This window comes from Oncorhynchus masou, chromosome 29 (genome assembly GCF_036934945.1).
Source record: "Oncorhynchus masou masou isolate Uvic2021 chromosome 29, UVic_Omas_1.1, whole genome shotgun sequence".
NCBI lineage: Eukaryota > Metazoa > Chordata > Actinopteri > Salmoniformes > Salmonidae > Oncorhynchus > Oncorhynchus masou.
The window spans coordinates 35,674,786-35,746,874 of record NC_088240.1 but is presented as its reverse complement, the minus strand read 5'-3'; the positions used below and the strand labels follow the sequence as shown (position 1 = coordinate 35,746,874).

Below are 72,089 nucleotides of genomic sequence, written 5' to 3'. Positions count from 1 at the left end.
AGCAGAGAACTGGAAGGAAAGACGACCAAAGGAGGAAGGACATGTCAGGACTACCTGACATGATGACTCCTTGCTGTCCCCAGTCCACCTGGCCGTGCTGCTGCTCCAGTTTCAACTGTTCTGCCTTATTATTATTCGACCATGTTGGTCATTTATGAACATTTGAACATCTTGGCCATGTTCTGTTATAATCTCCACCCGGCACAGCCGGAAGAGGACTGGCCACCCCACATATGCTCTCTCTAATTCTCTTTCTTTCTCTCTCTCGGAGGACCTGAGCCCTAGGACCATGCCCCAGGACTACCTGACATGATGACTTCTTGCTGTCCCCAGTCCACCTGGCCGTGCTGCTGCTCCAGTTTCAACTGTTCTGCCTTATTATTATTTGACCATGCTGGTCATTTATGAACATTTGAACATCTTGGCCATGTTCTGTTATAATCTCTACCCGGCACAGCCAGAAGAGGACTGGCCACCCCACATAGCCTGGTTCCTCTCTAGGTTTCTTCCTAGGTTTTGGCCTTTCTAGGGAGTTTTTCCTAACCACCGTGCTTCTACACCTGCATTGCTTGCTGTTTGGGGTTTTAGGCTGGGTTTCTGTACAGCACTTTGAGATATCAGCTGATGTACGAAGGGCTATATAAATAAATTTGATTTGATTTGATTTGAATTGTCTTTGGGGGTGACCAGTGAGATATACCTGCTGGAGCGCGTGCTACAAGTGGGTGCTGCTATGGTGACCAGTGAGCTGAGATAAGGCGGGGCATTACCTAGCAGAGACTTGTAGATAACCTGTAGCCAGTGGATTTGGCGATGAGTATGACGCGAGGGCCAACGAGAGCGTACAGGTCGCAATGGTGGGTAGTGTATGGGGCTTTAGTGACAAAACTGATGGCACTGTAAAAGACTGCATCCAGTTTGTTGAGTAGAGTTTTGGAGGCTATTTCATAGATGACATTAACGAAGTCAAGGATCAGTAGGATGGTCAGTTTTACGAGGGTATGTTTGGCAGCATGAGTGAAGGATTCTTTGTTGCGATAAAGGAAGCCGATTCTCAATGTAATTTTGGATTGGAGATGCTTAATGTGAGTCTGGAAGGAGAGTTTACAGTCTAACCAGACATCCAGGTATTTGTAGTTGTCCACGTATTCTAAGTCAGAGCCGTCCAGAGTAGTGATGCTGGACGGGCGAGCAGGTGCGGGCAGTGATCGATTGAATAGCATGCATTTAGTTTTACTTGCGTTTAAGAGTAGTTGGAGGCCACGGAAGGAGAGTTGTATGGCATTGAAGCTCATCTGGAGGTTAGTTAACACAGTGTCCAAGGAGGGGCCAGAAGTATACAGAATGGTGTTGTCTGCGTAGAGGTGGATCAGAGAATCACCAGCAGCAAGGGCAACATCATTGATGTATACAGAAAAGAGAGTCGGTCCGAGAATTGAACCCTGTGGCACACCCATAGAGACTGTCAGAGTTCCGGACAACAGTCCCTCCAATTTGACACACTGAACTCTATCAGAGAAGTAGTTGGTAAACCAGGCGAGGCAATCATTTGAGAAACCAAGGCTGTCGAGTCTGCCAATAAGAATGTTGTGATTGACAGAGTCGAAAGCCTTGGCCAGGTCGATGAATACGGCTGCACAGTAATGTCTCTTATCGATCGCGGTTATGATGTCATTTAGAACCTTGAGCGTGGCTGAGGTGCACCCATGACCAGCTCTGAAACCAGATTGCATAGCGCAGAAGGTATGGTGGGATTCGAAATGGTCAGTAATCTGTTTGTTAACTTGGCTTTCGAAGACCTTAGAACGACAGGGTAGGATATATATAGGTCTGTAACAGTTTGGGTCTAGAGTGTCACCCCCTTTGAAGAGGGGGATGACAGCGGAAGCTTTCCAATCTTTGGGAATCTCAGACGATACGAAAGAGAGGTTGAACAGGCTAGTAATAGGGGTTGCAACAATTTCGGCAGATCATTTTAGAAAGAGAGGGTCCAGATTGTCTAGCCTGGCTGATTTTTAGGGGTCCAGATTTTTCAGCTCTTTCAGAACATCATCTATCTGGATTTGGGTAAAGGACAAATGGTGGGGGCGTTGGGGGTTGCTGTGGAAGGTGCCGTGCAGTTGACCGGGGTAGGGTTAGCCAAGTGGAAAGCATGGCCAGCCGTAGAGAAATGCTTCTTGAAATTCTCAATTATAGTGGATTTATCGGTGGTGACAGTGTTTCCTAGCCTTAGAGCAGTGGGCAGCTGGGAGGAGTTGCTCTTATTCTCCATGGACTTTACACTGTCCCAGAACTTTTTTGAGTTATTACTACAGGATGCAAATTTCTGTTTGAAAAATCTTGCCTTAGCCCTTCTAACTGCCTGAGTATATTTTTTTCCTAACTTCCATGAAAAGTTGCATATCACGGGGGCTATCCGATGCTAATGCAGAACGCCACAGGATGTTTTTGTGCTGGTCAAGGGCAGACTGGTCTGGAGTGAACCAAGGACTATATCTATTCCTAGTTCTAAATTTTTTGAGAGGGGCATGCTTATTTAAGATGGTGAGGAAGGCACTTTTAAAGAGTAGTCAGGCATCATCTACTGACGGGATAAGGTCAATGTCATTCCAGGATACCCCGGCCAGGTCGATTAGAAAGGCCTGCTTGCAGAAGTGTTTCAGGGATACGTTTTACAGTGATGAGGGGTGGTCGTTTGGTCGCAGACCCATAACAGATGCAGGCAATGAGGCAGTGATCGCTGAGATCTTGATAGAAAACAGCAGAGGTGTATTTGGAGGGCGAATTAGTTAGGATGACATCTATGAGGGTGCCCGTGTTTACTGATTTAGGGTTGTACCTGGTAGGTTCATTGATAATTTGTGTGAGATTGAGGGCATCAAGCTTAGTTTGTAGGATGGCCGGGGTGTTAATTAAGCATGTCCCAGTTTAGGTCACCTAGCACGAGCTCATAAGATAGATGGGGGGCATTCCATTCACATATGGTATCGAGGGCACAGCTGGGGGCAGAGGGAGGTCTATAGCAAGCGGCAACAGTGAGAGACTTGTTTCTGGAAAGATGAATTTTAGAAGTAGAAGCTCAAATTGTTTGGGTACAGACTTAGATAGTAATACAGAACTCTGCAGGCTATCTTTGCAGTAGATTGCAACACCGCCCCCTTTGGCAGTTCTATCTTGGCAGAAAATGTTATAGTTAGGAATGGACATTTCAAGGTTTGTGGTGGTTTTCCTAAGCCAGGATTCAGACACGGCTAAGACATCTGGGTTGGCAGAGTGTGCTAAAGCAGTGAGTAAAACAAACTTACTTAGGGAGTAGGCTTCTAATGTTAACATGCATGAAATCAAGGCTTTCACGTTTACAGAAGTCAACAAATGAGAGCACCTGTGGGGTGGGAGTGGAACTAGGCACTGCATGACCTGGATTAACCTCCACATCACCAGAGGAAGAGAGGAGAAGTAGGATAAGGGTATGGCTAAAGACTATACGAACTGGCCGTCTAAAGGTAAGGTAGGATGTGAGTACATTGGAGGTAAACCTAGGCATTGAGTAATAAAGAGAGAGATATAGTCTCTAGAGATGTTTAAACCAGGTGATGTCATCGCATATGTAGGAGATGGAACAACATGGTTGGTTAAGGCATATTGAGCAGGGCTAGAGGCTCTACAGTGAAATAAGACAGTAATCACTAACCAGAACAGTAATGGACAAGGCATATTGATATTAGAGAGAGGCATGCGTAGCCAAGTGAACATATGGGTCCAGTGAGTGGTTGGGCTGGCTGGGGACACAGCAATTCAGACAGTTAGCAGGCCGATGCTAACAAGCTAACAGTTAGTAGGCGGGGGTTAAACAAGCTAACAGCTAGTAGACCGGGGAAAGCTAGTAGTTAGCGGGCCAGGTTAGTAAGCAAGCAGTTAGCATGGGCTAGCAGTTACAGACCGGGCAGGTAAGCTAGCAGTTAGCAGGCCGGGGCCGGCAGCTAGCAGTTAGTAGACCGGGGCAAGCTAGCAGTTAGCAAGCAGTTAGCAGGGGCTAGCAGTTAGCAGACCGGGTTAGCAAGCAAGCAGTTAGCAAGGGCTAGCAGTTAGCAGACCGGGCCCAGCAAGCTAGCAGTTAGCCGACCGGGTTAGCAAGCAAGCAGATAGCAGGTGTTATGGGGGTAAGTCTGTTTTTGCCTCTTCGTGTGGTGATGTCGAAAGACCAGTCGTGGAATTAGTAGGGTTCCAAGTAGCTCTAGGTAGCTAGCAGGCCTAGCTGGTTAGCATAATGGGCCTTCAGCGGGCGTCGCGCCTGAGGGGCCTGTTGGGAGTCTTCGGGCAGATTATGTCGGTATTCCAGTTGTAGGAGATCTGCGGGGTTCCATGCCCCGTACTGGCTGTAGAAGGGGTCCGGATATTGTAGCCCAGGAGTATACTTCGGTGGTAGCCCAGGAGTATACTTCGGTGGTAGCACAGGAGCCCTGGCCAGGCTAGCTTCAAGTTAATTTGTGCTTGCTCTGGGATGGAAACGCTACCCAGGAGTAGTCATCCGGGATTGCGGATAGCTAGTTGTGAAGATCCAGATGAAAATGTTAACTTTGTGGGAGGAATCCGGGGATAAAAATAACAGGTCCGTTATGCTCTGGTTAGGGTCACGTTGTTCGAACTGACTAGAGCTTTCCGAGCTGAAGGTTAGCTGATGACCACTGGCAATGGTTTGCTGACTGCTAGCTGGTAGTTAGCTGGCTAACTTCAGTTGAGGGATTCCAGATCCCAAGTAAATATAAGAGTATTTAGATGTTGAAGTTTAGCAAAATATTTTAAAGGATATGCAACAAAAATGATAAATACAAGGGACACGACAGGACAAAGACATCTGACTGCTACGCCATCTTGGATTCCATAAGTTAAATTACCCTAGGGGGTACGAACAAAGGATCCACTCTGATATTTTTGTACCTCGTCCCTGCATTTTAGGGGACCAAAAGTATTGAGAAAAATTCACTTATATGTGTATTAAAGTAGTTAAAAGATTTTGGTTCCACATTCCTAGCATGCAATTATTACATCAAGCTTGTGACCGTACACACATTTTCTGTTTGCTTTGGTTGTGTTTCAGATTATTTTGTGCCCAACAGAAATGAATGGTGTCATTGTTATTGTAAATAAGAATAGAATATGATTCTAAACACTTCTACATTAATGTGGATGCTACCATGATTACGGATAGTGCTGAATGAATCATGAATAATGATGAGTGAGAAAGTCACAGATGCACAAATATCATACCCCCACAAAATGCTTAACCTCCTCTGTTATTGTAATGGCATGTCTTGGGGGTGTGATATTTTTAGAATACCCTTAAATTAAAGCTGACAGTCTGCACTTTAACTTCATAGTCATTGTATCATTTAAAATCCAAAGTGCTGGAGTACAGAGCCAAAACAACAACCAATGTGTCACTGTCCCAATACTTTTGGAAATCACTGTATACACTATACAGTTATTGTTCGACTGGCTCATTATACATTCCATTATGTATCACCCCTGTTCCAGAAACAATCTTATAAACAGCCTACTTGGAAAGTTGGGTCAAACAGTGCTGATCCTGTGGTCAATTGAATATAGATGACTTTGACACTATAAGGAAAAGTTTTTGTATACCTTAGACCAGGGTTGGGGTCGATTCTATTTCAATTTCAGTCAATTCAGGAAGTAAACCAAATTCCAATTCCACATTTTCCTCATTGAAAAGCATTGAAGGGATTGAGAGTTTCAGTTCACTTCCTGAATTGACTGGAATTTAAATAGAATTGACCCCATCCCTGCCTTAGACCGGCTTAAAGAGAATCATCTTGGTGTCTGTCATGTTTTCTCATGATACATTTATATTTTGGATGGGCTTGAGAGCTGATGCAAAAACGTTATTCAAATGCAGTAGTTTTGTATTGCCTACCCACTTCCTCTGACAGAAGTAATATTTTATTCAGCTGCAGAGTGAATCATGTAAAAGAAAGGACTCTCCATCCTGCATAATTCTTAAATGTAGCATATAATGTGCATCCTATTGTTTTTAACAAAAATAATGATTTCACTTGCCTTTGAATTCCTTATAAGAGTTCCACATACTTTGCTTGCTTTGCCTTCAATGCGGGGGCAAAAGGTACATCTACACAAATAATAAGGCCATGGTCTCTTAGTGGGTGACAGGAAAAATAAAAGTGCTTTGTAGAAAATGTGATCCATTGTATTGAAATGAAGGCGAGTGGAATCAACATTGGTCACAGAGCCTTGAAGACATCCTTTGAGATATGACAATGTGGCATATCATTGCCCTTAAAGGTGGCCCAGGTAAATAGCTGTCATTTCACAATAATTTCCTCCCCAATATTTCCCTGGTATAGAAACCAACAATGGACACTGTAAAGGTATAAAATCAAGACTGACACAACCACCTCAACCATCTTCCCTGTAAATTCTCAAAACACATTACAAAGACATTGTTCCGCCTGCAAAGGGCTATTATTGACAAGAATAATCTGTCAAAGTCAATGGGCTGGAGGAGGTTTACAGACAGTACTTTGAGATGAGGAAGGGGGTTTTGGTCGTGCGGGGTTGTGCTTAGACAATAAATGTGTTGTTGTGTATGAGAGCAATTGAAGTGCCATTTTTCCTCAATCTTCCATACACAACAATTCATACTGTGTAAGAATTGCCTTCCTAAGACACCTTCTTTAGCCCCCCCAGCCCATTCACTTTGTGATTTTAATTTTTTATTTAACTAGGCAAGACAGTTAAGAACAAATTCTTATTTACAATGATGGCCTACCAAGAGGCAAAAGGCATCCTGTGGGGATGGGGCCTGGGAACAAATAAATAAAATGTCTGACAAAACACACATCATGACAAGAGAGACACCACAACACGACTACATCTTTCCTCTCCGAAGCAGCTCCCAATGTCCCCTCATTGTCTCTAAACAATACACTAGCCAGTCCCAATCGGTTGATACCTTTACCAACAAAGGCATGTTGCACACAAAAAGTGTAAAACGCTAACCCCACAACCATGTCTTTCCAGGAGATGTGCAGTACCAGAAAATCTTCTGCAAGAGGACCAAACAGTTGCTGGTTAAGAAGCCCTACACCACTTTTGTCAGTCTCATCCAGCTGGCCATTCATCGCAGACAGGACAAGCCCTTCGTCATAAGCACAGAGTCTCAGCTTCCCCAGCCCACCAAGCCAAACACAATTGACAGTGTACCGAAGCAGGTCCCTTCCACGAGACGGTTGAGCTAACGTAGACTAATGTGATTAGTATGAGGTTGTAAGTAAGTAAGCTTTTGTAAGAAAGCTTAAATTCTTGTTAATCCAACTGCACTGTCCAATTTACAGTAGCTATTACAGTGAAAGAAAACCATGCTATTGTTTGAGGAGAGTGCACAATTTTGAACATGAAAAGTTATTAATAAACAAATTAGGCACATTTGGGAAGTCTTGATACAACATTTTGAACAGAAATACAATGTTTCATTGGATCATTCTAAAACTTTGCACATACACTGATGACATCTCGTGGCCAAAATCAAAATTGCACCTGCGGCTGGAATAATACATTATGGCCTTTCTCTTGCATTTCAAAGATGATGGTACAAAAACTAAAATACAAGAACGGTTAGTTTTTTCATTATATTAACATATCTATTGTGTTATATTCTACTACATTCCTTTCACATTTCCATAACTTCAAAGTGTTTCCTTTCAAAATGTTACCAAGAATATGCATATCCTTGTTTCAGAGCCTCAGCTACAGGCAGTTACATTTGGGTATGTCATTTTAGGCAAAAATTGAAAAAAGGGGTTAATCCTTAATAAGAGGTTTTATAAAGGACTCTGGCTGCATTTACACAGGCAGCTCAATTCTGATATTTATTTCCACTAATCGGTCTTTTGACCAATCAGATCAGTTCTGAAAAAGACCTGATGTGATGAAGACCAATTTGTGAAAAAAAGTATCAGAATTGGGCTGCCTGTGTAACGCAGCCGATGTTGCTTGGCATAACACCATGTAGAACTATGTAGAAGTTACATAAAGGTTCAATAAAAAAATCAAATAAAGAAACCCAGAAGAGGCTGCCGAGGGGAGGATGGTTCATGATAATGGCCCGGAATGGAGCGAATGGAACGGCGTCAAACATGTGTTTGATGTATTTGATACTATTTCACTTATACTACTCTGGCCATTGCCACGGGCTCATCCTCCCCAATTAAGGTGCCACCAACCTCCTGTGGTAGAACAGGGGTCTCCAACCCTGATCATGGAGAGCTATCCCAGTTTTAATTAACCTGTTTGAGCTTATCAACCAGCTAATTATTAGAAACAGGTGTGCTCGATTAGGGTTAGAGTGAAAAACCTACAGGACTATAGCTCTCCAGGAACAGGGTTGAAGAGCCTTGATTTAGAACCATCATAAAATAAATATGGATATTTTCTATTAATCTTTGAAATTTGTCTGTCCTTATGGATTCACAGAAGATATGTATATAAGCTGTACAGGGCTATGGAGCATCAAACAGATGCTGGACATTCAGATATCCAAAAAATGTTTGTTTATTAGTAAAATTCTAAAATACAGAGTTTGTGTACGCTATTTAATGCTAACTCAAGAGAACTGGGTATTCAACAAGAATGCTTTTTTTGTATGAACAGTGTAGTTCAGTGTGTCCAAGTGTGTCTCAGGTGTAGAAACACACAAGTGCAGAGTACTGTAGCTACAGATTGTTACACCAGATAAAGTGATTTTCCCAAAGATTTTTGCCAACATCTTGTCTATTTCAAGTCTTCTCTCATTGATCGAGATAGGTGGGTGTCCACCCCAAAGTGCTGCATGTTATGATGACAGAGACCTGTTTTGATCAATGAGTGAGAAGACTTGAAATAGACATAATGGTAGCGCACATATTGTTGGATTACATTTCGGAGCATTTTCTTAATTCAAAATGACCCCTTGCAACTGGACACAGACATTTTATGAGTCTCCTATTTTCCCAGATCAAGGGCAAAGACGGCATCGCTAAGGTTTGTCGAACATTCTCTGTGCTACAGTAAACAGTACCAATCCTGTAACTCCCAGTAATGGATACCAAGAATCTTTGGTTAAATCACATTATCTGGTCTAACAATCTGTAGCTAAGAGAACTGGGGATCAACAGATGGGAAAGGTGGTCGTAATGAAATTGGCATTCAAAAGAAACATACAGTAAGTTCAGAAAATACTTGTAAAGCTGTGGGAGGAGTGTTGTCGTGATAAAACTGCCATTCAGTTCCTCATGAGTCATCTTCTTCAAATCCAGCACAATGTCTAATTTCTTGATAGGGATACAGTTCACGGGATACAGTTTTGCTACAATGAAACACACAGGTAAAGGAATCATGTTTCTGTATCTAGAATCCACTCCAGGAAGAAGCCCAGGCACCACACAGTATTTTCTATAAGAAAAAAATAACTACAAATAATGTACCAGTAAATATTCTGGACACCTACTCATTCAAGGGTTTTTCTTTATTTAAAATGTTTTCTACATTTCAGAAAAATATTAAAGACATCAAAACTATGAAATAACACATATGGAATCATGTAGTCACCAAAACAGTGTTAAACAGATAAAAATATATTTTATATTCTTCAAAGTAGCCACAGTTTGCCTTGATGACAGCTTTGCACACTCTTGGCATTCATTCAACCAGTTTCATGAGGTGGTCACCTGGAATGCGTTTCAATTAACAGGTGTGCCTTGTTAAAAGTTCATTGGTGGAATTTCTTTCCTTCTTAATGGGTTTGAGCCAGACAGTTGTGTTGTGACAAGGTAGGGGTGGTATACAGAAGATAGCCCTGTTTGGTAAAATACCAAGTCCATATTATGGCAAGAACAGCTCAAATAAGCAAAGAGAAACTACAGTCCATTATTACTTTAAGACGTGGTCAGCCAATCTGGAACATTTCAAGAACTTTGAAAGGTTCTTCAAGTGCAGTCGCAAAAACCATCAAGTGCTATGATGAAACTTGCTCTCATGAGGACTGCCACAGGAAAGGAAGACCCAGGTTTACCTCTGCTGCAGAGGATAAGTTCATTAGATTTACCAACCTCAGAAATTGCAGCCAAAATAAATGATTCACAGAGTTCAAGTAACAGACACATCTCAACATCAACTGTTCAGAGGAGACCGCATGAATCAAGCCTTAATGGTTGAATTGCTGCAAAGAAACTTCTACTAATGAACAGCAATAAGAAGAAGAGACTTGTATGGGCCAAGAAACATGAGCAATGGATATTAGACCAGTGGAAATCTGTCCTTTGGTATTGATCCAAATTGAGCCCAAATTTGAGATTTTTGGTTCCAACGGCCGTGTCTTTGTGAGACGCGAAGTAGTTGAACGGATGATCTCCGCATGTGTGGTTCCCACCGTGAAGCAAGGAGGGGGTGGTGTGATGGTGTGGGGGTGCTTTGCTGGTACCACTGTCAACGATTTATTTAGAATTCAAGGAACACTTAAACATCATGGCAACCACAGCATTCTGCAGCGATATGCCATGCCATCTGGTTTGCGCATAGTGGACTATCATTTGTTTTTCAACAGGAAAATGATGCAACACACTTTCAGACTGTGTAAGGGCTATTTGACCAAGAAGGAGAGTGAGTGCTGTATCAGATGACCTGGCCTCCACAATCAACTGACCTCAACCCAATTGAGATGGTTTGAGATGAGTTGGACCGCAGAGTGAAGGAAATGCAGCCAACAAGTGCTCAGCATATTTGGGAACTCCTTCAAGACGGTTGGAAAAGCATTTCAGGTGAAGCTGTTTGAAAAAATGCCAAGAGTGTGCAAAGCTGTCATCAAGGTGTGGCTACTTTGAAGAATCTAAAATATAAATTATATTTTGATTTGTTTAACACGTTTTTGTTTACTACATGATTCCATATGTGTTATTTCACAGTTCTGATGTCTTCAATATTATTCCACAATGTAGAAAATAGTAAAAATAAAGACAAACCTTTGAATGAGTAAGTGTGTCCAAACCTTTAACTGGTATTGTATATACTCTAATGTACAGTTTGAACAACAGTTGAACCGTGCCAGCATGACATCAACATTAGGGTAGAAGTGTTGAACATGCATACATGTGCGCAGGCTTTATAGAGATTACATTTACAACAATATCTAGCTGAATAGAAAGAAATTTGGCATAACCCTAAACCTTTGCAAAGTGATAAGACCATACAAATGAGCCTAGGTAGATAGGCAGTACCAACAGTATGGAAGTTTACAGTACGGAAGTTTACATACACCTTAGTCAAATACATTTCAACTCAGTTTTTCACAATTCCTGACATTTAATCCTAGTAAAAATTCCCTGTCTTAAGCCAGTTATTATCACCACTTTATTTTAAGAATGTGAAATGTCAATACAAAAGTGGAGAGAATGATTTATTTCAGCTTTTATTTCTTTCATCACATTCCTAGTGGGTCAGAAGTTTACATAGACTCAATTGGTATTTGGTAACATTGCCTTTAAATTGTTTAATTTGGGTCAAACGTTTCGGGTAGACTTCCACAAGCTTCCCACAATAAGTTGGGAGAATTTTGGCCCATTCCTCCTGACAGTCCAGGTGTAACGGAGTCAGGTTTGTAGGCCTCCTTGCTTGCACACACTCTTTCATTTTTTTTTCAAGCTGTTTAAAGGCACAGTCAACTTAATGTATGTACCTACAACTGTGCCTACATCCATGTTTATCAGGCATGCTTAGGCAAATATGTTTTTATAGTAAAACCACCTTCAGTTTTAGATTTTACAACAGTAAATTGTTGCATTTTTGTTTCTCCTCGCTGTTTGCTAGTAAATTTAGCTAACTGGCCTGCTGGATATGCAATCCTTTGATTTACATCTGTTTGGAATCCTATCTTGGGATTGAAGTGCATCCATGGACATAATCATAACCAATGTCAACCATCATCAATTATGTTACATAGCTAGCTAGTAAAATCATTTACAGTTGCTGATGTTACACATGTTTGCGAACAAGTTACAAATGCAAGGTGTGGCACATAACAAATTCGCAGGCACCAGGCTAACTAGCTACTGCTGTCTTTTGCTGATAAACCTATCTTTAGGTGGCTGGTTATAATGTTGTAGCTTGCAGTTTAGTAGCTAGCCATATCTACGACAAAAAAGAGAAAAAGTAGTACAATTGAGAAATAAAATAGCTTCGATTGTAATTGTTCTTCTATTTTTAGTCATAGATATGGCTACCGGTAGTTGTTTAGCTAGCTTACTTAGTAGCTACCAAGAGCTAAGTTATCAAACAGAAACATAATTAAGTCCCCCCACTGTAACACTGTAGTATGTTAGCCAGCAATATACAATATGGGTGTCAGTAGATAAACTAAAGTTAACTAGGTGGCTTGCAGGAAAAATAACTTACTTAGCTAGGCACCGTATTTGTCATCTGCCCTCTTGGTGGTGGCATCGGCTGTTGCTGAGCTTCTAATTTTGCATTAGCTAAATCCATCTCTTTGTTTTGCATCCTCTTTGCTATATTCCAGTTGAACCATGTTTGGTTGAATGTAACGATGTAGCTAATAGATGCTCCATCATCAAATTCATGTTGATGAGAAGAATCACTTGAAGCCATTGCGTCTGGTAAGTTCTTTCTATTTTGCCCAAAGGATTGTTGTTAGTGTCCGCCTCCTTTTCAAAAAAGCCTGCCTTAGTGGAAGGACAGGGGGCCAGAGCATGAAGCACTACCCAACACAAGTTGTAGTCCTCCAGAGACTGGAAAAAAATGAGTCTGCTTGTATATTTAGCAATGAATCGCCAATAGAAACATTGTTGAAAGATGTCCAATGGCTCTGTCAAAAAGTACAACCATATCTACAAACACAAACATGTATTGTGTGATCAGTTTAACATAGAGCCTTCGCGAAATGCCACAAAGCAGGAATATGTTCATTTTTAGACCCCCCCCCCCCCACCAATACACCGGAAGCCGTCATCGGGTGTATCGTTCAGGGAACAAAGCCCTGACCTGCCTTCCTCCTGGGTAATTATGTGTGAAACACATCTCACTGTCCTATAAATGCCTCAGACATGATGAAAACAATCCCATATTCCCCCAGGGAGAAATTCCCCTTTAATCATATGGCTCAGTGAGTAGCTGTACATTTTTCAATTCAATGACCTTAAGAACACTTTACAAGATGAAGTACATTAATAAGGAAGCACAGTACTCGGGGTGGAAGGTTTGATTGATTTACATGTCCTGAAAGACAATACATTATTCCTATGAATGATATTATTAGTATTATTATATTTCCAAATACTTGAGCTGTGCTTGATTTAGTTTGTCCAATACAATCTAACCAAAAGAATAGTCTCGAAGGTGTAATTTCCACAGTAAATAAAACATTATGATTGGAAACATCATCACAAGAGTTTCAGAATCATTTGTATTATCATTTTAATTCAGTTTAATCTTAAAATCCCTTCTCTACAGCATGTGTCGATCCTCAGCCTCCCCTCCCACCCCTCTGGCAGAGGGCTAATCTCCATGTCTAAAAATACCTTCAGTACCGTAACAGAAGTGATGTATGCCCCCATCCTGTGAGGACAGATGTCACAGAGTCAGCAAGGGAGACAGGACACTCTCTAAAAATGACCCCTCAAAGTAAGCATCGCTCTTGCAAGTAATGTAATCACTTCTAAAACTGGCTGGCAGGCAAATGTTTGAGGCATTTTTTTAGAGGATGCACACAAACTTAAAAAAAGAAAATGATTAAAAAGTATTGTTGATGGAGAGATTAAGGACAGATCTGTTTCTTTCTCAGCACACATTTCTAAAAACTCTACCACTCCCAGACTGCATCAGTAGAGGTTCCTAAATGAACTTCAAGAACATTAAAATAGTGAAACATTATTATAATTTTTAGGTAAAGCTATACAAAATATATTCACGTCACCAAATAATTGATTAAAACACTGTTTTGTAATGCCGCATGGTAGCCGCAGCAGCACTCTGTAGGGTAGCACCATGGCAATTGCTAGCTTGTGTCCTCATCTGGAAACATTTACTTCAATACATCATCTAGGAGGCTCATGGTTCTCACCCCCTTCCATTACCCAGTAAGTATGACAACATCCGGAGGACATCCTCCAACCTATCAGAGCTCTTGCAGCATGAACTGACAGCATCAATCTAGTACTGAAAGCATAAGCTACAGCAAGCTAGCCCTGCAGTGCATAAAATGTATTGAGTAGTTGACTCAAAGAGAAAGACACAAAATAGTTGAATAGTTTTGAACAAATTAATTTCTTCCAAAATAAGGGAGAAATGAGTGAGAGAGATCTATTTGGTTGTATTTGAAAAAAAAGTTCACTTTCACTTATCTAGCAAATGCAGCTAGCTAGTTTAGCCTACTCAAACACCCAACTTGTAACGGTTTCCTTGAGGTGAAGGAGAGGTGGACCAAAACGCAGCGTGGTGGTTATTCATGGTACTTTAATAAAGACACTATACATGAATAAACAAACAAAACCAATAAACGTGAGAAAACCTAAACAGCCTAACACAGAGACAGGAACAATCACCCACAAACCCCAACACCAAACAGGCTACCGAAATATGGTTCCCAATCAGAGACAATGACTAACACCTGCCTCTGATTGAGAACCATATCAGGCCAGACATAGAAATAGACAAACAAGACATCCAACATAGAATGCCCACTCAGTTCACACCCTGACCAAACAAAACATAGAAACATACAAAGCAAACTATGGTCAGGGTGTAACACAACTCAAACAGAGAGGGATGCTAGGTTAGCTAGCTGGCTATGGCTAACCACTACTCAAGGTAAGCCTTTGGTCTTTTTAATTTATTACCACCGGGGCCCGCTGGTGTAACTTCTAAACTGCTTTTTGACTGTACACTGTACTGCATGATTGTAGTGGGTTTAATAATGGGTTAGTGTTGACTATGACGTGACAATGACGTAGGCTGTGTGTAGCGGTGAGCGGTCATGATATGAAGGTTTGGCTTGGAAAGTTTTTTTTTGCCTAGTCACAAACAGCTGATGTGTTGTGCACTGAAGTCCACAAGCGAAGAGAAGAGATGAGAAGAGGAGAGTGCGTAGATAGTTGCGATTAGGAATTACACTACCATTCAAAAGTTTGGGGTCACTTAGAAATATCATTGTTTCTGAAAGAAAATCACTTTTTTGTCCATTAAAATAATATCAAATGATCAGAAATACGGTGTAGACATTGTAAATGTTGTAAATGACTATTATAGCTGGAAACGGAAGATTTTTTATCGAATATTTACATTGGCGTACAGAGGCTCATCATCAGCAACCATCACTCCTGTGTTCCAATGGCACGTTGTGTTAGCTAATCAAAGTTTATCACTTTAAAAGGCTAATTGATCATTAGAAAACCCTTTTGCAATTATGTTAGCACAGCTGAAAATGGTTAAACAATTAAAGAAGCAATACAACTGGCCTTCTTTAGACTAGTTGAGTATCTGGAGCATCAGCTTTTGTGGGTTCGATAACAGGCTCAAAATGGCCAGAAACAAATAACTTTCTTCTGAAACTCATCAGTCTATTCTTGTTCTGAGAAATGAAGGCTATTCTATGCGAGAAATTGCCAAGACACTGAACATCTGGTACAACACTGTGTACAACTCCGTTCACTGAACAGCGCAAACTGGCCCTAACCAGAACAGAAAGAAGAGTGGGAGGCCCTGGTGTACCACTGAGCAAGAGGACAAGTACATTAGAGTGTCTAGTTTGAGAAACAGACGCCTCACAAGTCCTCAACTGGCAGCTTCTTTAAATAGTACCCACAAAACACCAGTCTCAATTTCAACAGTGAAGAGGCATGTGTCACCTTGAATGTGTCACTGTCTGACACCTTGATTACTCAGAATTCTCTTGACCTGTACACCTACTTTGTAAACCAGGTTGCAGCAACCTCATGATTGGAACAGGGAATATTCTCGTATCATGTACTGGACTAGCCTAAACCTATCGATGTTACATGCTCATAAAAAATAAATAATCCTCCCTCATCTTAAATGGCACTGACCGCCACTGCTGTGCATCAAATGTAGCATGTGTGCAAACTCAATACCCAACACTCAAATGTGCATAAGTCTTTACCATTTGCTATAAATTGAGAAGCAGTTATTTTCTCATATATTAATGGTCATTTTCTGTCAATTAGGCCTTCAGAACTGCCTCAATTCGTCTGGGCATGGACTCTAAGGTGTCGAATGCGTTCCACCGGGATGCTGGCCCATGTTGACTCCTATGCTTCCGACAGTTGTGTAAAGTTGGCTGGATGTCCTTTGGCTGGTGGACCATTCTTGATACGGGAAACTGTTGAGCATACGGGAAACTGTTGAGCGTGAAAAACCCAGCAGCGTTGCAGTTCTTGACACAAACTGGTGCGCCTGGCACCAACTACCCCATTCAAAGGCACTTAAATATTTTGTCTTGCTATTCACCCTCTGAATGGCACACACACAATCCATGTCTCAATTGTCTCAAGGCTTAAAAATCATTCTTTAACATGTCTCCTCCCCTTCATCTACACTGATTAAAGTAGATTTAACAAGTGACATAAAAAAGTGATCATAGCTTTCACCTGGATTTACATCTGTCATTGTACACTCAGTGTAGATGTAGAGTAATAATCAAAGCTGCAATTTGAGATGTCAATCTTTTTATAGAAAATTCTGAAACTAGTTATCCATTGCACAGCAGCCATTTTACACCAGAGCGCTTACCACACTTCAGGTAATACAGCCAATGGATTGAGTTGAAACGGTGTGTTTACTCAATTAAATCAACACTATTAAAAACCACCAGATTCGATGTCCACTCCCCAAGTAAATATAATTAGCATAATACAAATCTCCCCATCAAAATCCGTCTGTTTAAAACCTCTTAGACATTATGTCTCCTGTTTAGGGTACCTGCCTGGTTTTGGTACCGTTCCAACCGATCTGTGCACACTGTAGATCGAAATGGCTTGCATTGAGCGATAGCCCTGGTTCCCCTCAGACACAGTAGTATTACTATTTTTGCCTGATATAGGATTTGAAATCTGAAACAACTTGAAGCTGGGATGTACCTCCTACCATTTCATTCGCTCTTCCCGAAATATGTATTTTACAGTTATAAAGAAGGTGAAGTCTTATAGTTAGTTATTTTATAATTTGATTATACTATATTTAGAAAGCATATAGGTAATTTCAAGCCTTATTCATACAGTGTTGTTGAATAGGAAACATTTCATATTTTCATATTTGTATCATATTTGTACTGTGTAGTTGAGCTTGTGTCCTCAAAAGTGACGAGACATCTAATGAATAACTATTTTTTACCAGAATGGTGAGATTTTAACATTTATTGGAGTATGCAGCACAAATAGTTATTGTTTATGGCCCTATAATGATGAATTATTACTTTTGGGGATTACGTAGATTACATTTGATTACATTTAGTTACATTTAACTTTGGCCGAGCTACAGCGGTGTTTGTCAGACCATCCAACATCCAGAAAAATCACAAACACCTACATGTTTTGCTATAGGACGCCTGATACCAGTAAAAAGTTCCAAAATATGGTTTAAATATGGATAAAAATGAATTACAATCATTTCCTGATCTTTCTGATGTCTCTCAGTGTAACATTTCTCCTCTTCGTCTGAGGAGGAGTAGGAAGGATCGGACCAATATGCAGCGTGGTATGTGTTCATGATGTTTTATTACTGAACACTGAAATACAAAATAACAACGTGAAAAAAACCAAAACGGTCCTGTAAGGTGCAGAAAACAATAAACAGAAAATAATCACCTAAGTATGATTCTCAATCAGAGACAACGAACGACACCTGCCTCTGAATGAGAACCATACCAGGCCAAACACGGAGAAAATATAACATAGAAAAAAGAACATAGACAACCCACTCCAACTCACGCCCTGACCAACCTAACACAGAGACATAAAAAAGAAACTAAGGTCAGAATGTGACACTCAGATATAGGACATCACAAATTTCCTTTTGACACATTTTTGGACTATCTGTATTTCAATGTGTTTCTATGGGTTATGAGCAGTAAGGCCAAATTCAACGTTTCATAAAATGTATATAAAATACCAGTCAAAAGTTTGGACACACCAACTAATTCCAGGGTTTTTCTTACATTTTTTCTTAAATTGTTTTTTTTTACAATTTAGGGCTTTCCTCAACTAAATCTTGGTGGTCCAAAAGTCATCTGTTCTTTCAACCAATCAATTGGCTGAAATGTTTAAATGTGTATCTAAATGTGTGTTTTTAAAATCAACTATACAGTACCAGTCAAAAGATTGGACGCATACTCATTCAAGGGTTTTTCTTTATTTTTACTATTTACTACATTGTAGAATAATACTGAAGACAACAAAACTATGAAATAACACATATGTAATCATGTATTAATCAAACAAGTGTTAAACAAATCAAAATATATTTAATATTTGATATTTTTCAAAGTAGCCACCTTTTGCCTTGATGACATCTTTGCACACTCTTGGCATTCTCTCATCCAGCTTCACCTGGAATGCGTTTCCAACAGTCTTGAAGGAGTTCCCACATATGCTGAGCACTTGTTAGCTGCTTTTCCTTCACTCTGCGGTCCAACTCATCCCAAACCATCTCAATTGGGTTGAGGTCGGGTGATTGTGGAGGCCAGGTCATCTGATGGAGCACTCCATCACTCTCCTTCTTGGTCAAATAACCCTTACACAGCCTGGAGGCGTGTTGGGTAATTGTCCTGTTGAAAAACAAATGACAGCGCAAACCAGATGGGATGGCGTATCACTGCAGAATGCTGTTGTAGTCATGCTGGTTTATTGTGCCTTGATTTCTAAATAAATCACTGACAGTGTCACCAGCAAAGCACCCCCACACCATCACACCTCCTTCTCCATGCATCACGGTGGGAATCACACATGCAGAGATCATCTGTTCACCTACTCTGCATCTCACAAAGTCGAGGAAGTTGGAACCAAAAATCTCCCATTTGGACATCAGACCAAAGGACAGACTTCCGTCAGTCTAATGTCTTCTGTATACCAACCCTATCTTGTCACAACAACAACTGATTGGCTCAAACACATTAATAAGAAGGAAATAAATTCTACAAACAAACTTTTAACAAGGCACACCTTTTAATTGAAATGCATTCCAGATGACTACCTCATGAAGCTGGTTGAGAGAATGCGAAAGGTGATCAAAGCTGTCATCAAGGCAAAGGGTGGCCAGTTTGAAGAATCTGAAATATAAAATATATTTTGATTTGTGTGTTATGTCATAGTTTTTTTCCGACAACATAGAAAATAGTACAAATAAAGAAAAAACGTTACATGAGTAGGTGTGTCCAAACTTTTGACTGGTACTGTATATATTTTTTAGATACCTGAAGGGGTCCTAAAATTCTAAATCAAGTAGCTAAATGACCCTTGGTATGACCATCTTAAAAGAATTCCATGTTAGCTTAGTAGAACCCCCCCACACACACACACACTTCCCCACCCTCCCTTAGACTCGTAAGGATTAATTGATGTCTTCATGACAGCCCAAGACATATACTTATTGCGTAACTATCTAAATGAGTAGCAAAGAATACTTCCTTTGATAAGATCGCTATATATTATTTTAAGTGTTATATATCGGCTGCTTCAGTATATTGACGTTGTGCAACTCTTGATTAATTCATTTTCTGAACAGCAACAAGGCACATTAATCTGCTTGGCCAGATCTTCCTCCCTTTTGTCCCTTTTGATGCACAGTTAAGTTCTTATGATTCTACCCCCCCCCACTTAAGCTCTGAGAACATTTATGTTGCACCTCATCTACAAGTCTTATTGAGTTTCTATTATTCATAATTATCTGCTAACACTACATTCATATTAGATTACTAATTATATTTTTTGATACACAGCAATTTCCTGGGTGGTGCGGCAGTGAATTCTCCATATCCTGTCTTGACAGCGTAGCCCTTTGCAGATATGAATCTATAAGTAGCCTAATTGCTAGCTATAATTCATCCAGAGTTCAAAAAGTAGTAAAGTGATGCCATGATTAAAAATGTATCCCAGATATACAGAAATCTAAGCTTCATGATGTTTGTACACCTCCTCAATTTAAATCAATATACAGGAAGAGTACATTATGTAGGCAAATCTTGTGTATTATCATGCCTTTAAACCAATATGTATAAACCCCTGGGTGATCAACATAACGCAATGTCAACTCCCAAACAACAGCTTTGGACCAAAGTGCTCAGCTTGAACTTTATATACTTTGACTCACACACACAAAGCAGCCATTTGACATCCAGAGCTATTTTGCTGGTGGGGAAATGTTGTCATGAAGAATAGCTTATTAAATGCTCCCAGTTGAAACTTGACTTTGATATGACAATCCTGAGCACACCATGTCACCACAAGGCAACACAATGAACAAATCAAACAGCACGCTAAGCTTTTATCACAAAGGAGGACACTCAACACTCAAATTCGTTTTTTTTTCCCCTTATCTTGCTCACTCTTGGAGAAGGGGAGCTTTCAGATTTTTATAGAATACTAAAATAAACTTCAATAAAGCTATTTGTCTTTGGCAAGAATCACTGTGCGTCATCAACGTCCAAGGGAGATTCAAAATAGTCAATCTCAGTCAAGACTGGGGAAGGGCGAGCTTCCACCAATATTTGTAGTTTGTGTAAATCCCAGCACAAATATGAGTACTTCTGGAACTTGTATTGGGGATTCATAGCTAAATGAACTGTCCTGGCTGCAAATGTGATGGTGCAGAACAACTCAGGCACTCTCATCACTCTCTGTCTTCTTGGCACTGGTCCCTGTTTGCTGAGTAGCTTCAAGCGACGGTCACAAATTTTGAAAATGTGAAGCTTGAAATGAGTGGCGGTCTGAAAAGTGATCTGACAAGAAGTGTCCAACGGTCATGTCTGTTAGACCACACTGGGAATTATTTACGGTGATTCTCTTTTCCCAGAGAGGGGAGATCAATCAAGGCAAATGTCTGGGCCATAACTCCTGTCTGAGACCTGTCGGCTCAAACAGGCCTTATTGTATCTCTCCACATGAGTGTCTGAGAGAGGGCTCAATTTTTGGGAGGGATATAAACCAGGCGCCAAACACAGCAAAAATATGTTACGGAAAGTACGGTAGCAGTAGGCCTACATATTTTTTCTTGTTTTTCTTGTTTGAGTGTGAACGATTGTTATGGACAGTATATGGATGGAAAGAGAATGGATAATTTAAATGAAGCTGTTGCGAGACATTCATATGCTCTAGGCTTGAGATCGAGTATTTAGTGACTGCAATGCAACCTGACCAGAAAAAATGATGTGGTTCTGTCAGTTTTATACTGTAACGGCAGAAATAGATTATTTCGCCTGGAATCATGGTGGAGCTTAGAGATTTCAAGAGAGTGGCTTACATGGAAGCAATGCTCAGTTCATCGTTTCTCAGCTTGTTTACCGTTCAGAACTAAATCTTCTCTGCAAGGGGAGCCATGCTTGATAAGTTTCACAGCAGTGTTTTGATAGTGGGCTCATCAGAGTTCTTGACAAACAGACTAGCTATGACTACACTCGGCTGTCTATTGATCTGGAAGACCAGTCACGGCTTACGAGTCGTGGAAAATACTTCTGAACCCGAGCAGCACTTTTCACTTAATAATACATTTATATATGTCATTTTCGAAAACTTGGAAATAGTACAGTTGACTTAGAATGCCTTTTATTTGCTTTTAGTTGGATTTACCTCGTGGAAATAAATAAAACATTTGAGCTTCAAAATAATGCGTGAACATGAATAATTCAACAGAGAAAACATTCAAGGTGAAGGGGACGTAAAGAGTAAATTCCTGCCACTTGAATCTGGTAATCCCACAGTGCAAAAGAAACAGAGAGTAAAGTTGTATTTCTTACTGCCGCTGAGGCTAGCTCAGATCTTTCCTCTCTGTTTCTCAATGTCAGTGTTCTCCTGTCAGTTAAGAATGAAAAAACAAAAATGAACTGTAGTTACAGAGAGCTCTCAGTTTGAAAGCTGCTATTAATGTATGAAATACACTTATAGTGAAAGTTAATGACATGCACTATTGCAAAGAGGGCCAAAAGCAAACAAATGATGCACAATCCTGGGATCAAGGTATCTTCAGTTCTGGAACAGCTTCTGTTAAGTGCTATGCCTTGGCATAGCCATGCATCCTCTTACTACAAGTCTTTTCATTTTTATCTTGTGTTAGGAAATTACAAGCTGGAGAGAATTTCGTTATCTTCAGCAGAGATTAAATACATTTTGGTAGCAATTGTCTTACACTCCATTTAAGGTGTGATCTAAAAACAAAAAAGTGTCCGCCCTCAGGAGAATGAATAATTACATTGCTGCGTATGTGTCTTATACTTGTTTGCATCAGCACTAGTTATCAAAGCATAATTTGCAGAGGAGCCATCTTGCATTGTCCCTTCTAACAAACCTTCTTTTTTGAATCAAGAAAACAGTCCTTTCTATTATTTTAGAACTTGGCAATCATGGAGACAAAGAAAAGTTCACATTAATCAAAGCCAGCAGCTTATTTTCAGTTGCCATTTCCACCACAATAAAATTAATTGACAAAAAAAATCCTTGGGTGTTCTCATTTTTGTCTAGTATCATCCTGGCGGAACGTCACAAACAATATCCAATGATTGCAGTTGTCGTTTTACTGATGCAGTGTAGTTACAGCTGAATGAGTTGTACTTCAATATTTTCCTTAGCAAGGCAATTTAAAAAGCATCATTACAGTGTTCCAAGAAATAGCCCCACAAATAGTTCTACAAATATGGTTACGGCCGTGACCAGATCACAACACTTATCCACCCTTAGACATTTATACAGGAACCTCTGGTGCTCACAAAGTCATCATTGATTTCTGCATCAATCCAAAAAATGTCAGGTCTATAATGTTCATGCTAAACATTTTATGGACACAAACCGCACAATACTTTTAGTTAGTGTAATTTATTAATCATCAGGATGGGAAGACCACAATATGTTTGGTTTTCTGTGGCTATCTAAATAGCATGTCAATATACTTGGAATTGATTTTCGGCTACTAGTGAGAAAATGTCATTAGGAACCTGTTTGAACCCTGATCCTCCCTGTCTAAGACAGAGCATCACTTTGGTGTTCACAACTAACCTCATCCGGCAAGGTCTTCCTGCAGTTTTAGGTTGTTCAGCTCTCACTTTATCTCTTTGGATCTGTAATTAACTAGTTATTAACCATTGCTAAAGGCATTCCCGTGAACACTCACAAATTGACAATCACAATCCAAACAAAAGTTATTGAAAAGTAATTCCGGGAGCAACCAGATATATTCAGGATTTTGGTAAGGGCCCATTGGTGATTCATTTCGAACAGTAAAGGTCACTTTCTTCCACATAATTTGTTCCATGTTTTCCTCCTACTATTTATTGAGAAGTTTCTTCATTACAAAATTGATTTTGCTTTGGGTTCAATACCATTAGAAAATAAAGTTTGTTTTGTGAGCTTGTAGTGAAATTCTACATCCATTCACTTCCTTGAGTTTCATCATAGACGTTTTTGAGAAGGGTCCATTACTTACAACTCTGTGTTCTAGGAATACTCTTTGCTTTTTCCACAGAAGGCATAGGTGTCTATGGGTGCCTTAGATCCTCATAAGAAGCGTTTTTCCTCACTGTTCCCCACAAAAATATAGCCTCCTAATAGCAAAGTCAGTGTTCTGAAAAGTATACTGTATATGCTTGGTGATATGCCAAGTATATTGGAGAGAGAAGCAGATAGGGGGAAGAATACTGAATTGATATTATTGTAAGATGCATCTGATGTTTCTTTGGTAGATTGTCTGAACAGTCACTCTGAGCCTCAGTATGGCGAGGCGATTTTCACCCCCTCTCCAAGCTTTTCTATCCTCCAACCCCAAAATACACTTATTTTGGCAGACCAAGTTCATTGTAAACTGCAGGGGGTGCCGCTCCTGAGATCAGATGAAGTACTCCTTCTTGCTCTCGTCCATGGCATCCTGCAGAGCCGGGTCGCCTCGAAGTGCCGCATCCGCTGTTTCGGCAAACTCGGTGCCCTTGGCCTCATTGGTGTGGTAGGTGCCTTTGTGCCGGTACATGTAGCGAATCACTACCACTGCCAAGCAAAGAAGCACCAGGACCACAGCAGCAATGACAGCTGCAAATGGAGATAGATGAGGGTGTTACAGAAAGGACTTTGGTCTCACAATGACAATTCACTATCACAATGACAAAATACAATGAGGGATGCTTTTCACAATAGCCCGTGATTCTGCACAGGCAGGACTTCGACATTGAAGTGTCATTGATCTTTGAATGGGCAAAGCCATTGGACTGTATGTGGATCAGAAAGATGACCGTTCCTTGATGGTTGGTAAACGGCAACACAAAACCAAAAGGGATATGCATCTCCAAATACTTATCAAGCTTCAATCTGCCATCAGAGTGCAGTACAAAACAAGAGTTTGCTCAATAATGTGGTGTTCAGAGACAAGTACAGGCCTAAACAACTGTTTCTCTGTTATTTTCAAATGACAATATTTCAATCAAAGTTCATTGTGATGGTTTGCCAACAGTGAATGGTAGTGGTAATGTGGTAGTAGAGACACATTGTCCTACAGTGACCTGTTAAGTTTGAAAAAACTGTCTTGGGCCAAAAATCACAACTTGTGAAGATGTTTTGCAACTTAATTGTCATTTTGTGGAATGCCAGTCTTTTGATAATAAAAAGTCAGTTTCACGCTAGATTCTAGTTTGAACACATTACTGGCAGAAGAAGGACAAAGTGTTTTTTTAAATGCATATTTTGTGGTCTGTTACAGCTGCTGGGAGACAAGGACAGTATTTTGTGCCATAAAAATAGCAATGGCATTACATGTAAAATTTGTCCCGTTGGTTGGCTGACTCCAGAAATTAGCTTTAAATAGCTCTGTTCCAAAACATTTAGCAGACTGCTGCTTTGAAAGAAAGGGAAAGCGATGTCTTTGTGTTGCATCGTTAAACTAAGGAGGATGTCTGCCTCCAGCATCAAATCCATCAGCCATATTGACTTGGATGAGGTTTGCAGAGGGAAGCAAAGCTGATGGAAACCCTTTGAGTGTTCTGGGCATGAGAAGAACTCTATTATAACTCACCTCCTAGTATGGCATCAAAGTATCCATCATCCACGTCGCAAACTAACGAGGCAAAAGGAAAGGGATTTCAGATGTGCTCATATACACTACTGTTCAAAAGTTTGGGGTCACTTAGACATATCCTTGTTATTGAAAGAAAAGCACATATTTTGTAGATAAAATAACATCAAATTGATCAGAAATACAGTGTAGACGTTGTAATGTTGTAAATTACTATTGAGGCTGGAAACGGCAGATTTTTACATAGGCACACAGAGGCCCATTATCAGCAACCATCACTCCTGTGTTCCAATGGCATGTTGTGTTAGCTAATCCAAGTTTATAATTTTAGGCTAATCGATCATTAGAAAACCTTTTTGCAATTATGTTAGCACAGATGAAAACTGTTGTGCTGCTTAAAGAAGCAATACAACTGGCCTTCTTTAGACTAGTTGAATATCTGGAGCATCAGCATTTGTGAGTTCGATGACAGGCTCAAAATGGCCAGATACAAAGACCTTTCTTCTGAAACAGTCTTTTCATGTTCTGAGAAATGAAGGCTATTCCATGCGAGAAACTGCCAAGAAACTGAAGATCTCATACAATGCTGTGTACTACTTCCTTTACAGAACAGAGCAAACTGGCCCTAACCAGAATAGAAAGAGGAGTGGGAGGCCCCCGGTGCACAACTGAGCAAGAAGACTAGTATATTAGAGTGTCTAGTTTGAGAAACAGACGCCTCATAAGTCATCAACTGGTAGCTTCATTAAATAGTACCCGCAAAACACCAGTCTCAACCTAAACAGTGAAGAGGCGACTCCGGGATGAGAGTTCCTCTGTCCAGTGTCTGTGTTCTTTTGCCAATCTTAATCTTTTCTTTTTATTGGCAGTCTGAGATATGGCTTTTTCTTTTCAACTCTGCCTAGAAGGCCACCATCCCAGAGTTGCGTCTTCACTGTTGACGTTGAGACTGGTGTTTTATGTAGATATTACCAAAAAAATCTGCCGTTTCCAGCTACAATAGTCATTTACAACATTAACAACATCTACACTGTATTTCTGATCAATTAGATGTTATTTTAATGGACAAAAATTGTGCTCTTCTTTAAAAAACAAGGACATTTCTAAGTGACCCCAAACGTTTGAACGGTAGTGTAGGTTCACATAAGTTACATAGATGGCTAAAGTACAGTGTGTAGTTATAATGCTGTAAGAGCAATTATTTTATCTTCCATTTATCCCATGTATCTTGAACCACATTAATATTTAGTTTCCCCAGGCTTTACTTTGTTATTTTAACAAATGTAAATGTTTCATAAAGGTTTGTTTTTATAGACAGCTGTCTCCCTGGTGTGTGTGTGCAGAGAGGTACTTTGTATCCGTCACCGGGGGACAAAACTCTCATTAAAGAAAGTGATTAAAGGTAATCATGAATTATTGCACAGGCAACATCTGCCCATCTTGACTTGACTTTCTCTGAAGGACAGAGTCACAGAGTCAGTCAGTCATAGCCGAAACTGTGTCATTTATAAAAACACAACGTTAAATCCAAAAAGGAGATCGATCCCTGCAAGCATGAGAAAGTGCTATAGCTTAAAGAAGGAAGAAAGAAATGAAGAACAAAATGGTGATTAGTTAATGGAGACCCCAAAGTGCGCAATTAAAAGGCAGCCTCATTAATGCCTAATCACCCGAAACACATCTTGGTGTTCGCCCACTCATTAGATCCTCATCTCAATGCATTGTTTATGATGTGGACACATTCTCAGCAATTAAAAAGCCCTAACAGAGCCTTCTCATTTGGGACGGAGGGAGGGAAATTCAACAACAGATCCTCAGTGTGTAGTTGTGGGAACAGAGTAGTGAAGTGAAGCAGCTGGGATGGGACAGTGTCCAGGATGCGTGGCTCATTCAGTTACTGTGTACTAAATCAAGATTTGAATTGTGTAAAACACATCAACTTTAGGCCTATGGACTGATGAATGCTTGCCTGTTCTGGGGGCTTCAATATGCATATGAAATCCATAAGTCATTCAATCTTGATCCAAATATGATTGGCTATTTTAGATGCAGACTCACAGACCTTCTCTTCTCCCTCAGTTAGACCTGACCAAAGCAACACATACTCTGTTATGAGACTGTGGGTGTTTCTCAAAATGCATACTACCCTGCTTTGAGCATGCAAATTGGGGAGGATAAGAGTATGTGTCCAAATCAAAGTATGTGAAACGGAGCACGGAGGGCACTTCTCGAATGCGTACTCAGTTTGTACATATTTTGAAGCATGCATCGATGCAATCTTCAAAGGAAAGTATGCAAAGAAATCATGACGCAACCATGTAAAAAATGACGCAACATTTATTGAAGTCATGTGCGCCCATTACTTGAGCTGAAGTGAGAGAAAATACACTCCGACTTCGGAATGAAATGTTACCTATTCACATCTCATATATTGCCTGATTACAATATTATATCTTGATATGTTAGTAAATACATGCTGTGTTAATTTTGCCATGTTTACCTGCCTACGTACTGTAGATCGCAAGCCCATACTAAGTCAATAGGGCTAATTGGCTAGCTACTATTGTTAGCTAGCCAGAAAGTCACAAAGAATTGTTAGCTAGCTACCCACAAAGAATTAGCTACATTATTACGATTCACATATAGCTAATTGATAGTTATGATATAAAATGTTTGCTTTGTAAATATCTTGTTTCATCTCTTGCCATGTCCTGGCTGGAAGAAGGTTCAGTGAATGGGTAACTCAATAGGGCCTACTGACTAGCAAGCTAGCCATGAAGAATTGGTAGCTATGTCATGACTTCCGCCGAAGTCGGCTCCTCTCCTTATTCGTGCGGCGTTCGGCGATCGACATCAACGGTTTTCTAGCCATCACTGCTCCATTTTTCATATATCCATTTGTCTTGTCTTGTTAGCGCCGGTCTTGTGGGATCTGGATGCGGACATTTAGCAGGCGTTGCGTACAGAGCGCACTCCCCTCCAGTGTCCCATTGGAGGGATGTACTTTCCGTCTGCTTTCCGTGACCAGTTGATCTCTTGGGCCCACACTTCTCCCTCCTCTGGTCATCCGGGGATCGGTCGGACGGTGCGTTGTCTGACTGGGAAGTACTGGTGGCCCACTTTGGCTAAGGACGTGAGGGTTTATGTCTCCTCCTACTCGGTGTGTGCCCAGTTTAAGGCTCCGAGACACCTGCCCAGAGGTAAGTTACATCCCTTACCCGTTCCACAACGACCTTGGTCACATCTGTCAGTGGATTTCCTAATGGATCTTCCTCCCTCACAGGGAAATACCACAATCCTGGTCGTTGTGGATCGTTTTTTCTAAGTCCTGTTGCCTCCTCCCTCTGCCTGGTCTCCCTACGGCCCTACAGACTGCGGAGGCCCTGTTTACACACGTCTTCCGGCACTACGGGGTGCCTGAGGATATAGTGTCGGATCGGGGTCCCCAGTTCACGTCGAGAGTTTGGAAGGCATGTATGGAACGTCTGGGGGTCTCGATTAGCCTCACCTCAGGCTTTCACCCCGAGAGTAACGGGCAGGTAGAGAGAGTCAAACAGGATGTGGGCAGGTTTCTGCGGTCCTATTGCCAGGACCGGCCGGGGGAGTGGGCAACGTTTGTGCCCTGGGCCAAGATGGCACAGAACTCGCTTCGTCACTCCTCCACTAACCTCTCCCCCTTTTGGTGAGTATTGGGGGTACCAGCCGGTTCTGGCACCGTGGCATCAGGGTCAGACTGAGACTCCTGCGGTGGACAACTGGTTTAGGCGCGCAGAGGAGATATGGGAGGCCGCCGGTGTCCATCTCCAGCGAGCCTCGCGTCGCCAGAAATCCAGCGCGGACCGTCACCGCAGTGAGTCCCTGGTGCTCGCGACCCATAACCTGCCCCTCCGCCTGCCCTGCCGGAAGCTAGGTCTGCGGTTTATGGGGCTATTTAACCTTTTTGGGATAGGGGACAGCATTTTCACTTTTGGATGAATAGCTTGCCCAGAGTGAACTGCATCCTACTCTGTTCCAGATGCTAATAAATGCATATTATTGTTAGTATTGGATAGAAAACACTCTTAAGTTTCTAAAACTATTTGAATGATGTCTGTGAGTATAACAGAACTCATATGGCCGGTGAAAACCTGAGAAGAATCCAACCAGGAAGTGGGACATCTGAGGTTTGTAGTTTTTCAAAGCTTGGCCTACCGAATACACATTGAGATTGAATGAGGTTGCACTTCCTAGGGCTTCCCCTAGATGTCAACCATCTTTTGAAACTGGTTTGAGGATTCTAGTATAAAGGAGTGGCTCATGAGACCTCTGAGTCAGTGGTCTAGCAGAGAGCCTTGGTCTCATGACGCGCGCTCCCGACAGAGTTACTTCTCTTTCCAGTGCTTTTCTGAAGACAAAGGAATTCTCCGGTTGGAACATTATTGATGTTTTATGTTAAAACATCTTAAATATTGATTCCATACATAGTTTGACATGTTTCTAAAGGACTGTAACGGGACTTTTCGAGTGGCTATTTGGACATAAATGATGGAACTTTATGGAACAAATCAGTCATTTATTGTCGAACTGGGATTCCTGGGAGTGCCTTCTGATGAAGATCATCAAAGGTAAGTCAATATTTATGGTGTTGTTTCTAACCGTGTTGATTCCAAAATGGAGGATATTCCTCTGGCTGTTTTGGGCTCTGAGCGCCGTTCTCAGATTATGCTTTTTTTTTTTTTTTTAAATCTGACACAGCGGTTGCATTAAGGAGAAGTCTATCTTTAATTCTGTGATTAACACTTGTATCTTTTATCAATGTTTATTATGAGTATTTCTGCAAAATCCCTTGATGTTTTGGAATCAAAACATTACTGCACGTAAGGCGCCAATGTTAACTGAGATTTTTGGATATAAATATGCACATTATCGAACAAAACATACATGTTTTGTGTAACATGATGTCCTATGAGTGTCATCTGATGAAGATCATCAAAGGTTATTGATTCATTTTATCTATATTTCAGTTTTTTGTGACTCCTATCTTTTGTGTTTTTTTTCGACTTGGCTTTGACCTAACATAATCATAAGTTGTGCTTTAGCTGTAAAGCATTTTTGAAATCGGACACGATGGGTAGATTAACAAGATGTTTATCTTTCATTTCCTGTATTGGACTTGTTAATGTGGGAAAGTTACATATTTCTTAAAAATATTTGTGAATTTCACGTGATGCCTTTTCAGCGGCATGTTGTCGAGCGAAAGGTTAAAGTCCTGAGGAGGATGAACAAGGTATGTTATAGATTACAGCTTCCCTCTGATTATCGTATTAACCCCTTGTTCCATGTGTCTCTCCTCAGGCCGGTGGTGGCTGGTCCTTTCCAGGAATCTGACGTGGGGGAGGTCCTTCTGCCCCCTTTGGACATCGAGGGGGCCCCTGCGTACATTGTTCGTTCCATCCTGGATTCGAGGCATCAGGCGGGGGGGCTAAAGTACCTCGTGGAGTGGGAGGGGTACGGGCCAGAGGAGAGGTGATGGGTTCCGGTTGCAGATGTTTTGGATCCTGAACTGCTGCGGGAGTTTCACCGTCGCCGGCCGGATCTCCCTGCACCTTGTCCTCCGGGTCATCCTCGAGGCCGGTGTCAGCACGCTGCTGGAGCCGCGCGTCAAGAGGGGGTACTGTCACGACTTCCACCGAAGTCGGCTCCTCTCCTTGTTCAGGCGGCGTTCGGCGATCGACGTCACCGGCTTTCGAGCCATCACCGCTCCATTTTTCATATATGCATTTGTCTTGTCTTGTTTCCGAACACACCTGGTTTTCATTTCCCCAATCAATCTACTTGTATTTAACCCTCTGTTTCCCATCATGTTTTGTGTGTAATTGTTTCATGTTATGTTGGTGTTTTATTTACCCGCTTTACTTTTGTTATGTTCCGTGTTTTGAGCGCATGTTATTTATGTAGTGCTCTCGTTTTGGAACTAAATAAAGTGCGCCTGTTGACATCACTCAACTCTCCTGCACCTGACTTCGCCTCTTATACACTCGATGACAAGCTAGCTACACACGGACAATGTACATCTACCTTGCATAACATTAGTTTTAGGCTATTGTTGCCTGTTTAACTAGCTGGATTACTACGATTCACATACAGTATATCTGACAATTATGACGTAAAACGTTTGCTTTGTGTATATCTTGTTTTGCCTCTATTGTTGCCATTGTCCTGGTTGGAAGAATGTTCAGTGAATGGGGAGATACAGCGTCAGGTAATACAGTAGGGGTGTGCAAGGACTTCTCAAATTTAATGTTGTCCTCGGAGAATGCACACGGAGCATGAGAGTGTGGAGCACGGTTTTATGCATATTGAGAAACACCCGGTGTCTGCTGCCGAGCTGCATGTATTTTGTCTTATCGAAATATAACCATTCTTTAGTGTGGTGTATTATCACTGTTTATCAGATAGAAGACAGGATACCTCTATGCAATCTCATTCCCTTGTAAAAATCTAGATTGGATTTTGGAATGCATAACATTATTCAGATTGCAGAAACTTAAGATACTTTATCGAAAAATAAACTCACCAACAGGGGTTATCATGTCTGCTGTTTCACTCAGACCTGTGAATATACAAAGAAAGCAAACAGTGTTTGGTTGTAGAATACAGTGGACGATTCACTTTCACTCCAGAAATGTACAATCATAATACATTTTTCACCTCACAGTCTTACTATAAATGAATTGTCGCTGAAACAATATTTTTACATAATTACACAACAGCTATAACTGTTATACTTCTTATAAAGTGTAGGTAGAAATTGTTTCTCAATATTTTGTAACAGAACTGTACTCTTTCAAGTGCATGCATAATTTCAAATACTTGCAAGGAAACCCTGCTGGAAAAAATAGCAACTTTGCTTAAGGCAAGATTCAACATCACATGAGGCAGCAAGCAGGTCAATAGTTTAAGCTGCTACTAAGATGCATGGTGAAATTCAGAGGGAGGCAGCCTATCCTATCCTTTTTTTAAAGCAAAAATATATCCATCCATAATTCAGGGTCGGGGAACGGGTTAAGTTTAATTTCTTTATATGGTCTACACTTAATCAGGCCAGCCAAGATCTGAGAGCTGTGGAGAGAGCTCAAATCCCTGATAAATTTGCCAAGCAAACACGGGGGGCCTGTCTCGCCCGGAGGTGTCTCCTCGTTAGCCTCGTTAGCAAGATCCGCTCGCTGCCGCGACATGGAGAGTGGGACATCTGCACTGCCCCCGATGGGGACCACTAAGCCATATCCAAGTGCAGATTTCTCTTCCCGTCACCAGAAGCCAAAGAGGCCGACAGGCAGGCAAAGGCGTGAGGAGGGTGGTGAGTATTGGATGCCACAGAGCATTAGCCAACATGCATCACCTCCTTCTTTCACTTCGTTCGCCGACACATCCGCAGAAGAGTTTGCCCCGGGAACGAGACACTGCTTTCATCGCATTCCCAGAAGTGGCGTTAATCTTGCCCAAAGCCGGCTGTGAAGCAGAGCTGGTAAGTGTCTCCCTGTAGGAAGGAAGGGGGAACTGGAAGCCAAATTAATTCCACCCTGCAGATCTGTGGCTGACACTGTGCTGATATGATATTCTCAGGAAATAAATATATGCTAAAGCCTGGCCGCATCTAGCTCTAGTGGCTCTTGGTCCCTAAATGGCTGTCCAATTTAGTGGCCATCGTAAGGAAAAGTAAATAATATCCATTTAAATGTTAGAAAAGCTGGCATCTTGCTTCTCACACTATCAGACTGCATGGACAATCTTAATGAAAATGTTATCATGAGGTGCAGAGTTGGTGCTCTAAAGTAGTTTTCAGTATAGAGGTATTGCAGTTGGACAGTCAATTTCCTGGTTCCCTCTCTGGGCCAGCTGGCATAGGGGATGTCATTAATGGAGTTGTGATAAGTCTTGAGAGGTGAATGCAAATGCTAGCGACCATGACAATAACACTCTTGGTTTTTTGGCAGCGGTCACTTGAGGCCACCCATGCTGTTGCAACACAATTATGTCTCAAATCAAATCAACAGTTGTGGTGTTGTTACTGACTTGTACTTGTTGGTGAGTTGCTGTTCAATTTGTAATCCCACAACGTTTTGGGATCATTTAGCTTGCTGGACCAATGCTTCTCCAATTATGAAGTGGCAGAAGGGGCTTGAGAATAATCTCCATCTCAGTCTGAGAAGCAGAGCCTACCAAACAACATGGGAGATTGGGAGACTGACATAAAAATTCATTGTCAAATAAGTAGATGCTAGATATGAATTTTGATAGCGCTGCAAAAAAACTGCCAACTCTTCAATACAGCCTTCAAATTTCAAGGATTGAACAGACGGTGTTCAAAGCACAGTTTCACCTCAGAGGATTTCAAACTTTTTTAATATCGATGGGCTGCAAGGGCGGTGTCTCAACTGTATTTCCCACCTGTCATTGTCTGGTAGATGTGGCTGACTCCTGATTTCCGTCAGCAAACAGCTCAGCTGTGGCTCGCTGCCTGTGCCTAACTGAGGGTGAAAACATCCACTAAATGACTGGATAAATACCTCTCTCTTCCCCCATCTCTCTCTGCTCTTCCTCTTTCGGTAATGTTCCACAGAGAAGGATGCTCGTCTTGTATTATTTAACATACTGAGAGCTGCTCATGCAGCTGTCTGAAAAATCTAAATACTTAGTGTCCTTTAAAATGAAATGCACATCTTTGGAGTTCTGGCAGGTGGAGTGGTTGTGTCTTGGATAAACATGATAATATTGCAGTTCCCTTTATTTATTTTCCCCTTATTATACTGTGTACTGCATTTTCTAAATACCTATACTGCAAGTCGAGAAAATGATGCACAAGCATGTTCAATGTACAACATTTGTGTTTGTGGATGAGCTAAGCACCAACCATTAGCAACACTATTCTTAGGTATATGTTACGTAAGCAACCAGGAGAAATCATAACCAATCACATCAAAAACCTACTCATCTGGTCTTGAGGCTGCAAGGCCTCCATAAATGAACAATGAACTTTCTCCCAACGTCAGGGTCTTAGAATGCATTAAGATAACACTCCTGAGTAAAATGTCAAATATTTCAATTTGCCGACCAAGGGAACTTTATCCATGCAGAAGAGTTTTAATATGCAGGGTTTGTCTCTCGTATCTTTCATTCACCTCAAACTCCCTGCCTGGGCTCCAAACATATTTGACTTTATAACTTTCAAAAAACATTGGTCCAATATTCATATTCACATGTGTTCTGAACCCTGCCTCTCCCACACACTGCAGGTACAAAAAAAATAACTTTGGCTTTCTCAATCATTTTCCTCGTCACATCAACTTAAAGGAGAAAACATATTTCTTATTTATCCCCTCCAGTAAGAGCACTGTCAGAGTAAGACTGGTATGGTGCTGTACAACAAAAATAATATCTAAATGGACTATTCCATGAAAGGGCAATAATTGGCTGACTGAAGAATTGCTATGATTTCGTCACTTGAGTCAGTAGCTCATAGTCATTCTGAGGAACTGAAAGCCTGAGCTCACTGCTTCCATTAAGTCCAAGTGTGCAACTCCCTGATAGACTTTACAGAAGGCAGAATGTACGGGTATGTATGGGTATGTACAGGTATGTATGGGTATGTACAATGGACTGCAATCCAGTCTTACCATATTTTCTTGGCTACATGCACATTGCTGTCTGAGAAAACAATCGTGCTTCGCTAATCATAATGGCTACTTTGTTTGAGCTGGCCAAAGCTGCCTTTTCTCTTCCATGTTTCAGACTAATATTTCCCTCACATATTGTACTCTACTCATGCACTGACCTCCAAGTCACGTTGTGATAAGAATATGGAGGAAAGGATTGGGTAGCGGTGGGAGGCTGGGGAGGGAGGCATTTTATCAGCCCTTAAACCATGCAGACATGCCATTTTAAATTATTAATCTGAGGGGTTTGACCAGCCTCTATGAGTTCATTAGGTAAAAACAGATATCTAATGGGAACCTCCACTTCATATTTTCTTTATACTGCCATTTATCACTGTGAATGCTAGTTACTCAGCTCTAGGATAAACACTTACATTAGACGGTATCTTTACTGATGAACTGTACGTTCAGTATTAGCAGAAAGCATGCCCTTGTGTGTTTAGAGATCTCCTGCAAAACACAGTTCAAGTTGCATGGCAGCCATTTAGACTAGATAGGCACCAAACTACTCAGCGTTGTTCTATCTAGTGCATTCTGTAGCAGTGATGCAGGTTGATCATCATCTCCAGAGATGGTAATGAAAGTAAATGACCGCCTGAGAGACGAAGCAGCAGAGCGACACACATTTGAATAACTTGCGAACGGCCTGCCAGGCATAACTAATCAACACATTCTAATGAGTTTCTTTCTTCTGTTACTTTAGACTGGGTTGATTGGGAGGGCAATAGTGCAATCTCTTCAACAGCAGTAATGTCAGATGGTTTGATGAAATGCAAGCAATGCCAGTGCAATCTGGCAATATGGAAACATCAATAATGAACTTGCAATGAAGTGTTTACAAACAGACACACAGCAAAGTCATCATCAGAGTAGTTCTGTCTATCGCATACGGGCCGAGAGAGAGAGAGCGTGAGAGTGTGGTAGCAAAAAAATGGCTTCAAAGTTTCATTTAATGAAATCTGGCTGGGTATCTCAATCAATACAGACTGTACAAAACAAAACTCAATCCATCTCGTAGATACAGAATGCAATTTTCAAAACAAAACAGTCAGCTGTTATCTTCTCCAAAGGGTCCACTGAATAAACACAATTATCAGTACACTTCATCTAGGCCTATTGAGAAACCGTAGGTAATACACAGTCTGTGTTTAAGGTAAAATATGTTTAAGTCCGAGGTCTTGTAATTGTTGCCAAGGATACTACGTAAAGCTAATTTGTGGAGTGAAATGCTGTATACAGAAGACGACCAGGCCTGTAAGTAGCCTTGAGTGGGTCGCCCCTGTAAAAGCCCAATATATCATATATATGAGTTGGAGTTTTAAGCTTGTCAGACACCATTTTGTGTTAAACTTGGACAGGCTTTACAAACCTGTATTTTCAGTGTTGAACACTTTTTATTATCAGGCATCCCATCAAAAGTGGAAAGCATATTTCTTCTGGCTTTAGGCATGAATGTACGAGAGATCCTATCAGAAAATTGGTCCTTGAAGGAGCGCTTCTTGGAACCCGAGGTTGTTTATCAAATGTTATGTGTTGTGTTGTAACAAGTTAAATATGTGGAGCGTTGGTTCTCGCAGACCTACCCATGTGTCATGATCATCCCTCTCCCCTTTCCTTCCATGGCTACTTCGCTGCTCGTTGCTACCCTGACAACCCTTATCCATTTTCTGACAGAGTCTCTAACCGGGACCAGAATTCTCAATGACAACATTTCAATCACAGCTCGGGAAGGAAGCAAGTGAGTGAGGAGGCCAACAACTTGCAGAAAGCAGGTGTCTGAAGGGTGCGGCATGAGGGAAGGCAACCGGGACAAATGGAGAGGAGAAAAAAGACAATTAGAGAAAAAACCTGGAATGATATACAAAGACAGGGAGAGGAAGAGTGAAAGGAGAAGATGGAATAGAGGTTTGGGGATTCTAGACTGAGGCTACAGGGCAGCCACACCTCAGCACAAACTCTTGTTTGTGATCCAGTGGGCTGTACTGTAATAAAACATGTTTGGCCCCTCCAATCCCTTCCACCCACGCCCCAGAACCATTACACTGAACCATTACACTGTGTCTCAAGTATTTGGCATTACTTTCCATTTTCCCTTATCTTTCCTTGCCTCTCCCCACATTCTTACTCTGCTTTCCTCTGTCTGTATCTGGCTGTGTTCAGGCTTTTCTCTCGCTATCTCTCTCACACTCAGCCTCTCAGACTCCCTAGTCTCTGTCTGCAAGTTCTGTTGCAAAATCAAAGTTCTACTAGAATGATCGATGACAATGTTATCATCGGACTGCCATGGAATACTCTAAAAGTAATTAACCTGTTGAGGAAGCCTCTAGATTGGCATCTTATAATATACCATGCCACCATGAGGACGGCTCTCAATAGAACATTGGATCCAATATCGCAGCTCTGATTAAGAAGACAAAACAAATTATCTTTCTCCCCCACCTGCAGTGTCACTTATTTGTCGGGCCCAGAGCTGTCAGAACGATGGATTAGGGTGCACCCCAGATCCCCTCTCAAAGACTTGTTACCAGGAACCTTACAACCTATCGAATAACCATATATTTTAGGTCAAACCTCCAGGGAAGCACATTGGTAACTTCATATCGTTGTGAGAAGGTTACAAAAATGTATAATTTCTTGGAATTATATCTTGTAGTATTACAAATAAATAAATAAAGTGTTATGATTCTGTAATATATTCTCCTTGTCCGACAATGACAATAATTCATGAACCTTTAACACTGGGTGTTTGGTTTCGAGTTTGGTTTCGAGCACTGGTTGTCAAACCAATTATAATCTGAGTGACCAGTTAAAGATTTATATCTAACATTGTGGACACATGTTTCCTGAGTCACTGGGTGAAGCAGGGCTGGCCCTCTGCACATCCTGTTTGATGACACTGTCCGATCTCACTTCAAAACAAAAAGTGAAAAATGATAACAAATTCAACTGGAGTCGATGGCTCAGAAAAATAAATGAGGAGCTTTGCAGAAATAGTGTTTACCAAGCACAAGGTCAGTTTAAAATTGCATGAAGGAAATGTTTTCATCTTTCAGAGGCAAAAATGGATTCTGAATTATTGAGAGAGTTGACATGTGGGAGATTGTGAATGACCCGTTGGTCACCAGGTCACATATATAGTTATTTAGTGACTGGGAGATAATATTATGTTTCAGGGAGATCATATTGGAAAATTAAGCTGGAAGGGAAACACTGTTTGTCTTTTATCCCTGTGAGACCTCCAAGTGCAGAAATGCAAGAATGCAACAGATCGTAAACTCATGTCGAACACTACATAGTTAATATCCTTAGACCCAGTATCTCTTGCTGTGTGTCCTCCTGTCTTCTCTATGATGTAGTGATTCTGTAGAAAAAAATAGAGAAACAAACATTCTTAGCTAGAGTTATTTTTCTAAGTGTTGCAAAAACGTTTGGGTCTCACAGGGTTAAGATGGCTGGTTGACTGGACATAGCCCAAGAGTCTACTGCCAAATTGTGAAAAACTGTTTGAGGACATAGGACCTACCTAGTGAAGGTTCGGGAAATAAACTGGAAATATTGTGTTGGACACATATAGTAGCAGCATCACTCTCTCTGTTTTTTAACCTTTCTTCTTTACTTTACTACAACACAAAATGAGGAATACAGACAGAATAGATTGAGAAAGTCACACACCTTTAGCGAAAGAGGTGGTGCCCTGAATGTGTGTCAATCATCAAAATCAAACAAATAGACACCTCAATAAACATGATGTCATCTGGCAGATCAGATCACTATTCCAGCATGTTGCGAAAGCCTCACTTGACCTGACTGACCAAAGTTAACCAGTCCACCAGCTATGCTAACAGTTGTCATCTTAACTTTAGGCTACTAATACTTCAAACTTAACATATGCCCCCTGGCTGAAACAGTTATTAGCCCTAATCAGACATTGTCAGCTGGAGACTGCCTCAGGGATTGTTATTTGAGAAATGAAATCACTTTCCCTCATATCCTTTCAATTACCTCAGTGCTCCGCTGTACCGATTCAATAGCAGGACCACACTTCATCATTACAAAATCACACAGAGGGAAAATAATTGGAGGCTAAAGGTTACTGGCAGCAGGAAGAAAGATCCTTCCCCCTGTGAATTATGGCATTGCAATTGTATTTGCATTGGAGTGGCTTATGAACAATAATGAGCATACTTTTTATTTTGGAGAACAACCAATGGTTCCATTGTACTTCAGAATACAATCTGAGGCAAATATAAACAACAAATAAATGTTAGGGTACATGACCTTGTTTGAGACCATGGAGGCCCATAATGGTATGTAAACCTGCCTTCCATGAATTAGTCTATCCTTCTGAATTGTTATTGTTTGGGAACTGTTTTTAATGAAAGCTGAACAATGGTATCTGTGTTACATTGACTTCAACAGGGGGATCCTCAAGAGAGTTACGGTCAACCTGAGTCCACTTCGAACCCCACTTCATAATGCAAACATATTCACACAACAGGCTGAAGGAGATGACAAACACCCTTTCATGTGCCTTCTCCTCATTCTTCTTGGAAAGACACTGGGAGGCAGCAAACTAATCCATCCCTCTTACTGGCTGGCAGCCTTGGCAGCCCGGACTTGTGAGCTGAAGACTAGACGTAACATAGAAAACAAAATACAAATTTTAGTTTACTATGTTAAGTCTTCCACTGAGTCCAGGTTGGCCTTGGGGGTCACATCTGGCTGGGAATATAGCTTGGAGACCCTATCTCTTCCAACCATATGGCACTGGCAACTGTAGAAAACTACTTTCCATTTCCGTTCTTCTTCCTTTCTTTCCTTGTAGTGTAAAAGGTACAGCAGTTGTCCCATTGCTGACCGGGTAAAGCGGAAGATTCTGGGCCAGGTTGTTAATGGCTATGAAATCTTATGACAGGATCAGATGACTTGCTTCAGGCATGATTGAGGATTATTGGGGACAGATGGTGCCTTGTCCTGTGCTCCCCGTTGCCTTACCGCCTATGGGGATAAACAAAGAGGTCTGTTCTCTGCCGGGCTAACTACTCTAGCCACACACAGAGAGACCGGTGAATCAGGGAGAAACAGATAAACAGAACAGTCCAGACCGTGGCAGATAGGTTCAGCGCCTGGCGAAGGCTTTTGCTCTTTTGTAGAAAAGCAGTGAAAGTTTGTTGCCATGGTTTTGGCCTAATTAACTGCATCTCAACTCTGCACCCTGCACCCAAATACTTGGAATTTGATTAATTTCAAATGCTATACATTTTTTACAAAAACAGAACCAACTTTTAAATATTACTCATAATATTTCTGTGGTTACTGACGACAGAGGATATTAGAGCCTCCTTTTGGAGCTACCGTACCATTTTCTCCTGCTTTTCTCTCAGTTTAGATATGTGTGTAACACTCCTGCACTGAGATTTACACTGTATGGGAGGGCTATAAACATCTGAGAGTTCTCAGCCTTTACCCTGGGTGGAATCAATTAAGCACCTCTGCTGTCTCCAGAAACTGAAAGACAGACACTCCAAGGGAATTGGAAAACGTACTGGACAGCTGTCCTCCAGGACCAGCATCGAGCCTCCCTGCCAGGCACCTGATTGTCTCTCCCTGGTGTGAAGCTATAGCACCAGAGTGAGGGAGAGAGGGAGAGTGTGAGGTAGTTGGTGCTGCTGCTGTGGCAGCACATCTGTCCTGTTATCTCTGGAGCATGGAGCTGAGGGATGAAGTGGATAGGGGAGGAGACTCTGGGGGGAGTAAGATAAACACACTACAGAGACGCCAGTCTGGGATTGTTATTGGGTCTCTCCCCTCTTTCCACACTGGTTTTTGAAACACATCCCCCTCCTCTTCTACCTCATCTCCTGGAAAAATACCTCCAACCCCTACAGTTCTAAATACAACACATCCTGCTCCAAGAAAACAGAAAGGATTATTTCCTGTTCCCATCTCGTCTTTAATTCTACTCCAGTTCTCCCTTTAATTTCTTATCGATTTCTCCAACTACTCCATCCATCCCAGGCTCAATCTATCTCTGTTGCACTTTCTCTCCACCTGCCACGTACTGTTCCCTTCTGTCACTCTCTGTATTTGTCTGTGTCCTCCTCTGTCAAGCATGCTCTCTTTCTCTCTCCCACTTTTTTCTTTCTCTCCCTCTCTCTATCAATCTTTCTACCTGTCTGAAAGTAGAGTAAAAACCCTGACAATGAGAGCAGAGGAAGGGGAAATCTCCTTCTCTGCCTCCTCACAAGCACAGCCTCTCACGAATGCACAACTCCAGCAGCCCAGACAAGTCAAGGTCAGCTCTACTGTCATCTCCTCTCAGCTCCTCTGACACATATGCTTTCATACTAAAAATGGAGAATCTCCATTATCCTGTGTCCTTTCCTGACTCTGTGTCTGAGATGCTACATGCTTGTCTCTGTGAACTAAGATAGGGGCACTGGGGGTTAGTGTGTGTGGGAAAATAATAGCTCTATTTCCATGTCTGATTATTCATAGGTTGCAGTTATACGCTGCAGAAAGTTAACATGGTAGCTAGCACAGTGAAAGTTGATAACACACAGAGAAGGGCCTCTTTTCTGTAGCAGGCTAATGAGAACACGTTGAGTGACAGCCACCAGAACAGCTTATACAAACAAACATCCGGTTGCTGCCTCAGTGTTTTTGAACAGCCCTGCCAGCTGGTTGAAAAACAGATCATTATTCTTCAACACCTATTTAATGCACCTATTCAATGTGGCCTGGTCCACAATTGGTGCTTGATGAGCAAATGGATGTTAACAGATCTGTATACATACAGTCACATTGACATACTCCTTAGTGTGTGGTTAAATTAATCTTGCATTCGTGGCGGTGTGTGGCGTCATGTAGTTGTCAACTAAAAGCCTTACATACATGAACCCTAGAATCACTCACACTCTGCTAGTTGTTTATTTATCCTCAGCTCACCATCAAAATGTCTCCTACACAACACAAAGCTTACTACAGTCATATTGCAGTTGTATGGTGAAGGACATAGGCACCTGAATGAGCCCAGGTGTATACCCATCTTTGGCCCCACCATATGACAATGTGAGGATGATCTCAAAGCACTCCTATGACAGTGCCACACACGTACTTGACTTCAAATCAAATCACATTTTATTGGTCGCATACAAGTATTTAAAAGATGTTATTGCAGATGTAGCGAAATGCTGGACTTTGTGGCTCCCATAGTGTTATTGTCTTGTGCTACAAGCAGGGAATGATTCAACCTGTAGGCATGGTGACAGGTAATTGTCAATTAACATTAAAATCACATTTCCCTCCTAGCACTTTAGGGTTATCAGCAGCCAAGCATGATGGCAAATTTTATGCTCTCTTAATCATTAATATCTCATAAAGCAGAGTTATTGGAGCTTATCCTCATCAAAAAGTGACAAGTCAGTCTCTAAAATTGGGTCTTCATTGCCTATTTTGAGATAATTGGAGCTCGAAGTGATCACCTCTTTTTTTGCTTCAACCTAATTCCTGTCAGTAGTTACTGCACAACATCGAATTAAATCGAAAACCCTCTAATATTCTTTTACGGCTTTCAGGCTTTCAGGTGTGCTCAGTGAAAGGAATGTCATGCTTACATGGAGAAATAATACATTCACAGACTTGTGCAGAGGAACATTTTTACCCTTCCTTCCTAAAGCTTATTATGCATGGGTTAGAGAACCAGTCATTTTCTGAAGTAGCCGAATAGAATGATGTTTGCTGCTGCCTCTCCTCCGTTATGAAAATGGAGTGTAAAAATGCATCACCGGAAAATAGGAGAAGGAACAATCAGGCCCTGAAAGACAGCTTTCTAATGTCTGCAGGCGCTTGCCTGCCTCTTTTCTTTCTTTGGCTCTCATAGTAGCCTACAGATGTATTGAGTGATAAGACTTGCTATTATGTCATTAACTTAAATGCTCCAGATAGTACAGATGTACGGAGATAAAATTTGATCTACACACTGGTGAGACAGACACTGACTAAACCTGTGGCCCATGTGGTGGTGTTCTCCATACAGCCTCACTTTGTGGTCCCGTAATTTATCCTGAAACCCACAGAGATGTATATATATATATATATATATATATATATATATATATATACAGTATATACATATATATAACTATTGAATGTTCATAACTTCTTCAACCCAGCCTGAGCAATTTGCTTGTAACGGCGTTCTTCGTTTGTTGGAAGAGAGTCGGACCGAAATGCAGCGTGGTGGTTACTCAATCGAGGTACATCGCGGTACATGAAATAACTGGTACAAAATACAAAAACAACAAAACGGAACGTGAAACCTAATTACAGCCTATCTGGTGAAACTACACAGAGACAGGAACAATCACCCACGAAATACACAGTGAAACCCAGGCTACCTAAATACAGTTCCCCATCAGAGACAACAAGAATCACCTGACTCTGATTGAGAACCGCCTCAGGCAGCCAAACCTAAACTAAACACACCCCTAATCAACCACAATCCCAATGCCTACAAAAACCCCAATACGACAAAACAATAACATAAACCCATGTCACACCCTGGCCTGACCAACTAATTAACTAAAACACAAAATACTAAGACCAAGGCGTGACATTGCTTCTAATATCCAGACAGATTGACTGTTTGTCACTGCATCACTAATGAGGGGATACTTTTTCTCATGATAAGATTGCACCTTGTTAAATCCCACAACTCTGTAAAAGTGGTTGGTTGTGAGAGATGACTGTTTTTATCCTGTGGATGTCTAGCTGCCACTCTGGCAACACATTCCCCGCTGTCAGGCCCAGGGCCCGGTGTCTGAGGAGATCTATATTCACAGCTGTCATATCGCCCGCCTGCTCCGTCTCCCCCAGACCCTAGCAGACAACCCTAGCACGCACAATGACAGCTGTGAATATAGCATAGCTGGAGTAGCGCTGACTTTTACTAAACCCCCCCCCCCCCCCCATACTTATGTGCCTTAGGTATTGTTTGTATACATGACCATGCACTTCCAGCATGTATTTTTGGCTTATGGCAGCTGGCAACCTAAAACAACACATTTGACTCTACCTATTCGGTGTATGTGACAATGTATATATTTTTTTTACCTGTCTGTCAATACAGTACATATTCAATGATGAACTCTCAAAGACTGAGAGTTTGTGTTTTTCTTCACGCCACATGAAATCGTATTGTATATAAAAACTTGATCAAGTATAGGCCTATTTATTTGTTGTTGTTGCTCAGATCCGATTTTAATTATGAACTTTGATTGATCTGATAAAAATATAAACCCTCAGATATTGCTCGTTATAACATCTGGATCTTTCAAAATGTAAAGTATTCAATAGATTAATATCATTTGCATTTCTTGATTCTAACATTTTACTCAGTAATCTTCTCTCATTCAGTATATTTGTGTACGTGTAAGAGCTATTTTGTGTGTTTGTAACGGTCGTCACGCTACTTGCTAAGCGAGTATCGCTTCCTCCCGATTCAGCTCACACTGAGACCTAGGAGATCTGTCTTTATAATACACATGATGTCTTACCAGTCGGCCCCTTTGACAAGCTAGCAGTTTTTCAGAGCAAGTGGCGACACTTCAGGCTGAGGAGTGAGTTTCACACATCACCATATTACATATTGCAATGAAAATGTATTGCAAATATAGAGAATTACAGGAAATATAAATGTTTTATAATGTATGGAAACTGTATGGAAATGCTTTCACTTTTCTGACATCTACTTTATTTAAGAAAAATGTACTTACTATGACTGAGATATGTGGTTGTCTCACCTAGCTAACAGTGGATACTCTGGATAAGAGTGTCTGCTAAATGACTCAAATGTAAAACATTTAAATGTCAATGCTTTGAAAGAAATTCTAACAACTGTAACAATCTTCTTCCTGCTCTGCCAATGTTTGGCCACTTTACAAGGCAGCTCTTGACAGGACACACAGGTGGAGTCTAAAGAAATAAAGAAATAAAAAAAAACTATGAAATCCAACTCAACAATGGAAGATCACAAGGAGTAAAATAAAACCCCTGCTTGCTGTTGTTAATTTTGTTTTGGTTTCTTGATTGGAACACTCCTGGTCCAAACCCAGTAATACAAGCATCACTCAGCATGCCTCTTAGACTACCAGGTGTCCGATATATGTTGTGCTTCTTCCATTTTTTAAATTTTTATCTCAGGGGTAGACAAGGTCAGGTGCTGTGTGCATAACAACAGTGTGGAGTATAGGGGGTCTCGAGAGTTACAGTACAGTGAGAGGGAATCTGTTTTAGTACTTTCACCCCGGCTCCACCCCATATACTCCAAACCATTATCCCTTCCTGTAAAATACTGTAGTGGAGCAGAAGGTGACACTACAATCTGTTTCTGTTCTGCAAGGCACAGCCCAGGCTGCTCAGGCATGCAGAGAGTTGTGTGGTGGTTCAACGGTACCAGACTGGACAGTTGGAGAATACTCACTGGTTGGCATGGGTTGTGTCATGGCTTCTGGTTTCGCCTGGTCAGGGGTCGTGTGGAGTTCCACATGCCGGGCAGAGTGGGTATTAGGCAGGACGTCCAGAGAGAGAAAAGGAAAGAGAGAGAAGAAGAAAGAGAGAGAGACAGAAATTAGAGGGTAAAGGTGTATCCTGATGTAGGAGTGTGAGGGTGTTACTCAGCTCTCTAGTATCAAATCTCTATGTGAAAGGAAGTAAGAGGAGATGGTATGTAAATATCCTAATCCCTCTTAGCCTGTTTAGTATAGGTGCAAAGAAACGTGTTCTGTACACACACACAACCACAAATGCTTGCACACATGAACAAAGACAAACCCACACACCTGTTGTGCTGTTGCATTCACTAGGTCTTTCTGTTCTGTTCTTTAGATCACATCTTTTATTGCTACACAGATACAATGTGAGACACATTCCTGTTGAGTATCTCACTCCAAACTGTCAAAACAAGAATCAAGGCTGATTAATTATTTAATCATATCCCAGTTTACCTATCTACTTATGGCCCTGCCTAGACCAAGCAAATTGTGTTTTTTTTTCAATTATAGAGCAAAAAATATTCCACTTTATTTGGAATGGCAAAACAGACAAAATGAAACGGGCCTATTTATATAATGAATAGGGAGGGCTGAAATTACTAAATATTAAAGCATTGAACCTCTTACTAAAATATTCTGTCATACAAAAGTTGTACTTAAGTCCTAAATGGTTTTCCAGCAGATTAGTAAGAATGACGAACCCCGTGTTAAAAAAAGGCCTTGTTCCATTCATTCAGATTACAACCTTGCACTTTCAGTTATTTGAAAATGAAATAATCTCCAGAATATTGCTATAATATAGATTTCTAAATTTATTTTGCAACGCTCACACATGCTACACGAGCGGTGTCGTCAGCCGGTCAGGCGATCCCACAGGTAAAGAAGCCGGATGTGGAGGACGTGGGCTGGTGTGGTTACACGTGGTTTGCAGTTGTGAGGCCAGTTGGACGTATTGCCAAATTCTCTAAAACGAAGTTGGAGGCGGCTTACGGTACAGAAATGAACATTGAATTATCTGGCAACGGCTCTGGTGGACATTCCTGCAGTCAGCATGCCAATTGCACGCTCTCTCAAAACATCAGACATCTGTTGTATTGTGTTGTGTGACAAAACAGCACATTTTAGAGTGGCCTTTTATTGTCCCTAGCACAAGGTGCAACTGTGTAATGATCATGCTGTTTAATCATCTTTTTGATATACCACATCTGTCAGGTGGATTGACTATCTTGGCAAATGAGAAATGCTCACTAACAGGGATGTGAACACATTTGTGCAGAGAATTTGAGAGAAATATGCTTTCTGTGCTTATGGAACATTTCTGGGATCTTTTTATTTCAGCTCATGAAACATGGGACCAACACTTTAAATGTTGCTTTTATATTTTTGTTCAGTATAATAATACTCTTAGTAAAAATGGTCATCTTTAATTTACAATCTGTAGAAATGATGAGAATAGAAAGGTTCAGAACTTCTGTGAAACATTAGAGCACAGTTAAAATATGTGGAAATTAGAAATTAGAAAGTGGATGGTTTTCAGGGATAAATGGGTGGGGTTGAGGGTAGCTGAAGGGTGGTACTAAAAACAAATAAAAACGATAAAAAAAAGATAACTAATATAAAATATACATACCATGTCTGTAAAATGTATATAGTATGTATAAGCTGGAAGTTGAAGCCTACATTTTGTTGTCCGTTAAGTTTACTCCAATTAGCGGAGGGGTGATAGGGTTAGGGGAAAATAATAAAGAAGCAAAATATATGGGGGATTGGAAATGATGCAGACAATTACATTGAATCCACAGTCTATCTGCAATATTAAAGTGGATCTACCCTCTAAAACAATAAAACAAATACAAAATAACATCTGAGGCTATCTATATTATCCCATTCTCCCTCCTCCCTCTGCTTCCCTGTATCTGCAGCATGCTGACCCAACAGCTTTCTAACAAACAGAGGAAGTGCTGCTGTGAGGAAGCATGGAGCACAGCCTTATCACAGTCAAACAGTCAGATATACAGTTTAGTCTGGAGAGCTGAATAACTCTCCTCACTCCCCTCTTCTGCCCTCCTCACACCAACCCTGTGAATGCTCAGGTTTTTAACGCTCATTACTAGTGACTTTTTTGAGAGAAGGATAAAGACAAATATTAACTTACAGATTTAGAACGCTAAGGGGGGCTTTACAGAGGGTCACTTACTCTGGTACAGTCCAATCAGTCTTAGGGCCATGACCATTCTTACTGTACTGAATACCAGTGTGAATGTTAATGTGGATATACTCAATTAAACAACCATTGTGTACTCTTTCTCTGATACTGTATGAATAATTTCCCAGCATTTTTTTCTCACTTTCCCTATGTCTGGTTGTTTCTACTTTTGCTCTAAATAATGTGTGGTTTCTAACATAATATGTTCTACTTATAATACAGTATAATACAATAATGTAATAATAACCAGCAACATACACAGTTAAACATTTTTTATAAGAAAAGGTAGGCATGAACGGTCAAACTGAAATTAATCTCCACTCAAATTTAATCTCCACTCTACAAAATTATTTAAAAAAAATATACAATCATAGCTGCCTATCTCCTGCATGAAGTTAACTCATGCAAAACACCCTCTAAACATAAGCTGCTATCATTTAATCAGAGATCATATATAATAAGTCAGATTGATTCACACTAAGACAGATCATCAGTCTATGAACTCTGAGCTTGGAGAGGCACTTACCTGTTTGTTTGTGTCTCTCTCTCTCTCCCTCTCTCTTTGTCCCTCTCTCTCCCTCTCTCTCTCTATCCCTGTCTGTCTGTTCATGGGTATCATCATGGCTGCCTCTCTCCTGCATGAAGTTAACACATGCAATCTTCTTCCTTCTTCTACAGGGACGGGCAACTTTGATGGGGGTGGGGGCTCTTACACAACATGGAAGCCCCCTCCCCCCCCCTCCCCCCGGCTACCTGGTTACATTAGATAATTTTGTCTCAGAACTTACCTTCTGTGTCTTGGAGAGTCTTGCAGTACCCAACCAATGTCAAGTCATAACCATAACGTTTTGCCTCAAGGGCGTCAAGTAGAATCCAAGCATTGATTCTGAACTTCGTGTACCACATAAGTAATTTTGACCTACATTTTCCATGTTAGGTGTCTACTGGCTGACTGGGTGCCACGATGAGGGCAGATGTCATTCACAGCTGCACCGTCACATAAGCTGAAAAGGCTGTTTGTGTTTAGTTTTCATAAAATGCAGACTACTGCATCATAGATGTATAACTCTGTAGGCTACGTACCACTGTCTGCCTCAATTATAACTTTACAGAAGTGTCTTATGTGAGGAGACACAGTAACACTTTGACCAACGTTGAGGTGGGAAAACAGCCTACTGGTTATAACAAGCCTCAAAATCTCAGTTGCAGGGTGCTTGTGTAAGTAAACAACTAATCAACAAGTTGCTTCATTATTTCCTGCTTTGTTAATAGCTACTATGCCACTGTATAGTATATCTCTAAACAGACTCAGGAAGCTCTGCCTTCATCAGGTCTGTTACTATGACAACCTGTCATGAGTCAAGAGCAGTAACAGATAGTACTAACTTTGCCCAGGGTGCAAGAGAAAATTCTAACCTAACTGCATTAAAAGCATGCAGAAAAAAGGACCTTAAAAGGAGTATGCACTCACCAGCTGCACAGCTACAGGTTTCCAAGAACCCCTTCCTGTTCTCTCTAACTCCACTCTCCAAGAATAAACCCTTATTCAGAACAGGTTAGCAGAACATTTAAAGGTAGTCAGTCCTACCTCTTAACAAATATTTCACCTTAAGACATTCACCCGAACAGTGTCTGTAGCCAAAACAATTTTTCTCTCGCCCTAAGAACCGGGTGTGCTATGCAGCACATGAACTGTTTCCCCCCCCTGTGCCTGTAAACCTATTCCCCTAACTAATTATCTCTTCCACTCCACCAATGGACCGGGAGGCCCCTCCCAGCACCATGCAAATGATCCCCAGCTGTTGTGGGGCTGATTCTCACTTTATGCCGCTTTCATGTGCTATTCGGAACTAGGAAACTCTACACCAGTCATTCTCTCATCATTTGTTCCACGCAACTGTAACTCTAGAGCCATGAATTTCATTCCCATAGGCTCAAAAATCCCTTTCTGTTAAGTCAGTTTTAGCGAAACCTTGTTTGAATCGATACCAGGGTTTTGGACTACATAACTCCCATGATGAATTTGTTTTTGCTCAGTCCACACCCTTTACAACTAAAGTAAACGGCAGTAATTCACAGATTACATTTTGGCAAGAGGACAATGCCCTACCCTTTCCCCTCTTCCTGTCCCCTCCCTCTGGCCTACCCCAGATTAATGCCACGTTCATGTGCTAGTGGAAACTAAGAAATTCAGAATTTTCTGACTTGCTAAGTGGTTGAACGCGGCATGTGTATGCCTACATCCAAAGCCATATATACTGAATAGAGAGTTGGGCCAAGAGGTTTCTGTCTGAATGTTCTGAGAGAGCCACTTCCTCCTCCATAGCCGTCGCTAAGTGATAGTTGACTCTTCTGAGTTGTGCTGGGTAAGGATTTATACAAAAAAGGTTACCCCTTTTTCTCCCCAATTTCGTGGTATCCAATTGGTAGTTACAGTCTTGTCTCATCGCTGCAACTCCCGTGCGGACTCGGGAGAGGTGATAGGTCGAGAGCCGTGAGTCCTCCGAAACACAACCCAACTGCTTCTTGACACAATGCCCACATAACCCGGAAGCCAACAATCATTTTAAATTCTATTCTATTCATATTCGTTCTAACTCGAAGCCATATCCCTTTTAATGGGGTTGTTTATTATGCATTGTCAACGTTGACCTCAGCAAGACTCAATAGAGAGGTGAGGAGGTGAAGGAGTTCTGGGGACCTTTTGTGTCCGGAAGTAATTTAGCCATTCATTACACTCTGTAGAGTTGCTATTTTCTTGAGTTTTCTTGTGTCAATTAGCAAGTGACATTTCTGGATTACTCATCACATTAATAAATTCCAATTTAATCAACAAATACAATAGCCAGTTTTATAAAGGTTAAGGGTACAATATTGTGTACAAATCTGTCTGTGTTGGCAAAATAACCACTGTTGGGTTGTGATTTGAAATACTTGCTAGAAGTTAATGGTTACATGTATGAGGAATGTATATGGTGGGGTCACTGGAGGTTGGTTATGAGCCAGGGGCTTGGAATGTTACTAAGTAAGGGAAAAAGGCAATCACATAGTAGCGGTCACTGGTAAAGGTGGATAGTGGTGGATTAGTGAAGAATGGGGGCCCGAGGTCAGGTCAGATCACATGAAGGGAGAAGGAACAGTTTATTACCCACATTACTTAACTTCCTGCCTAGCAACAAAGATGTAGTGTCTAGAGAAAAGGCTCTACCTAAAGGGTGGTATAAATACTTGTGCTGGTGCAAACATGTCTTGGTCTTTTTCAGCTTTTTGACCCAGTGGGTGAATAAACTTGGTTTGAGCTTTAACTAGTTGTCTGTTAGGTTCTAAATAAACAGAGTGAAAATGAACACCAAATATTCCATCGAGCCAAGCGGGGAAGGCTGCCCTTTGTCACAGTTCCAAGGCCGGTCAGAACGTCCAGCTAACCCTATGCCAATGATCTCAAAACTGAACTTAAGTAGCAATGATATCCTTCTCCACCGCCATCTTGCGACAGATATCATAAAGTAGTCATGACCATTCAACAAAACAATGAAACAACATTGAAACAATGTTTATTTCCAGCAAATGTGTTAGTTATATGATTGTATAACTAGCAAAGGAGTTTTGAAGTTGAGGGAGCGGTATTTAGGGAGCTGGGTAATGAGGACGAAAACTAGCATAGTTCATTCATCAGCTAGTTTTGGCAGGGAAAACCAGGGAAAACTTGCTCTGGCCTAGTGTGCATGTGACAGATTGTAGTTTTTATGCCCGCAAAGCAGGAGCTGGTAGGGAAAAGCTTGATTGAACAATTCAACTTTCAAGTTTTAATGTCACATCCAAAAGTACAGTGAAATGCTTTTCTTGTAAGCTCTAAACCCAGTAATGCAGTAATCAATAACAATGTAATACTAAACATGACATAAGGTAGAACAAAAACATACACGAGAATTAGGAATAAGAAATAAGAAGACCACGAGAAAGTAAGTAAGCATACTATATACACTCAGTTACAGTACCATATTTACAATGTACAGGGATACTGGAGGGATAGAGGCAGATATGTAGAAGGGTAAGGCAACTAGGATATATAATAAACAGAGTACAAAAAAAATGTGATCAAAGAGAAAAAACAACAAATAATGCAACAAATATTGTGGCTAAGTTCAAATATACTAACAGATAAAACATTTTTTTATACCTTTCTTGCATTTTTTTCCCAAAAGATAATCTTTGTAAATAATATTATAAATAGGACTGGTGGAGTTTTGTCACACATGCAACTAACAAAAATATATGGAAATATCTGCTCTACGCAAAATTACAACCAACTAATTGCAGCATTATGGCAAAAAAAGGAAGAGGAAAGTGGAAGGGGGAAATAGCAGGTAACTTGTCTGTCAGCTCTGCACTAAAAACCATAATTGGTTAAAGAATATTGTGACAAATAAAAAAGTATACCACTTTCATTTGAGGATAAAACATTTTGACTGTGCCGTATAGGTTGCAAAATAGTTGGGAAGAGATTTTTGATGTACTGATTCCATGGCACATTGTTTATGAACTAAAAAGACGCCGGATTCAAAACTTCCAAACTTTTGACTGGTACTGTATGTATGTATATGTATTTGTGTGAATATAGTTATGTATGTGTATCTGTACAGTACCAGTCAAAAGTTTGGACACACCTACTCATTCAAGGGTTTTTCTTTATTTGTAGAATAATTGTAAAGACATCAAAACATTCAAATAACACATATGGAATCATGTAGTGACCAAAAAAGTGTTAAACAAATCAAAATATATATTTTTTTGAGATTCTTCAAAGTAGCCACCCTTTGCCTTGATGACAGCTTTGCACACTCTTGGCATTCTCTCAACCAGGTTCATGAGGTAGTCACCTGTAATGCATTTCAATTAACAGGTGTGCCTTGTTAACACTTTTTTGGTTACTACATGATTCCATTTGTGTTATTTCATAGTTTCGATGTCTTCACTACTAGAAAATAGTAAAATAGAGAATAACCCTTGAATGAGTAGGTGTTCTGAAACTTTAGACCGGTAGTGTTTATATATATACACTATATATATACAGTGGGGAAAACAAGTATTTGATACACTGCCGATTTTGCAGGTGTTCCTACTTACAAAGCATGTAGAGGTCTGTAATTCTTATCATAGGTACACTTCAACTGTGAGAGACAGAATCTAAAACAAAAATCCAGAATATCACATTGATTATTTTTAAGTAATTAATTTGCATTTTATTGCATGACATAAGTATTTGATACATCAGAAAAGCAGAACTTAATATTTGGTACAGAAACCTTTGTTAGCAATTACAGAGATCATACGTTTCCTGTAGTTCTTGACCAGGTTTGCTCACACTGCAGCAGGGATTTTGGCCCACTCCTCCATACAGATCTTCTCCAGATCCTTCAGGTTTCGGGGCTGTCGCTGGGCAATACGGACTTTCAGCTCCCTCCAAAGATTTTCTATTGGGTTCAGGTCTGGAGACTGGCTAGGCCACTCCAGGACCTTGAGATGCTTCTTACGGAGCCACTCCTTAGTAGCCCTGGCTGTGTGTTTCGGGTTGTTGTCATGCTGGAAGACCCAGCCACGATCCATCTTCAATGCTCTTACTGAGGGAAGGAGGTTGTTGGCCAAGATCTCGCGATACATGGCCCCATCCATCTTCCCCTCAATACGGTGCAGTCGTCCTGTCCCCTTTGCAGAAAAGCATCCCCAAAGAAAGATGTTTCCACCACCATGCTTCACGGTTGGGATGATGTTCTTGGGGTTGTACTCATCCTTCTTCTTCCTCCAAACACGGCGAGTGGAGTATAGTCCAAAAAGCTCTATTTTTGTCTCATCAGACCACATGACCTTCTCCCATTCTTCCTCTGGATCATCCAGATGGTCATTGGCAAACTTCAGACGGGCCTGGACATGCGCTGGCTTGAGCAAGAGGACCTTGCGTGTGCTGCATGATTTTAATCTATGTAGTGTGTTACTAATGGTTTTCTTTGAGACTGTGGTCCCAGCTCTCTTTAGGTCATTGACCAGGTCCTGCCGTGTAGTTCTGGGCTGATCCCTCACCTTCCTCATGATCATTGATGCCCCACGAGGTGAGATCTTGCATGGAGCCCCAAACCGAGGGTGATTGACCGTCATCTTGAACTTCTTAATTTTCTAATAATTGCGCCAACAGTTGTTGCCTTCTCACTAAGCTGCTTGCCTATTGTCCTGTAGCCCATCCCAGCCTTGTGCAGGTCTACAATGTTATCCCTGATGTCCTTACACAGCTCTCTGGTCTTGGCCATTGTGGAGAGGTTGGAGTCTGTTTGATTGAGTGTGTGGACAGGTGTCTTTTGTACAGGTAACGAGTTAAAACAGGTGCAGTTAATACAGGTAATGAGTGGAGAACAGGAAGGCTTCTTAAAGAAAAACTAACAGGTCTGTGACAGCCGGAATTCTTACTGGTTGGTAGGTGATCAAATACTTATGTCATGCAATAAAATGCAAATTAATTACTTAAAAATCATACAATGTGATTTTCTGGATTTTTGTTTTAGATTCCATCTCTCACAGTTGAAGTGTAGCTATGTTAAAAATTACAGACCTCTACATGCGTTGTAAGTAGGAAAACCTCGGCAGTGTATCAAATACTTGTTCTCCCCACTGTATGTATATATATATAAATATATGGGGGATTGGAAGTGATGCAGACAATTACTGTGTTGTAAGCTACAATCTATCTGCAATATTAAAGCTGATCAACCCTCTAAAAAAAATATATACTGTATATAATAATTATAGCAGCAGCGTATACTATGATTGCATGTGACTGTGTGTGTGTGTGTTTGTGTGTAGAGTCAGTATAAATGTTTATGCATGTTATCTGTGTCTGAGCAAATTATGGAGTGAGTGTTTGTGTGTGTGTGTGTGTGTGTGTGTGTGTGTGTGTGTGTGTGTGTGTGTGTGTGTGTGTGTGTGTGTGTGTGTGTGTGTGTGTGTGTGTGTGTGTGTGTTGGAGTGTCAGTTTGCCTGTGTGTGAAGGGCCCTGTGAGTGTTTATGGCTCTGTGAGTGTGCAGAGATGGCTAGTTGTCCTTTAGCTGGTGGACCATTCTTGATAAACTAGGGAAACTGAATGTGAAAAACCCATCAGAGTTGCAGTTCTTGACACAAACCGGTGCACCTGGAACCTACTACCATACTCCATTCAAAGGCACCTAAATATTTTGTCTTGCCCATTCACACTCTGAATGGCACACACACACACACAATCCATGGGTGTTTCTCAAAATACATACTACCGTGCTCCATTATATTCACTCAACAAAGACTGATCAAATGTATGTTTTGTTCATTCTGTAGCATTTATTTTCCTTTACTTCTATTAAGAAAGAAATGCTAACTTCAAGTTTTATGCCACCGTTTAAAATCTTGTGACGTTCCATTGTTTTAAAATATTATACACAAAAATAATAATTGGCAATGTACCAACTCTACAGCTTTTTCAGGGGATACTGCACATCAACTATTTATCTTGGTTTACGAGTGATACCGTACATATCTTTATTCCTCCCTGTCTGACTTTCCAGGGTGTTAGGTTTCTGAGAGAGATAATGTTGCTTCTCCAACAGCATCCATTCATTTTGACACATACTGTACACGCAGTGGGATTGCTCATCATCTGGCCATTTATTTCAAATGTCTTTGCATGTCGCACTCTATAAAATACGTCACTATAATTCTACTTTCACACTCGCACACACAGTTTGACTCCACCTCTTCTGGCAAAGTCTTAAATCATGACCCAAGAGTCCCGATCTAGATTTTGCTCCACTGCCTCTGGATTGCCACAACGCAACTGCACCTCTGCCTTGATGAGGTATTGTTGTCAACCTACCCTGATGAAGTTATTTACTTCCATGCATTTTAATGAACTTTTGTTTTATCAGGTAAATTGACTGAGAATATGTTCTCATTTGCAACAACAACCTGGGGAAGAGTTGACGGGGAGAGGGGGAGAAATGAGTCAATTGGAAACTGTAGATGTAATGAGCTAGAACTTGATGCATTACCCGTAATACATTTAATGGACAATTTTTTATTAGATTGAAACACAATGGAAAACAACTGTGAAGCGAAAATCAGTAACTAACAGAGAAGTAAAGATACAGTAAAACACTGTTTTGAATCAATTACCATTGGGGTTGTTCAACCTCCAAAATGTTTTGCTCTATGACACTCACAAGCCACACAAGTGTAGGTCGAAGGTCAGGGGTTCTTCTACTGTACATACAGTAGAAAATAATAGGAACTCACAGGCCATAGTGTCTATAATACTGTAATAATCTCACATAGTTGCTGTCACAAACTCCAACCTCCTCACAGTTGACACTGACTAGTTGGACATTCATTTCCCACTGAGCAAACGATTTCCGTACTTAAACCATTCTTATAAATTCACTTTCATCATTTTTTTTGCTTGTAGGACTTTATTTTTTATATTAATATTTGAATGCAAAAGGTGTAGACCTTACAGTGAAATGCTTACTTATGAGCCCCTAAGCAACAATGCAGATTCAAAAAATATGTATAAGAATAAGAAATAAAAGCAGTAAAAAAATAACAATATATACGGGGGGTGCAGGTACAGAGTCAATATGCAGGGGCACCGGTTAATTGAGGAAGTATGTACACGTAGGTGGAGTTAAGAAAAAGCTTACTGAGTATGGATGGTATAATCTCTCAGGTCTTTTACAGTATCTCTTTTTCTATGGATAGATGCTAACATTTACATAGACCCATAGAACTGGACCTAGTGGCAAAGTGGCATAGTTGACAACAGAGAGTGGCAGTGGTGTGGAGAGGGGAGGGGAGGGCAATGTGAATAGTCTGGGTAGCCATTTGTCTAGATGTTCAGGATTCTAATGGCTTTGGGGTAGAAGCTGTTTAGAAGCCTCTTGGACCTAGACTTGGCGCTCCTTTACCGCTTGCCATGTGGTAGTAGAGAGAACAGTCTATGACTAGGGTGGCTGGAGTCTATGACAATTTTCAGGGACTTCCTCTGACACCGCCTGGTATAAAGGTCCTGGATTGCAGGAAGCTTGGCCCCAGTGATGTACTGGGCCATTTGCACTACCCTCTGTAGTGCCTTGAGGTCGGAGGCCTAGCAGTTGCCATACCAGGCAGTGATGCAACCAGTCAGGAAGCTCTCAATGGTGCAGCTGAAGAACCTTTTGAGGATTTGAGGACCCATGTCTCCTGAGGGGGAATAAGTTTTGTCGTGCCCGCTTCACGACTGTCATGGTGTGCTTGGACCATGTTAGTTTGTTTAAAACCTCTTAGAGACCGGGCTGCTTTTTTCAACATTCTGTTAAAAATCACGCAACATTTCAACGTCCTGCTACTCATGCCAGGAATATAGTATATGCATATGATTAGTATGTGTGCATAGAAAACACTGAAGTTTCTAGAACTGGTTCAATGGTGTCTGTGACTATAACAGAACGAGTTCCATGGTCAAAATCGCCAGAAAACTTGGTCACTAAATCGACGAAGAAAAAATCAATCCGCCAGCCCATGTATTGTCTATTGGAAGGAAAAATACTGAAGGGTGAGATTACAGTTCCTACAGCTTCCACACGATGTCGCCAGTGTTGTGATTTCGATTCAACTAAATCGTTGGTCATCTGAGTAATAGCCACATCCGGTTGTCAAGTCCACAGCTGTAAACAATGGAACCGGAAAAGTTAGTTATGTTTCCCAAACTCGTGCTTATTGAATACAGATCGCTTACAGATCAATTTGATCGTTTATTAGCGTTTAGTAATACCTAAAGTTGGATTACAGAAGTAGTTTGAAGTGTTTTGTCAAAGTTTATAGGCAACTTTTTTAATTAAAAAAACGTTGCGTTTAAAAAATGTGTTTTTACTGGATCTGACGGTGTTCATAAATTGACATTTTGGGTACACAAGGACCGATTTAATCGAAAAAAGACCCAATTGTGATGTTTATGGTACATATAGGAGTGCCAACAAAGAATCTCGTCAAAGGTAATGTATGTTTTATATTTTATTTCTGCGTTTTGTGTAGCGCCGGCTACGCTAATTCCTTTGTTTACGTCCCTTCTGGTATTTCGGCGTGTTGCCTGCTATCAGATAATAGCTACTCATGCTTTCGCCGAAAAGCATTTTACAAATCTGACTTGTTGGCTTGATTCACAACGAGTGTAGCTTGAATTGACTACCCTGCATGTGAATTTTAATGAACGTTTGAGTTTTAACGAGTGCTATTAGCATTTGGCGTAGCACATTTGCATTTAGTGTTGGCAGGGGGTGCGGTTGCGTCCCGGGTGGGCCAGACAGGTTAAGTCAAATTGTTCTGTTTTCTACTTGTAGCCTTGGTTGTCCTGAAAGAAAATGGTAAAACACTTCATTTTGAGGCTAAATATAATTGCTGGACATAAATGAAAGTAGTGAAATAAGCGTTGATTTTTGTTGGGGTCCTTGGGCCTGATGAGGTTTTAAAGGGATAATTCACCCAAATTACAAAATTACATATTGGTTTCCATGCTTTGGTTTGTTTTCCGCTTTTTCAACTGCTAACTTTTTAGCATTTGTGGAAATAATCCAATGCAAGTCAATGGTACCTATATTAGCATTTTCACACTTCATGTCCAAAATCTTACTTGTTGGTTTGGATATGAAGCCCAAAAATGCTAATATAGGTTACTTGTTCCACACATTGAATTTGTGCTACAAGTGCCGAAAAATTACCATTTGAAAAAGTGGCAAGGTAAACAAAACAAAGCATGGGTTGCCTTCATACATAGTCCATAAACTACTTATAGTTAGCTAACGCACTTTTGTACATTGCGCTGTAACGTACAATGTATCTTATTTTAGCCCCCCAAAAACATAATACTGTAATATGAATACCATTGTAAAGCATAATTTCTCCCCTTTCCAGCAAAATCAGTGATGAGACCTTCATGCTACCCGTCTCTGCATGATTGAAGAAGGCAATGAGCTCCATCGGGTCTTTTTTTAAATGACGGGTGGGGAAGCGAAACCTACTTCATGATAGGGGAGATAAGCCGTGTGGGGACACAGATTTTTTCACCTGATCTGTCCAACTTATCACCTCTAAAATGTAAATAAACCACCATAAATAGTTTCTTTCATGTGTCATTGCATACTTATTTGAAGGTTTGTGACGAATTTGAATCGGGTTTTTAGGGCGGAAGTTATCTTCAGAAGGCAACAGCGGCTGTCGCGGCTTTTGAGAGTCATGTTAGCTTGCAGTGATAACGCAAAAAATCAATGCATTCAGTTGTACAATTGACGAGGTATCCCCCCTTACCCTGTTCCTGTCCGTTTCCTGTTTTTAATCTATGAGAGAAGCACTACACCTGGTGGAGAGAGGCTGTATGACACAGAATTAGTTGCATTATGGGTGCTGTATGTTACGTAATGACAAGTCACAATTTAACGTACAGCGTCAGAGGGGTCCTTTAAAAGAATCTTTTCTCCAATACTATCGGTTCATTACCATGTCAATCAACGCTTGAATAGATCCGTAGTACACACCCAAGATTTTGATGCCAACACAGTCGCTACAGTTCCATTAGTTTTAATTACAGCCGCGTTTGAATGCCGCGGTTTAGCAAATTTATACGGAATGGGGTTAGTCAACAGTACAGGGTAAGGAAACTAAATATAATGTTCTAATTTGGGTGAACTATCCCTTTAACATTTAGGGGATACCACCATCTAGTGGACAGAGCATGGTAATATCAGGATGGGATATAAACCTAACCCTGGTGGGTTCGTTGATGACCATTTATTTGGATTTCTCATGTCTTACTCATTGTTAGAAAGATGTTTGGTCCAAATCAGATGTTAGGTACTATATTTACTGAATATTATATGAATCCCATAAATTTGGATTGTACACAGAGTGAGTGCACTACTGTTGTGTCTTTGGCTATGCCGGATTAAGTGATATGACATGCTATTCTATAAAATCCTTTCTCTGTAATTAATATTACCTGATTGAGCTAATCATGTAAATGTAATTAACTAGAAAGTCAGGGCACCACAAAATAATATTTATAGAGCTTTATCTTCCGAATAAACTCTTAAAACCTAGTAATATTTTACATCAATAGCAGACAATTTTAATTGTCATCTTATTTCAGTCTCATCTGAAAGTTGTAAATTCTTGGTTATCTTCACGAACCCTGGCTAACAATTTGAATCAGCAATACAAAATTGTGTTAATTTTTTATTTACTAAATACCTAACTAATCACACAGAATTACATATACACAGAATTAATCATACCTTTTTACAAATTATATCATGAAGGAAAACGTCCCTAGCGGAGGGAACAGATATGACACAAAGAAAAGGGTCTGAGTTTGAGTGAAAGAGCGGGAAGACTGAGGAACAAAGGGAGAAGTGATATCTCTAACGTAAATACAGTATCTTATGCATTCTAAATTACCGCCAATTTGGAAAAGGAAAATGCAATAAATATTTACTCTGAGCTGCGCTTCGGTAGGTTGGTGGTAGATGGAAGGCCTTGTTGCCCAACAGAGTCCTTTGAATAATGTCTCTGCTGGTAAATTGAATACGTTGTAGTAACATCGTTGTGTGGTAGACGGGATACTCTGTCTGTTCTTTCCTAGCCCACGTTTGCAGCTGCTGTTGCTAACTCAAAAGCTAGGAGGTATGACTTCTGTAGTGAATAAGAGTTCAAAGTTTATATAATTCGCAATCAAAGCTCACGCTGATGTTGGCTTCATTCTGTAGTTATTATCTGAACCACTCTGACATCGGATCGTCGTCCTCACAATCTCGGAACAGGAGGCTACATTTTTGTCAAGCCTTTATATAGTGGAGCGAGAACAGTGTGTTTGAAAAGTTTTAGAACCCATGTCTCTTCACAGGGGCAGGCCACTGATTGAGCAGAGCCCTAACCTTACGAAAACTCAAATCTCTCATTTGGAAGCTAAAATTACATTTATACATTTCACCAATAATTTTATATTTAAACATTTAAATTTAACAATTCCATGTGAATCCGATAACTACAATGTGAAGACTTTCCACTCTATAGTTTATGTCATCCTATCATTGTTGAGAATGTCTTAGATGACAACCAAACTGACATCATACTCATTAAGTACCACCGCATATGTTCAATTGGTTGGATTACCAGAATATAGTATATAATATAATATATAATATAATTTCCCCCCACCTTCTGATGTTCCCAGAATCTCAATGTTAACCAAAGGATTTTCAAATGTCACATCAGTAGGGTAGAGAGAGTAAAAAGGGGAGAGGTATTTATGACTGTCATTAACCTATCCCCAGGCCAACGTCATGACACGACAGAAATGATTTCAAAACAATCTGAGATGGTGGGTGTCATGGCTTGCTGAAATGACATGGAACAACTCATTGAATAACTGTTTTATTTCCTCTGTAGCTGAGGAATTGTATCTAAGAAACAAGCTACTGACTCATCTATAGACAGCAAATATCTAATAATTAAACCTAGTCATAAAAGATGGAATAATAATAATAAACAGAAATACAAACCACATTTTATTCATTTTGAAATAAAACTGAGTGAATCAAGCTTGTTTAGAGATACATTTGAGTTATAGTCTTGTTATACTCTTATTTCAAATACACATCACCCACTGAGCGGAAAGCGCTGCGGGGTTCCTCGACACATTGATGGCCTGAAAAGTAAATAAAGCTTGGCTAGCTGGAACTGAATAGCTTTTTAATTGTGACCATTTTCTTTTAGAAACGGGGGTGACTGGTGGCTGTCAGAAACTACAGATGCCAGGCAAACAGTTTTCGTACCCATCTCACTGGTGCTAGGATTTTTGCCTATTATTCGAGCTATTACATGAATTACCTAGAAAACAAATTGTCTCGCTAATTTACTGAAGTGGGTGATACTAAACATTGACATAAGAGCTCATTCATTTACATCACCAACTTGCAGTCATAGAGCATGGTGTTGTGGTAACAATAATACATATTCATAACATGTACAGCGATACAGTTTTTGCGTACTGTAGGTTCCTGTAGTAGCCTGATATAAACCTAACCCCCATATAACACCCCATCAGGCAAGGTGTATATAAATAGACCCATGTGAGCTTAATGGTATTTTTTTAATTATTCAAGATCAGCATTCTATATTCTCCTCCAATGACGTGCGGTGAGGTTGGTGGCTGAGTAGGCACTAGCTATTATAGAAGCCAGATTTACTCACAAATAAACCGTCATGAAGCCCAAGCTCACCATACAACACATAGATCCAACAACCAGAGTAACATAGGCTATTAACCGAAATTGAGAAGAAAAGAAATCACTAAATGTAGTGCAGCGAAGTTACTCAACCGTAAGCTTCTGATGACGGCATATTTGATATCTGACAAAATGGCACACTGCTCAACTCAGCTCAGCCATAGACCAATGTATCATCCACAGTTACAACTTATAGGTGGCACTAAACAACCAATATATGAACACATTTCATCTCAACCATTTGGAATGCTGACTACACATTTCATCACAGTAATTCGCAATGCAAACTCCACAGCCTTTCACAATGTACTTACAACTCTACACACACACACACAAGCACACACACAATAATATTACAGAGTGGCTGCGGTTCAGGATGTTCAGGAACCCGACTTGCCATGGCTATTGATACGGAGATTTCCGTGCATGTGCAGATTGATGTACAGTATTTACTTCATGTGAATGCTGCCCACTCTGCTACCTGTGTAGCTTCTGCACAGTGCTCCCACTGCTCCGCTGCCCCTTCCCCCTTCTTGACATGGACGGGAAACTTCATGTTGTACACTAAAGATATGGTCAACATATTCAAACTATGTATGCCATTGTTACAAGTGCGATTTAACATTATTTTTTCAGGAAGGGTGTTAGGCTACATGTAGCTATCATGTTTTACACAAAAGACATAATCAACATTTTTTAACAAACTTTGTTGTGTGTTGTAACAGTATTGCAAACATTAGCCAGAAACAAAGGCAGGTTATTTTGTGTTCTTAGCTGCTGAGTTACATGCAGCTATTTAGGCAAGCATATCAAACACAAGCGAGACACTGACAGGCTGTCAAAATAATCACTGCAAAAATATGCTAGTTTTTTCCACATCCGAAATAGTAGGCAGTCTGAAGTAGTAGGTGACAAACAAACTAAGGAACTTTAGCATGCAGGGCGATGCAAAATGATCTCGGCCATTGTCAGAATCTGGTTACCGGTCCAGATACATATGCTCAGCTGCCTACAAAGTTTGGCCGCCCAGAGGTGGAGCAGTTAGGCAGCCTCCTCTTGCGGTACTTCCATGATCATTGAGAAGCAAAATAGCAGTTAGTAGGGCCTGTGTGTGGTTAAAATGCTAATTGTCCCCCCCCCCCCCCCAATGTAAAACTCAAGTGGGGAGTTACATGCAGCTATCTAGGTAGCATATCAAACACAATCAAGACACAGACACATAGTCTAATTAGCAATTTAAACTCTGCATTCGCAGCCACTGCCATAATATTATTATGTCAAATATTATTACACACTGTTGCGTTCCCCAATTGCTCAACATAAAAAGGAAACTAACAAATGAATCACAGACAACCAAAGCTAAACTAGGTGGGGTTTTAAAAATGGGTACTGAAAGGCATCCTAATCCTAATGTTTGCTGGCCGAGCAAACTGAAGTAGGGTCTTAACACGGATGCCTTCTAGATTTGCCTGATAACAGACAAACTAAACGAAAACCCACATCAACTTAGGTTAGGGAGTTAAAATACACATGGAGCAAACCAAAAAGGCAGACAAAATAAAAGGCTTTGTATTCACAAACAAACAGGACTAGCTAAATGGCTGTGTAGCTCTTCCAACATCTCTCATGCCAAGCGAGTCTCTGCAGCTCTTGAATGTCACCTGTGCAGAACCAACCTTCAAATTGAAATAAAAACCAAAGTCTGTAACACACACATTCAGTGCCTTTATTAACACCCCTTGACCTTTTCAACATCTTGTTGTGTTACAGCTGGGAATACATTGAGATTTTGTGTCACTGGCTGACAGACAATACCCCATAATGTCAACAGTTTTTACAAATGATTAAAAATGTAAATCTTTAATGGCAAGCCTAAATAAATTCAGAAGTAAGAATGTGTCTGACAATAAGCATAATACGTTGCATGCACTCACTCTGTGTACAATAATAGTGTTTAATATTATTTTTGAAAGATTACCTCATCTCTGTACCCCACACATACAATTATCTGTAAGGTCCCTCAGTTGAGAAGTGAATTTCCAACCACAAACCAATGCCTATTGTTAGATTGGTAAAAAATAGTAAAGCAGACATTAAGCAAGGTGATGTTATTAATTACACTTTAGATGGTGTATCAATACACCCAGTCACTACAAAGATACAGCTGTTCTTCCTAACTCAGTTGCTGGAGAGGAAGGAAACCGCTTAGGGATTTCACCTTGAGGCCAATAGTGACTTTAAAACAGTTACAGAGTTTAATGGCTGTGATAGGAGAAAACTGAGGAGGGTTGTCACGTTCGCTGAAATAATTATCGGACCAAGTTGCAGCGCGATATGGTTTCCACATATTATTGATTAGAAACGCACAAAACAACAAAGTAAGAATGAAACAAACAATGAACCGTAACTAAGAGGTAAAACATACACTAACTCAAAACAATATCCCATAAAACACAGGTGGAAAAATGCTACTTAAATATGATCCCCAATTAGAGACAACGATAGCCAGCTGCCTCTAATTGGGAATCATACCAAACACCAACATAGAAAAACTAAACTAGAACCCCACATAGAAAATAATAACTAGAAAATCCCCCAGTCATGCCCTGACCTACTCTACCATAGAAAATAAGGGCTCTCTATGGTCAGGATATGACAATGGTTCAACAGCATTGTAGTTACTCCACAATAATAACATAAATGACAGAGTGAAAAGAAGGAAGCTTCTACAGAATACAAATATTCAAAAATGTACATCCTGTTTGCAATAAGGCACTAAAGTAAAACTGCAAAAATGTTGGAAAAATAAATTATTTTTATGTCCTGAATACAAAGTGTTCTGTTTGCGGCAAATCCAACACAACACATCGCTGAGTACTGTACCAGTACCATCATATTTTCAAGCATGGTGGTCGCTGCATCATGTTATGGGTATGCTTGTCATCGGCAAGGACTAGGGAGTAAAATAATAATAATAATCATAAATGGCATAGAGCTAAACACAGGGAAAATCCTAGAGAAAAATTTGGTTCAGTCTGCTTTCCAACAAATGCTGGGATTCAAATTAAACCTTTCAACATGACAATAACCTAAAACACAAGGCCAAATATACACTGGAGTTGCTTACCAAGATGACATTGATTGTTCCTGAGTGGCCTACAGTAGTTACAGTTTTGTATTAAATCGACTTGAAAATCTATGGCAAGACTTAAAAATGGCTGTCTAGCAGTGATCAACAAGCAATGTTTCCACCCCCATGCTTCACAGTAGGTATGGTGTTCTTTGGATGCAATGCAGCATTCTTTGTCCTCCAAACCCGACGAGTTGAGTTTTTACCAAAAAGTTCTATTTTGGTTTCATCTGACCATATGACATTCCCCCAATCTTCTTCTGGATCATCCAAATGCTCTCTAGCAAACTTCAGACGGGCCTGGACATGTACTGGCTTAAGCAGGGGGACACGTCTGGCACTGCAGGATTTGAGTCCCTGGCGGCGTAGTGTGTTACTGATGGTAGGCTTTGTTACCTTGATCCCAGCTCTCTGCAGGTCATTCACTAGTTCCCCCCGTGTGGTTCTGGGATTTTTGATCACCGTTCTTGTGATCATTTTGACCCCATGGAGTGAGATCTTGCGTGGAGCCCCAGATCGAGGGAGATTATCAGTGATCTTGTATGTCTTCCATTTCCTAATAATTGCTCCCACAGTTGATTTCTTCAAACCAAGCTGCTTACCTATTGCAGATTCAGTCTTTCCAGCCAGGTGCAGGTCTACAATTTTGTTTCTGGTGTCCTTTGACAGCTCTTTGGTCTTGGCCATAGTGGAGTTTGGAGTGTGACTGTTTGAGGTTGTGGACAGGTGTCTTTTATACTGATGACAAGTTCAAACAGGTGCCATTAATACACTTAACAAGTGGAGGACAGAGGAGCCTCTTATAGAAGAAGTTACAGGTCTGTGAGAGCCAGAAATCTTGCTTGTTTGTAGGTGACCAAATACTTATTTTCCACCATAATTTGCAAATAAATTCATTAAAAATCCTACAATGTGAACTTGCACAATTGGTGGCTGACTAAATACTTTTTTGCTCCACTGTAGGTAGATTGGGTGGGCTATTTACAGATGGACTATGTACAGCTGCAGCGATCGGTTAGCTGTTCAGATAGCTGATGTTTAAAGTTGGTGAGGGAAATAAATGTCTCTAACTTCAGCAGTTTTTGCAATTCGTTCCAGTCACTGGCAGCAGAGAACTGGAAGGAAAGGCGGCCAAATGAGGTGTTGGCTTTAGGGATGATCAGTGAGATATACCTGCTGGAACGTGTGCTACGGGTGGGTGTTGTTATTGTGACCAGTGAACTGAAATCCCCAAAACTCCTCCTTGACTTTGCATTTATTTATCTCATGATCACGACATAACTAAAGTTACTTTGTTGAGATCACGATATAAACGCTGTAAAGTGGACATATTGATGATAGATTTACAGTATGGCTGAGGCCAGGGCCGACGTATGGGGGGAAAGTTAGGATGATTCTAAGGGCCTGTGACTGACAGGGGCCCTAAAAAATTATTAGAACAGCAGGTAAATTTTTTTCAATATTAATATAGCATTTGATTTACAATGTACTAATACAACTAACGGTTTATTTTTTCTTTTCTTGTTTTTGGCAAAAAAGTAAACATCCAGAGAGCCTCTGTATTGAAGAGGTTAATGTATATTTAAGTTATTCAGTAATGTTAAGATCATTTTCCATTCAAGAATTTTACCATTCGAATTACATTTAGACTGTAAAAGATGACCTTTAACACATTTCTCATCGAGGGTATCAGTCTTGCATTAAATAGTGAATTCCACTGTATGCAGAATGTTGCATGCATGTCTGCACAGCGTTATATTTTCACAGCTCACTGTCAGTAAACATTGTACAGTAAATAATGGACTACAAGGGAGATGCAAGCCTGCAAAGGTAGAGTTATTTAAAGCTTTGAAGGGTCGATTGGGTTCTGAAGGTGTGTGGTTACAGCAATTGTACAGGGTTGGTGTGGCCTGTGTTGGTGAGGCCCAATGTGATATCTTTTCATGGGGTCCAAAATGCCTGTCGGCGCCCCTGTCTGAGGCAGCAAAGCCCACTTGGATCAGCACATACATTTTTATTGATTGCTACACTAAGAGTACATTCCATTCTAACATCATACTTTCATTTGTGTTTGGAGCTCATTATCTGTTTATTAGTTAGAATGCTAACAAGCTAATTGTCCCTTACCTTGAGCCATGAGCGTGTGGGGCATCTAAGCCCTCATGGGGCATATAAGCCCTGAACGATGCCTGACAGGTAGACTGTCTCCCAGGCTGTGTGCCACACCTAAGGCCACGGGGCAATTGCATGCAAGCAACAACACAGCTAACTTGGCTAGTCTTGTGAGCGAGCTAGCTAGCTAGCTAGGTAGTCTTGTTAGCTAGCTGACTAGCTTGCTATCTGTGCTGGTTGTTATCTTTCATAACTTATATGTGCATAATTGTAAGGTACATTTCATGTTTTATGAATAATAATTACATTTACAGAGTGGGTGAGCTCCGTTCATGACAAGCTAATCAGATTCAATTTCAGCCTCAGAGGCTGATAAGTCAGGGTTCTGCCCTGTAGGCTGTTTCATAGGTAAAGCTCCTTACAGGCAGATTAGCAGTCTTTATGTGTCAAGAGTGGGTGCGCTCTATTCCTGGAAAGCTTATCAGATTCAATAGCAGTCTCACATACTAATACACCTGGATGCTGCTTGTAGGCTGTCTGCAAGGAGCCTTACACATGAAACAGCCTATAAGGCAGCATCTTGATTGATCAGCCTTTGAGGCTGCTATTGAATCTGATCTGCCTACCATGAATAGAGCTCACTCACTCTGGATGATATGCATCAGCCTATAACGTGCTGACAGCTAATCTGCCTGCAAGGAGCTTTACCTATGAAACAGCCTACAAGACAACATTCTGACATCAGCCTCTGAGGCTACTATTGAATCAGATCAGCCTGCCAGGAATAGAGATCACCTCCTGGATCAGATATTCATCTGCCTACAAAGCACTTTAACTGCTATTTTGCCTGCAAGGAGTCTTACCTCTGAAACAGCCTAAAAGGCAGCATCCTGACTTATCAGCCTATTGAGGCTGAAATTGAATCTAATCAGTCTGTCATATTATATTATATTATCCACAAAACATGAAGTGTCCCTTATAATTATATACAGATCAGTATTGGAAGCTAACAATCAGCATAGATAAAATATAGTTTTCTAGCCAGCAAATAAGATTAGCTCACAAGACTAGCCAAGTTATCTGCGTTGTTTCTTGCATGTGATTGGCTTTGGTATTGGGGCAGTACGCAGCCTGGGAGGCAGGACTGCTTGTAAAGCAACATTCAGGGCTTAAATGCCCCGCAAGTGCATTGCGATGAATGCAACCACAGGGATCTTTGATGAGGTGGTTATCGTGCATCTGAACAAATGCGTGGTACTTTTGATTATCTCGTCATCTTGACAAAACAACTTTTGTTATGTAGTGATCATGAAACAAATAAGTTGTGATCTCGACATAATGAGTGAATGTACGTTTTATTCATACGTCCTCTCTGGACTTCCGTAGGTATTGGATGTGTGATGCCGATTTTTCATGTTTGTTGAGGGCATTGGTCAGGCAACTTAGTGTCTATTTTCCAGGTTGTTTTTTCTAGCTAGCTAGCTAGCTTCATTTAGTTTAAGGGATGTGCCCTCTAAATTATGTTGACATGCCCAAATGTGCAGAGCTTACCCACAAAACATGTTAAGGCAATACGAATGAGCAAAATACAAAAACCGCTCAATGCAACAAATGTCAGCTAGGAAAAGCAGTGAGTCCTATACTGACCATGTCTATTAACAGTGACTGCAGTCAGGAATGGCACTCGTGTCAACAATTTGAATGGATTGGGACATTGGGAAAGAAGGCATGCAGACCCTGGCACCTTTTCTGAGGTTTTGATGCAGTTTAAACAATTGTTTTTATTTTGAGCATAAAAAACACTGCGCAGCGGTCTAAGGCACTGCATCGCAGCGCTAGAGGCATCACTACAGACTCTGGTTTGATCCCAGGCTGTGTCACAGTCGACCGGGAGACCCATGAGGCGGTGCACAATTGTCCCAGCGTCGTCCGGGTTAGGGGAGGGTTTGGCCGGCTGGGATGTCCTTGTCCCATCACGCTCTAGCAACTACTTGTGGTGGGCCAGGCGCGTACACGCTGACAAGGTCTCCAACACATTGGTGAGGCTGGCTTCCGGGGAAAGCAAGCAGTGTGTCAAGAACCAGTGAAGCTTGGCGGGGTTGTGTTTCGGAGGACGCTTGGCTCTCGACCTTCGCCTATCCCGAGTCCATACGAGAGTTGCAGCGACAAGACTGTAATTGGGACATGACTGTAATTGGGACAAGACTGTAATTACCAATTGGGGGAGAAAAAATATATATATAAAAAAATGTAATGACCAGTTTTTATATAATTAAATGTTTTATTTGGCTTAGATTATCACAGGGTAAGCACTGCCTACCCAGCCTACCCTGACTGCACTATTCTCCTCTGGGGACTGTATCTTCATTTCTAGCTAAGGTGCTGGTAGGCTTGTTCAGTAAGACCCAGCTCTCTGATCCATTACTGAGATGGACTGTTTGTTGTAATTACTGAAAATACTTCTACATTCTTACAGACAGGCAGGTCCAGGAAGACTTCTGATGATAGGTTTGAGGGCACAAATACATACTTAACACAAGTACGCAACACACGCATGCACGCAAGCATGCACGCATGCACATACACACACACACGCACACACACGCACAAATTGATTCAGGAGTAAATTGAGCACACAAAACCATTAGCATTTTGCCTCCAAAAGACATTCATTGCGTCTGATTCAACTGGTTTGATTTACGTTGGTGATGCTATTACCATGATTCTGTCAGCTTAGGCTCCTGATACAATGTGTGTGTACATGTGACCTGGCATTATAGTATATGCTTGAATGTATATTATTGAGAATATCTTTTTCATCATGTTTTGTCAGCATCACCACAGGAACAGACAAGGAAAATTGTTTTGGCAGTATCCTTCCAAGGGCAAATTGACAGCTTTCTGAACTAATGCATAACACCACTGTATTATCACATATTATCACATCATCTTGCTAATTAAAGTAATTTCTTTAACATAAATGAACAAGTATAAAACTCATATTTACATCGACTTCAACACACTAATTACTTCTGTCTTCTTTTGCTGGATTATTCTCTTGATAACTTACCTCCTTGCAATTCCCTCTATCCATGTAACAGTGAACTTGTTCAAAGTGTAAAATGCAACTAACACCATTTTAATTGTCTAATTGAACAAATGGATGCACTAATTCAGCCATTAAGCACACTGAAGTGTAGCGAACTGAAAGGTTCACAGTTCTAATGGGTTTCAGCTCCAAATAACCATCTGAAAAGAATAGATTTTGAACGATCAAAAACATGGTAATGATTTCTGTTGCTTGGATGCAATGTCAACTTTGAGTTGACATTAACTAGCAGTGTCAGAGTGGAAAAATGCTTAAATGGTGGATCACGTTGTTTTTATTTTTATAACGTTGTTTATTTCAAAAGAGGAAGACAAAAGAAATGACATTCATCACAGAGTTCTCTGCTCCGTTTCATTTTTCTTTGACTGTTTTTGTGGGAAAGTTGAGATAATGGCAGGATGAGATGTGCGATGGATGTCACAGACAGTATACCCAGTGGGGATTCTCACTGGTTGCCATTTGGGGCTTGTCAGTACTAGCGTCTCATCAGGTGCCAGAGGCAGATGCCAGATAAAGAGATGGAGGAAGGAAACGGATGGGAGGATGGGAAAGAACAGATGATAAACTGGAAAACATAGAATTAGAATTCCATTTCTATGCCTTAAACAGCGGGAGATTTAAAACTACAGGTACTGTAACACAGCTTTGAGTACAGCCCTTCTGTCTCAAAGTGAAATTGGTTAGAAATGAGAGCAGTTAGCAAAGATTTCACGTCAACTATATAATTAAGTTACAGCAAAGTGACAAGTACTGTAAGATACAGCATACAAACACACCATTTGAATAGAACAAACGGTACCATTTAAATGTTCAACATTCCCTGCTTGGTGCACCATTTTGTAAGTGCCATTTAGAATGTTCAGACTGATTATTCAAAATCGTAATTTCTCCTCCCTCTTATTGTTATTGAGGTGACAAATACTGGATAAACAACACCCATGTATCAAGAGGGACAGAGATTTTATCGTCCGCTTAGCACAAAGAAGAATACTTTCCCACCAGCCTACCCACATCACCCAACACTAGCAGGTCACATATCCAACGGATAATATCAACGGTCACGTACCGTCAACATTATATGATAGCAATGCTCTCATTATGTTGTCTGTGCTGAACTACACTGAAGAAATTGATGCAAATAGAGAAACAATGGAAGTAGAGAATAACTAAGGAAAAAACATGGAGGAACAATTATTTTTGAACTGTCAGCTACTGTATGCTGTTGTAACAATAGAACTACTCTTGATTGGAGTTTGTTCTGCTTCTAACATCTGGGTTTTAGGCCTAATTAAAAACTGTCGAACTGAACCGTTCCATTCCCTGTCCGTGAGAGATGACATGCAGCTCAAAAAGTAGCCAGTGTGCTACTACTTATAGCTTCTTCTTGTGCAGCAGCAGGAGGACAAGTGCAGTGGGTGCTTGCTGGGGGTCAGAGGAACAGGGGAGGTGGAATTTCCCTTTTTTTTACTTAGCTAGTTTGATGGGCAATTCTGTCACAGAACAGGAGAGAAAACCTACTTAAAGTCAAATAAAAATGTATTAATAAAAAATGCTACCAATCTGAAAGGGCACTTTTCTCATAGGAGGTCACAAGGGCAGATGCTCAGGTACCCCTAGAGCCCCATCTGTGCACACACAGCACTTTCAACTTTCTATTTTCCTT

General features: G+C 40.7%; 1 protein-coding gene across 11 annotated transcripts; it reads right to left on the bottom strand.

Annotated features, from left to right (window-relative positions):
* Window positions 1–21,824: 21,824 nt before the first annotated feature.
* On the bottom strand, window positions 21,825–49,460 carry LOC135519410 (glycophorin-C-like). 11 transcript variants are annotated; one of them, XM_064944617.1, is made up of 5 exons: window positions 49,219–49,460; window positions 45,472–45,508; window positions 31,850–31,885; window positions 25,294–25,335; window positions 21,825–24,317 (listed from the first exon to the last, which is right to left on the bottom strand). In XM_064944617.1, exons 2-5 carry the CDS (start codon window positions 45,491–45,493, stop codon window positions 24,121–24,123), a joined length of 297 nt encoding a protein of 98 aa, XP_064800689.1. In that variant the 5' UTR covers window positions 45,494–45,508; window positions 49,219–49,460; the 3' UTR covers window positions 21,825–24,120. The 11 variants fall into 11 exon arrangements, with proteins under 11 accessions (XP_064800689.1, XP_064800690.1, XP_064800691.1 ...); XM_064944618.1 differs by having other exon boundaries at window positions 49,336–49,460; XM_064944619.1 differs by having other exon boundaries at window positions 49,355–49,460.
* Between the last annotated feature and the right edge of the window lie 22,629 nt (window positions 49,461–72,089).

Coding starts and splice junctions, on each gene's coding strand:
- LOC135519410 (XM_064944614.1), bottom strand. CDS start 48,369: ATGATGATACCCATGAACAGACAGACAGGGATAGAGAGAGAGAGGGAG. Junction 45,509..48,273: donor AGAGAGACACAAACAAACAG/GTAAGTGCCTCT, acceptor ACCCCTGACCAG/GCGAAACCAGAAGCCATGAC. Junction 25,336..31,849: donor AGACATGATAACCCCTGTTG/GTGAGTTTATTT, acceptor TTGCCTCGTTAG/TTTGCGACGTGGATGATGGA.